The 72,089-nt window shown below is 39.5% G+C and overlaps 1 protein-coding gene across 1 annotated transcript; it reads right to left on the bottom strand.

Annotated features, from left to right (window-relative positions):
- Window positions 1-30,588: 30,588 nt before the first annotated feature.
- ETNK1 (ethanolamine kinase 1) lies at window positions 30,589-64,995 on the bottom strand. The gene is made up of 8 exons (XM_065633393.1): window positions 64,702-64,995; window positions 52,526-52,785; window positions 51,553-51,693; window positions 49,852-49,994; window positions 43,187-43,270; window positions 41,320-41,480; window positions 38,676-38,749; window positions 30,589-37,525 (listed from the first exon to the last, which is right to left on the bottom strand). The coding sequence occupies exons 1-8, from the start codon at window positions 64,855-64,857 to the stop codon at window positions 37,453-37,455; spliced, it is 1,092 nt and encodes a 363-aa protein (XP_065489465.1). The 5' UTR covers window positions 64,858-64,995; the 3' UTR covers window positions 30,589-37,452.
- Between the last annotated feature and the right edge of the window lie 7,094 nt (window positions 64,996-72,089).

The raw sequence follows: 72,089 nt of genomic DNA, 5'->3' as shown, positions 1-72,089 counted from the left end.
TTTAATCTTTCAATCATAAGGTCGTGCCTTCGATTTTATTTTAAAATGTGTTAGAAACTTTTAAAATATCTGTTTTACTATGTGTATGTTCTGACGTGGGTTAGATAACTTCAAACCAATATAAAATTAGGACACACAAGTTAGTCTTCAGCAGGCAGAAATATCAAATAACTTGCCTTTTCCAGAAGAGTGTTTTATACTAAAATCTGATTATCATCATGTCAATGCATGTTTACACCTGGAGGGCATCCACATTTTAAATGCACAGTCAACCTGCCTCTGCATTGTGATTTAATTTTTTATTTTTCACTACTAACTAGTTGTTCACTGTACCATATTTTGTCCACCTTACGCTGCTAGAAAAAACAGAAGAACAATAGTTATTAAAAAAAAAAAAAAAAGAAAGAAATTGCTCAAAAGTTTGCCCTGGTTTCTGTTGACTTTCTGTTCAGCTGTGGGAATGGGCAAGAGTAAAGACCTGCAGGAATCTCTCAATGGCCATGTAGTCAGTTGTAGCCTGAAGGACAGAGCTATCGGAGGGTATAGACAGCAACAGCAATTATGCCACTCAAGTCCCTTACCCTTGTTTATAGGTCCAGACTCATTCCTTCTCTCTTGCCATCTAGAAACTCTGCATTTGCTTTTGTCTTTTGGTTACCACGCAGTAGCAATTTTGAATATTTTTTATGGAGTTGAATTTTAATTTTGAAAGGTTATCCCCCAGAGATTCTGAAAGGCCTTTCAAGCCAAACATGGAATGACACCCTGGCAGAGCCTATTGTAGACTGCAATACCTGAGCTTGGGACCACATCTTTTAAATGAGGTAGCAATGGGACTGGATAGACGTAAAACTTAATGATGTTGCATATAACATAAAAAAAAAAAATGGCACTTGTATCCCATGACTGGCAGATTACTAGGATGGTGCAAGTGTTTTGTACTGCAGGGCTCTCAGAAGGGAATCAAGACATAAATTACGAGGAACTGAAATAAGAAGTTTGGAGATCTTAAGTGGTACTTAGAACTCTGCATCAGCAGGCAGGAAGGAGCAGGATGCACCAAAGCCCCCAGAGCAGCAACCTGGTCTGTCCCAGTCCTCCTGCAGCTGCTCAGCACCTTCCCCACAGCTCCCACCAACGCTTAGGAAGCTGGCTTTGCCTGCCCAAACTGACAAAAGGGCTTTTTTCTCTCCGTATCTCGGATCTCTTAAGTCACAAGGACTGGGAAGCCAAAACAGCTGGCTGTCATTCCCAACTTTTCTACAGTGCTCATCAATGAAATGACACAACTGATGCTCAGTTCCCTCTGTCATTGATTTCAGGGTGAGAAATAGTGTTATGTTGGGATACCACCTAAGCCTGGCCCTTCAACTAAAGAGTCTTGGATTAAATTTCTGCTGGAAGTGGAGAAGGCTATATAAAGAGGAAATTTGAGTCAGTATCTCAAGCTTGGAAAAGGGAGCTTTGGTATTCTACCCTCAGCTGTGCACTTGACTCACCTGGTAAGCCACAAAGCTCAAATTAAGATATACAGAGTTTTTGATCTGTAGCTACAGACAAAGTTGGTTATTCTGAGCCCTACGTACATTAACCTCCTTTTGAGAAAGTTGTCCTTAACCAGCTTAGGTTTCAGTTCCTCCTCTAAACTGGGCATTGTAATGTCAACCTCTATCAGAAGAGCAAGAGTGGCATAATTAAGCGTTTATAAATTCCTTTGAGATATCAGATTAAAAGTACTAATTAAATATTAAAAACTCAGTATGAATTCCTTCTAAGTTATTAGAAGTTGAAAAGTAGTTTTCCCTAGATATGTGAAATCATCTAGAAGTAATCTATGACTGAAGCTATGAGACAGCGATATCTGCACAAGCAATATGCAGGCAAACAAGTCTACAATTTTCATTAGAGATTTACTAACGTTGTATTAATTCATAAATATACACTCATTAGCAAAACTCCTACATTTCTAACATCTGACAAGTACTGCCTCTAGCATAACACTATAACTGGGTCCTACGATCAAAGATATCAGCCTAGAGCATATTAGATCCTAATAAAAAAGTTAACGATTAGAAACAATGTTAGTTATTGAAACAGACTTTTAAATTAATAATTTGAATATCAAAAAGTCGCTTAGATGTAGTATATGTATGCACCAAATACACCTCTTTTCTGTGGATATTCACAACTACAAAAAAGCCCGGTTTCTTCTACTAGAGAGGTTAAGAAGTTTTTTGCTATATCAGGACTGCGTGGAGCTGATTGTGATTTGACATGTTTTTAGAATGAAAGCTGTGTCTTACATAAAATACTTTTTCAAGGAGAAAAAAAAATATGTATTGAACATGTTTTTACAAACATTTTTTCAGAGATTTTGGGGAGGGAGTTGTTTGTTTAATTTTAGGGACATCGGATTTTCTGTTCTTGTGTTTTCCGTTTTGTTTTTGTGGTTGAAAGACAGGGAAAGAGGACCCTAAGAAAACTTTTTTTAAAGGAAAGATATTTGCATAAAAACGCAGAGTACATTTTTTTAAATTGTTAAAATGAAAATGATGTGATGGTTTCTCAAAAATTGCCAACAGTATTTCTTCTCTTATTGGCAAGATACAACAGTACCCCAGTGGCTGCTGGGTTGCAGTTCAGTCAGTGGGGCAGCTATAGCTAAAGATTCCTGCAGGAAGCATACAGAAATAACTGGTAACTTCCACTTCTATTAGTAAAGAGTAAACTTATTTGATTATGGAAGAGTAAACTACTTTTAGAACACAGATCAACTCTTAAGATACAGCCAATTTTTCTGCTTATTCAAAGCAAATTAAAAGCTGGTGTTAACTTTTGTGTGCTTTGAAAATAGGAACTATTCCACACAACTAATATAATATATATTAAAAAAATTGTTACGAAAAAATGAAAGAGTAACTTTAATTTTTCCTCTCTTTCTCTGTTAACCTTCTGTCATTGTTTCAGGTTAATATACCTACAATCTATCCTGTTTAAAAATCGGTAAGGAAAACAAACCCTTTATATCTTGTTAAAAAATAATAATATATATATAGTCTGATGTTCCCAAACCAACGCGCTCATAATCATCCTCCCTAGAAAATTAGAACCTGTTGGTTTTATTAGAAAACTGAATCTGGAATTGTGGCTTCCTCGCTCTTCCTCTTTTCCAGTTCTTACAGTTCAGATAAATAAAACAATTATGCTTTGTAAAAGTAAGAAGCATCTCTGATTGTTGTTAAAGTAACTTTTCAAAAAACAACCTCTCCCAAAAAACCAGTACATGCTTCCTTATTGGTTTTAATACACGCAAAATTTTAAATCTCTGAAATACACATCTTGAAACATCATTGTCGACACTGTCAGAAGGGACTGGCAATTTAGGTGCACTGACTTCGAGGTGCCTTAATGGAGATATCTCCAAGAACTTGGCTTTAAGAGCAAGGATGTGTTTAATCATCAGTCCCCATTCAAAGTCTTGGCCCAGGCTTCTGCAAAGAGCAACTTCAGCCTTTGTGCAAGAGTACCTGTGCACCAGTTTCTGCCGGAGAAAAGATCCCTTTAGTCTCTTGTGCAGGCAGGGACCCACCATTTCCCTGCTGTTGGAACACACCTTCAGTTACTTCTATCTGTAATTAAAGCTGACATATCTTATGTGGGCCATTCACCTTTTATTCAACATGAACAGCCTGCAAAAATGGCTGAGAGGTTCACAGGAAGGAAGCAGTTAAATGATAAAAATGTTAAATGTTATGCAGCAAGCTGTGTACAATTAACTAGAATTCAAATATACACCTTGTTCCAATCCAAGCCATTTATCAGATAAAAATAGTCTGCTAGAAGAATGTCATGATTAATGAGGTGAGACTCCAGCTAATTACTGTTTCCTCCAGAAGTAATTAGGTTGGCATTGCTAATCAAGATGAATGAACACTCTGACCCGCTTTTTTAAATGTAAAACTATGAGCTGCAGCAGCAATAACATCATTTAGTTCAGGCAATGTAGTCTTTATTAGGCTTGTAGTTTGATTAAATTCTTTTGTTACACCAGGCTTTCCACACATGAACAGATGAATGCTGTGATGTTCAAAGAGTTTGTCACCCTTAATTAAAGACTGAAAAGCCTTGTTCAATTCACAGGGCAATACACAGGACAGCTCTAAATTGATAGCTTTTAAGTGGGGGATAACTGAGGGAGTCATAGGGTTTGCCCATCTGCAAGAGGATTCCTCCTCCTTCCACAATTTTCCATCATAGTAGCTGGAAAATTAATATCAGATACTTTTGTATTGATTCCATTAGTCAACATCGATTTCATCAGAGCACCTTTTCACACACAATTATACAGCTTTACTTGTATAGAGTGAATCCATTATAAATCAAGAGAAAGAAAGCCATAAGAAGTACATTCAAAATATAAGCTAATTTATTGCACTGTTTCCAGCTATGACCCTTTTGTACAACTAACAAGTCCTAGGACAGCCTCATACCCCACCATTTCAGCAGTTCACACCATGACCACGTATGTTATTTCATACTGAGGGCAAAGTAGGGGAAGTGACAGTGAAGTGTCTGAATGATGTGGAGATACAAGATGTTATAATGGAGTTAACAGGTAGTAATTTGAGAAATATGAGAAGAAACTTCTTCGCAGTGAGGATGACAACACTGGAACAGGCTGCCCAGGGATGTTGTGGAGTCTCCTTCTCTGGAGACATTCAAAACCCGCCTGGACGCCTTCCTGTGTAACCTCATCTGGGTGTTCCTGCTCTGGCAGGGGGATTGGACTAGATGATCTTTCGAGGTCCCTTCCAATTCCTTGATAATTTCCTTTTTCTCTTCCTCCTATTACATAAAGTGCTTCCTTATTCCGAGGATTTATTTTAGGTAAATGCTAGGTCCAAATCTGCACCCGAGAATTTTAATAAAAAGCACAAATTAGACTGGAAAAGAAAATTATTCTCGTCCCACCATCGCTTTTTGGATCTGCTCACTGCCTGCTTAACAAAAAGCACTGCGGGCGAGAACGTGGGGCCTCAGGGTCAGGAGCAGCAGTGGGGGCCGAGGGAAGGAGAAGCACAGAAGGCCTGTCCTCTTCATGATGATGGGTACAGGTTTGGTTTCAGACACCATACCCTCATTCAGCCCAGTACAAAGCAGCAGGCTGACTCAGCTGGGGCACAGAGCAGGCCAGACCCCACTCATCTCAACAAGAGGGGACATCCTCATAAAGCTGCCAGGACCTGCTAGCACCATCAGTAGCAGGAGCTGATCCTTTGCCACAGGATAAGTCACTATCAACTTGGCAACACAAAGACCAACCTGAGCTTTCTCTCACGCGTGTTTGGTTCACAGCAGACTTGGCCCGCCAGCAAGATGAGGCCCAGTTCCAGGGTTCCCCAGCCAAACCTTTCTCCATGACATACCAGTACACAACATGAGAGGCACCTGACCTGAGCAACCTCAGACCTACCAGTATTTGGTTAAGAACCTATCCACACACCTCAGGTGAAAGCCAAAGCTTCACACCTGAGCACAGCACCCACAGACATCAAGCAAGCAGAAGAACACCACTTTCCTCCCTCACCACAGCTCTACTCAGCCACTGCCCATAGTAGACACGGCACAACACGGCAACAGGTGGAAACATCACTGCTCCCTGATATGGCCTCTAACTGCCCTTATCTGCTTTACCTCACACCCACAGCCCATCTCAACACAAATACCCAAAGCCCCTTGCTCTGCTGCCTCTGTATTAGGTTCTGAGCCCCCTGGATCTCTGTAGTATGGAGGACATTAAATTCTAATTTATGTGTTACTTCTTTATTTTGTTCTCTTTTCTGGAAAATGAGTGGTCTGGGTTTTTTTTAGAGTCAAGGCTTCCTCAAGTTGGAGCCAAGATGATGGTGCTGCCATCCAACAGCTTTGACTCACTTTTGTTTTGCTTGCTGAATTAACTTGCTGCTTACGGATTCCTGGGATGACGAATTCACTAGGAAACAAGGAAAGGCGGCATGCCTTTTGTTCCTAAGTGCCCTGCTACTTTCTTGTCCCTGTGGTACCCCTTTGCAGCTATAGGCAGGGTATTGAGGGTATTCCAGCTGTGTGTAGGTTCCTCCTGTGTGCCCAGGTGGCTAAAAAGGCCAACAGCATCCTGGCTTGTATCAGAAATAGTGTGCCCAACAGGACTAGGGAAGTGATCGTGTCCCTCTACTCAACACTGGTGAGGCCTCACCTTGAATACTGTGTTCAGTTTTGGGTCCCTCACTACAGGAAAGACATTGAGGTGCCAGATTGTGTCCAAAGAAGAGCAATAAAGCTGGTGAAAGTTGTGGAGAACAAGTCTTATGAGGAGCGGCTGAGGGAACTGGGGCTGTTTAGCCTGGAGAAAAGGAGGCTGAGGGGAGACCTTATCACTGTCTACAACTACCTGAAAGAAAGTTGTAGCATGGAGGGTGTTGGTCTCTTCTCCCAAGTAGCAAGTGATAGGACAAGAGGAAATGGTCCCAAGTTGTGCCAGGGAAGGTTCAGATTGGGTATTAGGAAAAAATTATTCATGGAAAGTGTTGTGAAGCATTGGAACAGGCTGCCTGGGGAAGTGGTGGAGTCACCATCTCTGGAGGTGTTTAAAAGATGGATAGATGAAGCTCTCAGAGACATGGTTTAGTGCTAGGTTTAGGTGATGATTGGACTCAATGATCCTCAGGGTCTCTTCCAATCAAAATAAGTTTATGATTCAATGATTCTATCCACTGCCTTACAACTGCACAGTACTAGCGGCGGAACACAAAACCCACCTCACTTTCAGGGTAAATCTGCCCCTGCCTCCCTTTTAGTGCTTGACCAAGAAGGTATACAGTGTAAAATGTTATTTAAATATGTAAAACCAGTAAAAGACAGAAGTTTCATATGAATGTACGCATAGTTTCTCAGACAGGTAGGCTGGTCTCACAAATGCAGCACTCCAGTTTCCTCACAACCCAGGAGACACATGAAAGGACAGACTTTAGGTACAATGCTCTGTTCTGCACTGACTTCACTAAGCACGCGAAGTGTTTATTAATGCAGTTGGTTCACACATCCCTGGGTTGTCAATGGCTTCCTTAACTATGTAGCTCTTAAAAGCGAAGCATGTCATTTCTGAGCTGCTACATGCTACTGAAGCAACTCTAGTGATTTATGAAAGGTTTATTGACCTACCTGAGTTGTAGATGCTCATTCACTTTTATTGACATGTACCCTTAATTCCTTTTGTGAGGACACTGGTTAACTGGGCCAGATTAAAACAGGGCACTCCATAGAAGCAAGCGATTTCTAAAATCTCTTTCTCTGGTCACAGCTATGCCACAAAGGTGGTTCCCTTTCTCTCCATGCGTTATTTCCATGCATTGCTGTTGGCTGAGTGTGCTCCAAGGTTATTCAAACAGTCCTACTCCACAGAGCACAGACAGCATCTCTAGTGCTGCTTGAACATCATCATTTCCATCTCCCAGCCTGCTGCTTACTAACGGTGTAGGCGTTGCATCAGTATTGTTTCTTGGGCTCCTTCAGACATATTGTTCTAGCTGCTGCCCTAAGGAACAATCTAGTATATAGGGACTGCTGGATTTTTTTGGCTCTTCCCTTCCTTACATGTGGTCTATGACCATTCTCACAGCTGTGATGTCCCCTCAAAGGGCTGCCAGGAAACAGACCTCATAAGACAATGAGTGTTGCAGATGAACTTTCATTTTACTTAGGACATATGAGACCTGATCGATTGCTTTTTTTTGGAAAAAAAAAAAAGTAATTTTTGTATTAGTAGAACTACAAACATCTTTGCTGCCAAAGACTGACCTCTACCCAAGTAGAGTAAGTAAAAATTATTCTTAGTTCCCTTTTTTTTGCTGATAATAAGACCCAAGGGTAGCTTAAGAAATACTGAGAGAATTAAAATATTGGACGGGTAAATTAAAAATTTAAGTGAAAAAATGCAAGTGAAGTAAGAAGCAATAATAAGCCCATGAGGTCACTGATCATGTCCAGACCACGTCGGGTTGCAGGGAATTTGCAGTCATTCACAGGGCAGCTATCACCCCCCATAGAGAAAGGAGGATGAAGTCCAGATCTCATCAGTGAGGTCATCTCCTTTCTAATCCTACACTCTTCGTACTTTTGGAGCACAACCACTGCGGTTTTAGCAGGAACTGAGCTCAGCCCTGCCAGCCAAGGGGCGTGGAGTGTCAGGAATTTCCAAACTGTTCATCAGTCCAGCCCGCCCCCCTAGCTGACGTTGTTTATGAGTCCCTGGACCCTCTCTGCTTAAAGAAAAATCTAGATCCACCTACTCTCTGCACATTTTGTGCTGTTGATGCATCGTAGGGCTGAACTCGGCCAGCCTGGGAACCTAACTCACAAACACCAGTGCATGCACTGGTAGCACCTGGTTGACCTGGGTTAGGTGTCTCTGGGTGCCTAAACCACAGGGCAAGAAAATTGGTCACACTTCTCAGACTAAAAATGTATTAACATAAAATGGAGAAATACTTGTGCAGTGTTCTGGGAGGTCCCCAGTTCACTGCCTTACTATGACACAAAGTACCCGATATTATGCTTATTATGCATCGTGCATTGCATTCAGTCTGGTTTGGACAGCAGAGATCAGAGGGACCTATTTTTCCTGCCTGCTCTGCATAAGCAGCTGGAAGAATTTGTTTGCATCCATAGATATGGAAGACTAGCTTTTTAATACTAGCACCAGACCTGGGTGTACAGAGGTGGGCAGAAGTAATATTGTCCTTTCCCATGCAGTTGAGTTGTTTTGCTTTGTTTTGTTCTTTACCTCCTGCAGGTTTCCAGCCGTGCTCCAGAGCTTGTCAGCTTTGTGATCTCCTCAAAACTGTTCTTATGCTTTTCAGAGCCCCTCACCTATTATTCCGCTGCAGCTCTGGGTAGGAGAGTGTGGGCACACAACCAGGCTTGTCTGCTGCGTGTTTCCTTTAGCTATTTATTTTTAACAAATCTAATTCAGGTTTTGCAATTCTTGATGTGGGTTTTTCTTCCTGAATGAATAAAATAGAAAAGTCACTGATGATTTGTTCTTTCACTATGTTTCAGTGCCAATGAATCATTTAGCGCTGCAGCAGCCATCAATACTCATTCAGCCACTATCATGCAGCTTTTTCCTGTCATTCACTGTGTCATTTATAAAGTGATAAAAATCCCAGCTTAGAGCAGTATATTCGCTTTTGTGGTCCCCTACTTCCAGCAACCTTTTAAAGCACTGAACAAAATTAGCAACAAATTACTTTATGAATACCGAGCCCTTTTGTTACAGTGTTCTGAGAGCTTGCAATACCGTCAGATTTCAATTAAATTTAAGAAAAATTAAGCTGCTCTGTGTGGCTGCTTGCTTAGACAGTGAGGTAATTATGTATAATAGGAAATCTCTTTAACAATTGCTCCTAGTCATGGCAACATTGCACTGTTACTGTGCTTAACATGAAGACAGACCGTTATATTGTTTTTGGAATGTGGGAAACCAGCAATAGCAGAGGCACATGATGAGCTTAACACATAGAGTAGGATTTTTAACATTACCAGCTGCAGCGAATTAATTGTTACGACTTTTTTGTTCTTTCAGAGAGTTTGCTTTGGCACACTGGTTTAAGAAGTGTAAGATCCCCATTAACTTGTACACTGTGCCTTCAGTATTAAGCATGCAGCAAAAGTACCCTTAAGTCTAAGTTTTTGTTGATCAAATCAAAAACAACTCTATGGGTGCTGCTTTTTTCCTTTTTGGAAAGGAGGCCACAGCACAAAATAGTAATTGTCCTATCCATAAGTCGCAATGAGGTGTGGTGGCAATTAGTAACAGCAAGCACCATGGAAGAGACCTCTTCATTACTGAGCTCAGGCCCAGCAGTGCCCCAGTGCCTTCTTTTCAGCCATTGTGCCACAGGTAAGGTAACTAGAGTATATGCTACTGTGATTTTACAGTGCAAGTGATTCTGTGTATTTGGGAAGACTAATGGATGTGGAGAGTTCAGACATAACCTTTCACACAATGGTACAACAACTTCTGCTTCCTCTGCCCTAGCAGCCCTAAGGGTGCACAGACTCTTTGCCTGGAAGTGTCACCCTCTGCTGAGCAGAGGGGTCTGTGGATCACTCTACCCTGGAAGATAGAAAGAGGAATTTTACAAATAGTGCATTTTTTTTTTTCTGTGTTGGTAAAGTGTCTTGTTCAGGGTTAAAAGAAAGCAGCTCTGTTCTGGGATTCTTCTTCATGGTAGCTTCATTTTGAACTCAGAGAAGCAGCTGGGAAAAAAAATGTCGAAGTTCAGTTCTGTTCAAGACTGAGTTTTGAATCTTGGCTAAGCTTAACTAGATGATCAAGGAACGTAAGTGAGCTTGCTGATTTGTGCCATGAAAAGGAAACATTTCAGGTCTAAGTGAATACAAAACAAACAGCTGTGCTTTTTTGAAAAGTACAATGCAGAAGTCTGCAAATGAGTCTTCTTACAAGAACAGAAGGAGAGCTGGGAAGGAGGGAGCTGTGGGGAGGCACACGCATGAAGTCACTTGGTAGCAAGGGGTTTTGAGAAACATTTGAGAATCATTTCAAAACCAAGAGTGAAAACAGAGTGGAAACTTCTTGTAGGGCAGCGGTAGCCAAGTTGAGCTCCCAAACATCTCAAGTGCAGCTCCCACGCTGGGACTGTGACACAAGCCAGCAGCACAACTATTTGGCACAGGCAGGATCTCGGAAGTCCAAAGGTCCATCTGTGGGAGAAAGTTATTGGGTGAGTAGGTGATAAGGTAGCCAGGAAAAGCACATAAACACCAAGAAAAGCAAAGAACTGTGCTTGGGCATGAAGTCACTAATTATCACTCAGGAAAGAACTTGGCGTCACTGCGGATAGTGCCATAGGAACTTTGAGCCTGTGTTTCACAATGATCAAAAAGGCAAATAGGACACTGGGAACCGTGAGGGAACAAGAGCCAACAGAACAGAATGAGAATCGCACACTGCGCCCACATCTGCTTCAAGTCCCTACCATTCCTCTTAAAAATGACAAAAAGGATACAGAAATGATAGAGCAACAGTCACAATCACAGTTACAGAGCAGCATCTGTGCAAGGAATGGGGAGGTACACTGGGACACTCTGTCCTGGAGATGAAAGAACTTGGTCTTCAAAGTGCTGGTGGCTGCAGCGAAGGGCGGGAAAGAGAGATTTGTGGCTTCTTCTCAGCATCTAAGACCTAAGGACGTGAAATGAATTGTCTTGCAACAGAACTGGAATGAGCACAGGAAGCACTTTTCCATGTGGCACATAATTAAGCTCAAGTACAGATAACTCTGGAAGCCAAAAGTATAAATTGGTTTAAAATGTAATTTGACAAATTCATGGAGGAAAATCTATCAGTATTAAGGGCTGTTGAACACAAAGCCACAAGTCTGGAGCTCAGAAAGACCCCGAGCAACAGGAGTGGGGAAAGTTCCACAAGCTGTGACACCCCTTCCTGCACACCTTTTTGAAACTTTCAGAGAAAGCATCATCTGGTCTGACATCGTGCTGCTGTCCCAATGTTCCTAAAGTAGCCTGCCCAGGCTGCCGTTGCTGGACTGTCCTAAGACCCAGCTGTGTGGCTGGCTGTACCCTGTGGGACCTGTTGGGGAAAAATGTGTATGTCCTGTTTGCAGCTCACTCCCAAAACTACTACTCCCCATTGCTCTTTAGGATATGCTGGGTGTCTTTTATATCACAGCTATGCAAAGATTTTTCAGCATAGAATCATATTAAAGAATGTCCTGAGTTGGAAGGGACCCACAAGGATCATCGAGTCCAACTCCTGTCCCTGCACAGGCCAAACCCAAAATTGACACCATGTGTCTGAGGGTTTTGTCCAATCGCTCCTTGAACACTGTCAGGCTTGGGGCCGTGACTGCCTGGCTAGGGAGCCTGTTCCAGTGCCCCACCACCCTCTGCATGAAGAATCTATTCTAATGTCCAACCTAAACCTCCCGTGGCACAGCTGGGTCTGCCTGTTCCATCCTATTAATATAGTCTACCCTGCTACTGAAAGGATTGAAGAAAATACTACTTGAGCACCTGATCCTTCGACCAACCATCCCAAGGCTCTGAAATCTTTTTGATTGCCTTTAGCCTTCTCTTGACTACCTCTTCTCTCCCAACATGAAGAACTAATAGCGGGTAGTAGTCTGAGGACCTTACCAGCCTAGGGAGTTTTGTAGTCACATCTCTTACCCTGGCCCCAGGGACACAGCAGACTTCCCTGTGGGTTGGGTCCAGTCGGTATATCAGACCCTCTGTTCCCCTCAGAAGAGAGTTACCTATGACAACCAGCCTTCTTTTTGTCTTAACGTGAGCTGTTTTGATGCAGGGCATAGGTTGCCCAGACAACCCCTCCATCCCAGAGGGGCCTTCATCCACAACATCAGTTGTGTCCATCCAGTTCCAAGTTCTCATACCTGTTGTGTACAGTCACCTGGGAAGATGGGGCCAGCTGAGAGTGGATTCACCTGATGCCCCGAGCAGTAACCTGCTTCCATTCTCCCCCATCTCCTGGGTCTCCTCCTTCTGCCTGGTGACAAGATGGTAGGGGGTTCTTTGTCTCTTGTGCCATGGTTGCCTTCTGCATTTGTCTCAGGGATGGCAGAGTGTGATTCCCCTGGTCAATCTCCTTCTCTGACACCCTGATACACCTCAGCCTGGACGACCCCTCCCATGCTGGGTGCATGCCATGTCTCCCGCTGTTCTCAGCTCCTTGCTAGTGGGTCGCAGCCTCTGCTTGAAGTGGCAGGGCTTGTCCTGCTCCAGCTGCCATGCAAACTGCCACGGTCCGGTCACCGCGGCTGGGTCACTCACGCTCCCCACGGGCCATTTGAATCTCCCACAGTTGCTCCTGGCAGCACCCTCTCCACGTCAGCCTTTTCTAAGTATTTCATGAGGAAGGTTGCTCACACTGTTGCAGGGAATAGCAAACAAGAAATTACTGTGAGAAAAAGAGGTGCTCAGCAATAAAAACAAATTTAAATCCCTATTGAAAACTCTGACTCATGGTCTGAAGTAACACAAGGGAAAACACAGGAAAAATCGTGTCTATCAAGCCCATGAAAGTAGTTACAAGAAGTTCCAGAATAAAGGCTACCGGGAATATGTCAGTCAGAGCAAAGGAATTGGGGAGATTGATCAAACAACACTGAAGGAGTTGCACTTCTTAGGACCTGAGTCCAAAGAAAAGACATCAGAGTAGAGTTGATACTTGTGTAGAATTAATACACCCAAGAAAATTCTGGTGGTTTTATATGTCTTCAGAAAGAAATCATAGTTGTTCTGATATTCTCCAAATCAATTATTTCGTTTCAGTGTGTTAAGCTGATCTGTAACATGCTATTCTGAGACAGATTGGGCTATTCGGTACTTGCTTTCTTTGACACAGCGTCTCCATGAGAGTCGTTTAGGAGCCAAATGCCACCGTTTTCCTCATGGGATTTACCTGCTTGTCGTGCAACAGCTGGCCTAGTCACAAGAAGGTGTTCACTGTGCTGCGGGAGATGTGGTCCTTTAGGGAGCCTTGCTCATAGAATTAGAAGCAAGCACAAATATCTCAATAAAACAATGTGCTGAAAGAGAAATATAGGTTAGTGTTTTATTGCAGGGTGAAAAATGAAATGTTCTTTGTAATGTTATGCATTAACTATTTCCAATTGGATCAAATGATCTAAAACCATGTTTTGATTTTTTTCAATCACTTCTGCAATGTTAATATTTTCCTAATTTATTAAGGTTGTATTTTGCATATTTTTCAGAAAATTTGCAATAAATTTTAATAATCAGACTTAGGTAGTTAATTTTTAATTTGATAATCCAAATAATTAGATTTTTGCCATGGATATCTAAAGGGCTTAAAAAAATAATTGGCCCACTCTGAAGCAATCTAGCACAGAGCTTGATAGCCCAGAGGAAGAATAAAATCTACGAAAAAGCATAGTAACTGAAGAGGAGGGGCTACACATTTGATGTCTGTGTCATGAGCAAATCTACTCTCAATATTGTGACACTGGTCAAAAAGCCACTGAAATGGCTGCAGTTGAACTCTCAGAGGAAACAGACTTACCAAAAAAGCATATGTGACAACAGCAATTAGCTAACACCTAGCACAAGCTGCTACAAGAAGACATCAGAACGTTGTATTTCTGATTGCATTTGTGTATAACTTTCAGCCACAATGGCTAAGACACAACATAACAGTTGGGAAGGGTCCTTGCTGTGCAGCTTGCTATACATACAACTCAGCCCAGCCCGGAGGCTTCCAGTTAACAGACATGTGGATGGTAGATAAGAAATGTGAATAAGCCACATGGAATAAAGTGGAGTGTTAGCCCAGCACAGTCCACCTGCATGCTGTTCAAGCCACTGCAGGACACAAACATTTATTAGATTTTATGTATAGTAGAATAAAAGATTAGTTCGAAAAGCACATTCAGAGTCACATCCTAAATTAGGTAATGTCATGGTTTAACCCAAGTTAGCAATATAACCACGATAGCTGCTTGCTCACTCCCTCTCCACCTACCACCACTGAATAGGGAAGAGAATCGAAAGGGAAGGCAGAAATTCGTGGATTGAGATAGACACAGTTTAATAAAATAACAAAATAACACTAGTATACTACTACTACTAATAATATATATAAAATGGAAATAGAATATAAAATGAAAGATACTCAATGCAGTTCCTCACAAACTCCATCCGCACCGAGCAGTCAGTCTCAGGCAGCAGCATCTGGTCCCCAACAGCCGATCGCAGAGAGAGGAGAAAAAGGCAGAAAGGCCCAGAGGCCTCTGCAAATGGCAGGATGGCAAAAGGCCGAACTAAAGAAACTCCCAAACGGACTCCCTCAAAATGGAGCAGAACTAGAACAGGTCTCCATCCCTGTCTGTCCTGACTCCATCGTAACTCTTAGCCGGAAGATCCCGACTCTCCTTAAATATAAAGCATGACACTAGTGGCATGGAATATCCCTATTGCTCGTCTGGATGTCAGTCAAGCTCTGCCCCATCCATGCCCCACTTCTCAGCTGCCTCACACCTGTGGGCAGAGAGCCCAGAAAGACCTTAGCTCCAGACAGCAACAATTAAAAACTTTAACTCTATCCCGGAGTGTTTTTCTCTTGTTCTCAAACTAAATAAAAAGAAAAGTTTCTAACTCCATGAAGAAAACTAACTCATTTTCAGTCAAACCAGCACAGGTAGGAAGAAAGATTCCTGGACAAATTTTGCAGAAGTTTGGGGATGTCAGTCAGTTTGCCTTAGGTTTTAGTCCTATCTTCTAGAGGATGTTGAATTCATCATCCCATTGAACAAGATTTAGCAGTGAGTAACTGTGCTGAAAAATCTAACTCCAGAAAAGTCTGCATGGAGAGAAGGAAAAATGCAGTATTCTCCTCCAGAAAGCAAAGCTATCCACTCGGAAAATAAAAGTAATCTAGTCACTCTTAAAAAACAAGCAAGCAAACGAACAAACAAAAAGCCGCCTCCTTTCTTTGGTTGTAATAATCTTTTAAAATATATAATCACCTTTGGATGCAGAACTGGCATGGAAAATTCCAGTCCAACTGGTAACAGTCTGAGAAAGATAGAAACATTGGAAACAAGGGAGTTATAGATTAAACCAGGTTTTAACCCTCGCTCAGGCAGGTTCAACAAGACTTGTCATTTAAGGGTGTCAATCCATTTTCTCTGGTGGATACCAACCAATGTGTTGGCAAGCTGTACTGAGTAGAGGCTAACGAGAGAGGTGGACATACTGTACAGTAAATTAATATTTCCTTTGTTGAGATTGCTGCTCACTGATCTCTCTTAGACCGGGTGAGTATTGCTGGAACCAGATGGGGTCAGCACGATGTTATTAGTGCAGCACACAACACACCATGCCCAAGCCGAAAAGCCCCGGTTCTTACATGCAGCCCTCAGCAAGCACACTCTTTCTGAAACAAGCTGCTCTGCCCACGCAGCTCTTCCTATGTATTCATGTCTTGCACAATCGCAGGGTCCTGTATACAGGCATAGCCAGTATTTCAGTTTGGTTAAAAGGAACGTGTCCTCTCATTTGTAACTCCTCTCTTCTGTGTCCATCTGAAAATATTGATTCTACCCTTAAACTGCCCAGAGACCTTAGGCAGCATCTGGCAGTGTTTCTGTTTAGAATTAAATTTATATTTCTGTTTCACACTTTTTTGCTCTCCTAGGACAGGCTCAATAGGCTTAAAGGCAGCAGAAGAACAGTTTCTAAAAATACAACTGATAGATAACAGTGGTCACCACAGGCTGCCTGTTGGGTCTTCTCTGATGGAGTAATGAACTGAATGGTATTATGGCCACCCGTGAAGTCCACGCTGTAGAACGGCATCCTCCTTAGACGCTTTTCCTGAGTAGAAGAAGAAAATGGTACCTATGTGCTCATGCTAAAATGAGGATAAAGCACAAAGTGATCAATGTACATGAGTTTCATACATGTTGACATTTCACTGCTTGCACTTTTTTCTTCTATATTTCTTCAGTATCTACTGTTACCTGAGTGGCTTGGTTTGATTAGGTTGGATTTTAAAAATTCTCTTTTACTCTTTAGTCTTTAGTTGTTTTTGTTTGTTTTGGTTTTGGTTTTGTTTGTTTGTTTGTTTTGTTGGGGTTTTTAAAATTTACGTTAGGCATTGCTTTATGGGGCACAAATTAAGCAGGAAATATTGTGAGGTATCTTTTTATCTATTTCCATAAAATGTAGCTTGAAAAGCAGAGTTTGTGTCCTCTTCAGATACAGGAGCTACTCATTAAAAAACTCCAAGACGTGGAGAATTCTGAGTACAAACTGTATTTGATGAAAGAAATTAAAAATTCTCTGTCAACATTTTATCGAACCTGAATACAAGCCAGAAAAATACTTCCAGACAGGAAGTACCAGAAAAATCTACCAGAAAAATAAAAATAACCAAAGATAAGTTGTGAATATTCTATAGACACTAATCATCTTGTGGTTATACATAAAGATTGGGGGACGAGATGCTGGAGAGCAGCCCTGCAGAAAGAGATCTGGGTGCCTGGGTTGATGGCAAGTTGAACATGAGCCAACAGTGTCCCTGGCAGCCAAGAGGGCCACCCGTGTCCTGGGTGCATCCAGCACAGCATGGCCAGCCGAGCAGGGAGGTGATTGTCCCGCTCTGCTCTGCACTGGTGCGGCCTCACCTGGAGCACTGTGGGCAGTTCTGGGCGCCACAGGATAAAAAGGATGGAAAGCAACTGGAGAGTGTCCAGAGGAGGGCAACCAAGAGGGTGAAAGGCCTCAAGGACAAGGCTTAGGAGGAGTGGCTGAGGTCACTTGGCTTGTTCAGCTTGGAGAAGGCTGAGGGGAGACCTCATCACAGTCTACAACTTCCTCAGGGTGAGCAGCAGAGGGGGAGGTGCTGATCTCCTCTCTCTGGTGACCAGTGATAGAATACGAGGAAATGGAATGAAGCTGCATCAGGGGAAGTTCAGATTGGGCATTAGGAAAACATTCTTCACTGAAAGGGTGGTCAGTCACCAGAACAGGCTCCCCAGGGAAGTGGTCACAGCACCAAGCCTGTCAGGGTTCAAGGAGCAACTCGAAGATGCTCTTGGTCATATGATTTAGTTTCAGGTAGTCCTGTGAGGAGCAGGGAGTTGGACTCAATGATCCTTATGGGTCCTTTCCAACTCAAGATACTCTATGATTCTATTATTTTATTTGTATAACACCCATACTATACATACTATAGCATACATACAGAACAGTATATGTATACTACTTTTCCCATACATCCATACTATATATTTTCCCACATATGTACTCCACATGAACTTTTCAGCAAAATGTTTTTCACCTTTGTCTTTTTTATACATTTTTCATAATTTGTACTAATTTATCTTCTGTAAAGTAATCAAAGAAAGAAATAGTATTGTGTATTTATAAACTGCACTGAGTTTGTCAGTAGGCTCATGCATACTGCTACCTGCCCTAAAGATGTTATCTTAAGCAAAAAGGACCAAATATTTAGGCACCTATCTCAACCAACCTGAATCAAAATCTAACCACTTATCTTGTCCCATCTGTGTTCTTTACTGTGCAAGTGCTGTAAAAAAAGGTCTTCCTTATGCATCACTAGCATTAAAGGTTCCTCGGGTAAAATTAGGTTCTCTGTTAAAAATGTGTTTTATTGAATTTGCATGGGAGAAATAGAATAAAGCTTAGTAAAATTCTCTTTCTGATACAAAAGTGCATTTAGGTCAGTCATTGCTACTATTTATCTGCAATGTTAATGAGAAAAAAAGGCAATAGATTTTTGCTACTTAGAATATGACTCAGAATAAGAGACAGAAGATCTGCTGATAAGGAAAGGGGGGTTTTGCTCATTTAATGAAGTAGTTACTTAATGAAGTAAAATTACACTTTAAGTATCTAAGCCTGCAAAGAGTTTAGGAACACTGTGTTTGTATTTCAAAAGTAGCTTGAGTTAAGGCTATTTCTCCTTAAGAGGTGACATCTTGGTTTTACAGATGGAAAAAGGACTTTGAGTTCTAGTGAGATTAGCAATTTCCAGTAACATCACCACTGTACAGTAAGGAAAGTATATTTGGGGGTATAATGTTCCTTCCTGCTACACAGGGACTGCAGTTGCACAGATGCAGTAAAAGACTTATTTTTTTCTTTTAATGAAAAATGTTCACAGGAAAGACAATCTTGTTTCAGCATTTTTTCTTAAATTTCCTTTTGTCCAGAATCTCAAACCATAAAGGTTTGGACATGTACAGACTGAAACAGTGAAGCTGAAAATAGCACGTGTAATATTTTAGCCAAATATTTCACCAGCTTGGATACTTAATGGCTATTATTAAAAAGTTTTAAAGTTCATCTGTACTTTGGAAAGAAATTGCTTTTTTAAAAAAAGCACTTTCTTAAGAAAATATTTTTTGTTGAGAAAACCAAAAGTGTCAGATCTAAGTCTTTGTGCGTGACACAGAATTGAAAACAGAGATTTCCCCCAGGAATGACCATTTCATCAAATTTTCCATTTTGACCAAGCAGTTGTTTTTCTACACACAAGGTGGAGGAGGAGTTTTATGACTATTTCTCTATTAGCTCTATTATAATTTCTTACTCTTTACATTATGCCCACCTTGGGCTGGGGTGACAGCACTCCTGGCTGCACCCACCCCATTGGGTTTGGGCACCTGCCTGCTGGTTACTGGGAACAGAAAGTCTTCACTCGAAGCCTATTTATGACTCACTGTTTTTAAAGCGAGCCGTCTTCCACTGCAGCTCAATATAAACCATTGCTTCCTTCACACATTTATTAGCAAGCAGATGCCTTCAGCTCCTCTGCACAAGTGAAATCCTCAGCCTTTTCCTAACATCGCTCAGTCATTTAAAACACCGTTTACTGCTGAAAGGCGGGTACAGGGCCGCCTTTCCTCGATGTGCTTTTCCGCAGCTGTGGGGCCTTGTATGGAGAGTCAGCTATTCCGCAAGAGCCTTAACCTGATTTTTCCAGCCAGCCCTTGCAATGTTGCGTAGCAGTAGGAAAAGAGGTGGCTGGGGCTCCTTGGGTACCGACGGCTGCGGCGTGGCTGCCTGCCAGCGCCAGCTGCGCGGGGACGGGTGTGGATTCGGATGCCGCCATCCTACGCGGACTGGACAATGGGATTATTCACTTGTGCACCGGCAGATATTCAGCCACATGGCAGCCCTAACAAAAGGAGGGGAGTAAAAGAGAAAAGGCAGATGGAAAAAGAAGCTGAGATAAAGAATCTATACGTAAGCCAAAAACTGCAGGAAAAGCAGGACTGTGCCTGACGGTCTATTTTCAAATTCACTGGCAAAAATCTGATGTGTTGTTTGGGTAAGGATGCTGTGCCGGCTTGTAAATTAAGCCAGTCATGGGATTGAGAGAAAAGTGCAAATCCCCATTTTTCGCTTCCACTAGTCTATTCTGCTCAGACTCCCGACCAGCAACGCTGGTCTCCAGCTGCCTTAAGGATCCTGGACCACTGGGACTGAAATGACAGGTATTGGAGCTTCAGCTGGTATAAAGCCTGCCAATCTCCAGTGATTTCACCACAGCTTGGTGGCTGAACATAAGCTGAAGACCTGGCCCTTCATTATAAAAATTACTGTGCTCTGTTAGTTCTAAGGGAGGGAAGACATCCAAAGAGAAGGGAGGGCTGTGAGCGGATGTCAGGCAAGCCAGGCTGACTAACGTCATCTGGAGTCTTGCCATGGGCTCCCCATTGTGCCAGAATTTGTCTTTTAATTTGTACTCCTTTATGGAGTGAGCTTTGGCAAACCACCTACCTTTTGTGCCTCCCTTTACCCATATATGAACTGCAAAATTATAAACACAATCTAACCTCCAGGTCAAGGGAAGCCCAGAGTTTCAGCATCCCTACTGATTTGTAAGACTTTCATTTGTTCTTTTGAAATGCACACAGATATTTAGATAGGTGAGGTACTTTGAGATGTCAATGGCACTTCAGTATTTCTGTATCCTGCCCACGATGGGTGTGCAGTGGGACCAACCGCAGCCATACCCCAGGGTAGATGGACCGAAAGACAGCATCAGCTTGGTTCTAGCTATTGCTATTTACTATGCAAACAGAGGCTTTACTTGAGTATTTAGGTATTTTACAAAATAAGCCTCAGTAATTCCCAGGAATATTTTCAACTTAGATAAAGAAGTATCTTCACACCTTTCCACAGGATTTTGACTGAAAACAAGATCCCTCTTCCTGACCTGAGCAACATGGAGTGAATCACAACATGAGTTTCTCCCAGGGATGTCTTTGGCCCACAATTTCACTACCCATGTCCTACGCAGAAATTACCGTCTATTTTTGAAGCCTGTAAAAATGAAAAATCTTCAACCTTTTTGCAACATTTCTACCAATTTCATCCAGACCAGCTTCATTTTGCTATGCCCAAAATGGAGATACACTGTGAAAGAGCTGACAGAGGGACAGAAGAGGAGAACAATACACAACTTTATTGTGGCCCTGGCCACACAAGCACCTTCCCAGAAGCCTGAGATCTGCATCTTTGCAACGTAAACATCCCTGATGTGTTCACCACAGATCTCTCCCCTGCTTTCATGATAAGTCTTAAATTAATTATTTAGCTGCAAAGGAAAACACTAGGACATTCTTATATTTTTCTTCATATATGACATTTTCATTAGTCAGTTTTCTTTTTTCTTGATGCCTTCATCTTTCATTTCTTTTTTGTTATTCCTTCCAATCACAACCCTATTTCAAAGTCCATTTCCCAGCTATTCAATTTATATTTTTTTTTCTTCTCTTCCATTCCAACTATTGGGAAACTTGGAAAAGCCATTCTTGGACAAATCATTCCCTTATTGCCCAGCTACCCACCAGGGCAGAGGTCTGCAACAGATCAGGCTACATCTTCTTTCCCAACCCATCTGGATAGCAATGCCCTTACCGCCCTGCAGCATTTCATAGGTCAGTGGTCAGAAAGCTGATGAGGCACAGGAACCACCACCAAGACTTGCAACCCAAGCTAGCTACAGGCTGCTACCCAGCAGCTTAGCCCTGGCCTCATCTCAGGTGCTGGCCCCACACTGTGCCCCACTCGCATGTTGGCTCCCATGCCCACACTGTAAGCCAGCTCAAGAAAATGCCCTGGCTGAAAATTAAATGCTCCCAAAAGTTGACTCTGGGGCTTTTGGGGGTCAGGCTGCCCCTGCCCTGGCTCTTTCCTTGGGCACCCAGCTGCATGGTTGGGGCTTTTATAATGAGGATAGTAAAACCCTGGCACAGGTTGACCAGAGAGGTGGTAGACGCCCCATCCCTGGGGACATTCAAGGCCAGGCTGGACGGGGCTCTGAGCAACCTGATCTAGTTGAAAATGTCCCTGCTCATTGCAGGGAGGTTGGACTAGGTAACCTTTACAGACCCTTTCCAGCACAAACTGTTCTATGATTCTGTGGTGGGCTTCCTCCTTCTCCCTGCAAACAGCTTCTTGCTGATGGGCTCCTATCAGTGGGGAAACTGTGAGAGGTGCAGCTCTAGCCTTTGCCGCATATCACACACACATTTGCCAGGGCATTTGGAAGAGAACTCCCCAGTCTTATTGCCATGTTTTATCTAAATGATTCCAATTTTGCAGCGCTTGGTCTGTAGTGCTAGTCTGTTAGGTCCCAGCTCCAACATCCTGATCCATGACCCTCCCAAATCAAAAACTGCAAGAAGACAGCCTGCACAGTTAAAACTCAAAAAAAATCCCTTTAAAATATATATTTTTCCTTTAGAAAGTGACAAAACAAGGTCACTTTAGTAGGTGTAGTAATGATATTACCATTACAATTGAAATAGTAACTGCTTCTTGTTTATAAAGCAGATGTTAAACAGATCCAGAATGCAAACTTACCTTGCAGAAAATTCAGAGCCATGGAGAGGGGCCGAAAAGGTTTCCAAATCTGAGCAAAATTTTGTGACTTCAAAATCGGCAATGGTTTAAAAATTGTCTCCAATTTGATTTAGAACAGCCAACACATTTCAAATAATTCATTTGGATAATGTTTATCCATTTGAGCTTCTCTTCTGGTAAATATGATGTCTTCACTGGTATATTTAATATGAAGCATGTTAAAGATATTTTAATATAGAAAGAAAATGAAATGAAAACATGATAAAGTCAAAACAAATTTATCTTATATCAAAACAAAATGTTTCGATATTATTAAAATAAATCAAGAAAGTAAAAATGAAATGTTTTGACTTTTTCTCGTTAAAAATATTTGTCAGAATTGACACATTCTTGCAAAACATTTGGATTTTGACAAACAGAACTCTTTTTTACAGAAGAATTGTTTCACTGAGCTGTAATTAAAACCTGGCTAACTCACAGATCTCAAAAATAGTTGTCAGCGGTGAATTATTACTGTGCATCAGATAGATGGTGAAAGGGATCAGTTCACGGCCCAGTGCTATTTCATATTACCATCTGTGAGCCTGAAATGAATATAAACCCACTTTTGACAAATTTTGTGGTAATAAGGAGCTTGGCAGAGTTGCCAGGGCCATCGTAGTGTGATGGGGATCACCTTGGGAGACTGGTGACTCAAACATCAAGCGTTTCAAATTGGAATGATCTGGACCTTTCACCCACGAACAAAGATGCTGACTCTGCTGCCTGATGGCAACTCTGCCTCGGCAGGAAGCGATCAATGACTTCTCATTGATAAATAACTATGCAGTTAATGAAAGCAGGGGAGAAACAAGTAAGATACTGAGAGGGGACCAATAGTGGAATACGGTGTCCCACTCTGGTATCAGCAGTGTAAAGTTGTCAGCATGGAAAAGTGTGATGAGAAAAGTATTTATAAGCTGAGCTAGCACACTTCATTCAGTTTTGCCTGTCAGAAAGAAGCCTGAAAGGCGACAGGGGAAATTGAGGTTAAAAGGTGACCTTTTCTTTAAGCAGAGACAGGTATAACAAGGAATATAAGGCAGCGAAATTCAGAGGGAAAATGAAGCAACTGTTTTTCCTGGTGAGTCTGACTGACCGTAGGAACATGGTACCAGTCAAAGCAGTGAACTTGCCATTTCAAGCTCTCTTTAAATCAAGATTGGCTGTTTTACTGAATGCGCAAGTTATTTTGGTTCAGCATGGCAGTAGGAGGAAGACATTTATGACATGAATTACAGAAAAGATCAGACTAAGTATTCTATTAATATCCATTACATTTAAAATCCAGGTGAATCTATGCATTAATTATTTGCACGTGGTAGATAATCTGTAGATAGCCAGGAAATTGTCAGCAAATCTTAAATTATGCTGAAAATCATGAATTGATCATCAATGTTGTCAACAGTTGTAGAAGGTGGATATTTGGATTTAAAATACAGACCTGAACATCATTTCACAAAATCATTTCCAGCTTTCAAAATGTTGGTACTAATTCTAAAGAGATTGAGTTTTTAACCTTCATTTTTGGGGAGGAAGAAGAGATCTGAACTAGAATCACTGCCCGGACACCAGGGAGACTCATGCGAATGCAAGAGACACTCGCTTTCCTTCCCGGTTCAAAGCTTCATTGCTGCTTCATACATTGCTCAAGATCTCAGGAAATTTTCTGCAAACAGAACATAACTATAGAAACGTTTCAGTCTCAGCGAGCATCATTCTCTCAGGGGAAAAAAAAAAAAGGTACTAGAAAAGATTGATCAATTTAATATCTGTGTTTAATTCCTGTTCATGCTACAAAACTCATTGTGTGAAGCTAGGTTTGTAATTTATATTTGTATTATGTTCTTCTCTACTTGTAAAATGGGAATATGACCTTCTTCTACCTTTATTTCTATTGCAAGGTCCTTGGGCAGAAAACTCTCCCTGTATGTCTATGTTTACATACAAAGTAAAAAACAAAACAGCTTTGGGTGTCTGAGCTCATTTGAAGCATAGATAATATTTGTTCTTCTACTGCTCTATTTTTAAAAATGTAGTCAACAGTTATAATAGAAAGTACAACTCAGAGATATTATCTGCCATCCATGACTTGAATATTATATATTTAAATAAAATATTGAATTATTTGAAGGAATGGAATTATTTTATGCCACGTGTTTCTTTGCAGAACAATATGACAGTGAGATAACGTTTTGCAATTTCAGATCATTTCCTATGGCAAGGAAGCGATATTTCCCAAACAGCTGGGGTTTTTGCTCCATTTAATATACATGTGATAGATACTGGTTAGGACTGATGTTTTTAGTAGAGCACTGTTCACAATTAAGTCTATTAACAGATACAATGATAGAAAATCATGTAACAGCTTCTTGTATTTTCAGCTCTCAAGACCTAATCATGCTTTTCAGATTTAGAAGTCTTTGCTTTGCTTCTAGAGTAGGATGGCTTTCAATGAATTTAATTAATTACATGCTATTATAAAACACATTATAGAATACATATATATGCATACTAATGCATAGTAATAGACTTAGTATAGCATACAGAATAATATATATTCTATGGCATATATATTAATAGGTTCAATAATATTTAATATATTTATAGGTACATTAAGTTTACATTGTTTGCATTGGTTTTGTGTGTTATATTTGTTCTAGATAATTCCATATAAAGAAAAGGATTTGCTTGTTTTAATTGTGAAAGTAGTAGCTGTTTTTCTCTCTGACACAGGGGACTCCTGCCATCGTTTATCAGTATCTAGGACAAATCTAGGACTTTGGCAATCTAAATACACAAAATACAGCAGGAAAAGAGAAATGGAGAAAACAAGATTGGCCCAAATCAGGTTAGAATCAGAGGAAGGTATTAAACTGGATCAGTTGCTCAGACAGATACACATTCCTGCTAGTGAACACAGCTATTAACATGTCTATTTGTTCACAGCCCAAAGGAAGATTTGAAGCAGCAGTAATATCCTATTTGGTCAAGCATTATGAAACATAACATAGCAATGATCATGTTAGTCAGTGGCAAAGTTTAAAATATGACTTATTTTTACCGCTCCAAGTATTTCTCCACCTGCAATATCCTAACACAAGCACGTACTTCTCAAGTGAAGCAGCCGTAAATCCGGATACTGAACGCGATGACTTACAAAAACTTGGCATGAAACAGTGACTTCCATAGCCTACATCTCACCAATTCATCGACACAATCCATATATTATTTCTTGTAAGCTGAATTTCTCAGCCATCTCCCCCTGCCATTTTTCTCTGGCCTCCCTTGCTGTGGACCATGTTGTACGAAGTAAGAGCTGGTATTTACAGCCTTCTCACCATGCACACAGATATGCTGCTGTAGGTATTAACCAGCAACTTATTAAAACCTCAGTCTTCCCGATTCACAGTCCATTAAGCCTACAGCAGCAGGTTTTGCTAATCTTAGCCATAGAAAACAGGCAAGGAGGAATTCTGCAACCCTATTCTGCACCTCAAGCAGAGACCAGATAAACAGCGAGAGAAGCCTTTTTATACCAAATATTATTGGTTTGCATCTCTTTTAGGTGGCCCCTGAGGTCATCTTTTTTGCCTTTCTATTTCATCCTCAAACTTTTGAATAATCACTTGGGCTAGGTGAAGCTTGAGTACAAATCTTCAGATTCATGTTAGCACAACATAAACAGCAGCAATTGAGTTTTATTCCAAGAGTAGTTCTGGTACTTAAATGTGCACTTACACTGAAGAATATCTATTGCATGCATTTCTATTTTTTCCTCTCCGTTTTTTGGACTATAGAATTCTAAGCAGCTGAAATGAACCCTGCATCCAATGAATAAATACACTTCCAAATGACAAAACTCAGAACTTGCAAGTAGACCTGGTTTTGGGACACCATAGCAAGGTGCCCTGAATACTGCTGGATCTCCAATTAGATATTCGAACAAAAATATCCAAAATCACTACTGCTTTTGATAACATATGCCAGAGAAACAAGGAAATTAACTATGACACCTTCAAAAGGAGGTCTCAATTTTTTTCTTGGCTGCAAACTGATTATTTGCAGCAAACCCCTGATTTGTTCTTGCCACTATATTCAATATCTTCTCCTCATCTTGGATGTTCCCTTTATTTCATGTCCCCATTTTCTAGCCCTCTGCTGTCCCCTCATGTCAGTACACCTTTTCATTAACTGCTCCTTTTTTCACTCTCTTTTCCCATCTGTATTCCATTCTTTCCCCACAATCCTTTCCTCATTTTTCTCCTCCATGGTGCTGCCTCCTCTTCCTCCTTTCATGGGAGAGGCACACTCTTCTCTCTGGTCCCTGCAAAAGAAGATCCCTTCTTTTACTCTTCTCCCTACATGCCACTGCCTTAGACAACTCCTCTGTTTTAACAACAAACATTGGTGTTTACATAGGTTAAGATTAAGGTAAAATATTTTCTTGGTCCAGTGCATAAGATACAGAAAATACTTTTTCATCATTGTGCAGTATTATTAGGCACAATTTGATTAGTTTAGTTTGTTTTAACTTCCTTCTGAAATCTTGGTACTAATCAGCATGTGCAGTGAGAGCCTGCACTATTTGGGCCAGAGTTAACGATTAGTTGCACACCTTTAGTACACAAAACGGCGAAAAGCTTTTGTTTCTTGTAAAGTTCTAACAGTTTGACATCTGCGTGACAACCTAGTTCATCCACCTCTACAAGCTGGTCGGCTCCACCTGATTACAGAGGAAGGATGAACGAGCTGCAAGAGTTTGGTGTAGATAAAACATCGCCACCGACAAGTTACTGGAATTGCTAAATCTGAGCAAGTGCACAAGGATGGTCAGGAACCCGACGTTCCCTTTCTAGCTTTTAGACACATCTAGTTGCACAATCCAAAGCAGTAAAGACTAGCCAGGAGATCACCAGTCATCATTTTTCCAAGCCTGAAAATAAGTTTCTCCTTAAAAAACTGAACTGAAGTTTGTAACAAGAGCCAGAGGAAGCCCAGTGAGACCATCTTAAGAGGCCAGGTCAACACTATAGCTTGGAGCAACTCAAGTTTGGTAGGTGAGATCCATTTCAGTTCTCACCAGCTCTCACCAGAGCTCTCACAGTATTACCACAGCTCAGAGAAAAGAAAGTGGGGCAGCAGCTGCTCACAAGCTAAAGCTTCAGAGCAACTCTCAGAGAGCATCTTCAGTATTTAAAAGGCCAAATAAATTAGTTTTTTTGGTCTCACTCCCTCCATGGTCTTTTCTTGTTGTTATTTTACTGATAAAATCTGGGGAAAATATGCTGCTGTTTTTATAGTGCAATACGATTGGCAAACCCCCACTTTAGAAAAGTGTAGGTTGTAGCATGCATGACTAACGATTAATGATGCTCATTAAAAAATGAAGTTCTGATGAAATTCATTAATGCTTGGCTTGAGTCTTGCTAACAGTTACGCAACATTAAGAGCAAGGCAATTACAGATCTTGGCAGCAACTCACTGAGAGATAAAAGAATACCCTTTTTCCTGTTTAACTCGATGTATGACATGCTGTACTACAAAAATAAGCTGTCTTGAAAAAGCTTCCTCAACAATGAGACACAGTCTGCAGCTCCATTGCCACCTGCGGGTAAGTGCTGGAGTCTGTCATCCCACTCTGTTTCCCAGGGCACAGAGAAATGAAGGTATCAACAGAAAATAATTACAACAAAGTAAGAGCCGTGCTTCTGACTTGACTCAGTCAGTCATAAAGTCATTTGAAGTAGACACCACCTTTGGCGTCTCAGGTGACTGCTATTATTTGAACAATTCTATGTATTGCTTCTTTCACACTCCTAAAAATTTAAAAAAAAAAAAAAAAGTGAAAAGCAGCTTTATTCTAAATAGCACAGCAAGAGACCAGGATGAGGGTGAACTGCAGATTAATTGTAGATAATACTAACTGGGAATGGGACGGAAACAAGACACTGTTAGCAGCTTCAGTATGGAGTTTCAATGAAGGCTTTCAGTAGAGTGTGCAACAAGAGGTTCACACTCTTCCTCAAAGCCAGTCCCTGATGAAAGAAATATTTCTGCTGCTATGTATCAGCAATAAAGAACACTGCGGGGCTTTTAAAAAAAAGCCTTCTCTACCTGTTCAGTAGCAAGTGCCAGTTCTGAAAGGGGACTGTCAGCAGTGCACACCCCTGGATGTGCATAAAACAAATTCCCATGCACTCTCACACCGCTTGACTCTGCAGTGTTAATGGGAATAAAGCCTTCTATTTAATATATCTGTTAACCTATAAACCTGTATACATCCTATAGAAAACAAATCAGATTTCTATTGTTATTAAGAGTAAATGTGCTATTTTTGAATTCACTCATGGAAACTCCCAGGAATGCACAGTTTGTATAGTCAACATTAAACACATTATGTATTGGAGTCCACCACACGTGCCATTGTTTTCCTTCCTATTTGATGTCTGTAGCTTGCTCTTTATCTTGAAGAAAATAGATAACCTATTCAGGACTGTATTTGCTGGGGTGACCTCAAAAAAACCAACCTCATCATTACTTCCCACAGACAACTTCTAGGCTAGCGAGGGCTTGCTCTGCTTTTTCCAGCCAAGATGTAGAAGAAGGAGTTTTACTTGGGGAAGAAAAGGAAGATTCCATGTTGCAGTGGATTAGTTTATCAGCACAGGATATGTCCATCTGACCGCAATTATGACAGTGAACAACAACTAGCCACAACTTAGCCCTGTGGAAAGTTTTGAGGATTTGGGCAGTGGATGCCCAAGAAACACTGGCTCTTGGCTCTAAGCAGCAATTCAGTAGGGACGAGTAACTCCAGATACCCAGTCACAGTATGAGTATTTTCTATTAAATTGAAAAATAATTCTTCAACTCATCCATTCTGTAGTAGTAGTACATAAGCAGCAAAAGGCCCAAAGGAAATAGGCCACATGTTTAGGTCAACAAGAAGCAGTCATGCTTGGAGTGTTTGAGAATCTCATGCTGCATAAGTTGTGTGTATAAAGCATTACTCTGTGATCATTACACTTGAAGAAAACAGTCAGAGTTAAAAGGTGGATGCCTTGCAAATTAAAAAGGAATTATTATATACAAAAATCTATTTAAGAAAAGATGCACAGGAGTCCAGTCTCCTACAATGCTGAGTCAATACTTTTTCATAGCCCAAGGGTTATTCTGCTTTTGCACTCATCAGAACTTCAAAAAAAAAAAAATTCCCTTTATTTGCTTGTTCTATTTGTCCCTTACTACATATACATAAACTCTAATAAAACCTTAATCAAGCCCACTACAAACAAGACCAAAATTTTGTATTCAGTGTATGCAGGAAACCCTATTTTCAGTGACAAGTATGGCAGGTACATAAGAGTGCAGACTTCGGCCCAAGGAATCTTTTCCTCAATCTTTTCCACTGCTGGCAACTGCACAGGGTAACTCAGGCAGGAGTAAAATCTGTACCTTCCCGAAACAATTCTCTTTAGGGTGCACAACCAAGATGGAGGAAACAAGAGTTTTACTGATGTACATCAAAACATCCCAGTCAACCCCCAAGCAAGTATGCAAGTATCTAACACTGTGACACCAGCATTGGATTACAGAATAGTTTGGGTTGGAAGGCACCTTTAAAGGTCATCTAGTCCAGCCCCGCTCAGGGTGGATGCAGCACCTTTCTTCAGCATCACAGATCAGCCTGTAAAAATGGGTCCCTGGTAGTTAACACAGTCCTTATCGTGCACAAATTAAGCTTCCAAGCAGCCCAGACTTTGCCTGTTTTCCTCCAGTTCCTGAACAGTAGCAATTCCTACTGACAGCCACGCTCCACCTAATTCCTGCCTCCCAGATGTGACATTTTAGTGGTCAATGATCAAACCTCTTTAACACACAAAACTGCTAAGAGTTAACTTTGTGCAAGCCAAATACTGGCTCAAAGTATTAATTTTTAGCTGGGTTATTAATCCCAGAAAGAAGTTGGCATTTGAACACAAGTCACAAGCCTTTACAAGCTCTGAAGTATTCTATATCAAGTGCTTTTAAACCCAAGGAAAGCAAAATCATCACAATATATACTAAGAGCGCAGTTGGAAACAAACTTTATTGTTGCAGTTTGAAATTATTTACACAATATAAATCTCTTGGAAAGGTACATTACTTCATTTAATCAGTGGTAGAAGGCCTTATAATAGCTTCAATAACATTTAGTTCAAAAGAAACACAAATCACTCCAATGGATAAATGATGCATCTAAACTCCACAACATACAAGATGGGTCATGGGGACTTTTGGGACGATGACAGTGCTGGAAGATGACAAAGGCTTATTTATAAGTCGAGCTTATTTTATTCACAGGACAAATGGACTCATGTTTAAAAGAACATTAGAAAATACGCAGTAAAAAAAAGACACGAAATTGAATAAATCCCTAGTATGCTACAGCCCTGTTTTTGCAAGTCTTTAAAGTGTTTTTAGATAGCTGGATTAAGAGGTTTGAGACAGAACCAATGAATCTAACTTTAAGTCTTATTTAAGAAAGATTGGATACATTCTCGGTGCTGAGACTATTCAAAGCACTTGTGTACAAAGCAGCATTATTAACTACCACAGACTACATCTGAGATACAAAATGTTAAAAGGAACATTTTTAGGAAAAAAATTCTCTGATACACTGAAAACTTGACACCTACTATTTTTTAATAACACTTAATAATTACTACTACCAAAAGCTTAGAAACATACACTTTTTTCCAGTTTATGCTGCATTTTATGGCATTGTATACATTTTTCATGTTTCTCTTCCACGGTCTCTCATCTTGTGTTTTACATGGATCTCTATGTGGAAAAAAATAAAAACACTTAACATAGAAAAAACAGTTGCAATACCACAAAAATAGGCCGGTGCAGTACCTGAAGTTATTTCAGCATTTATTTTCAAAGTTTGTTAGATTTCAAGTAACGTTTGCTTTCTCAATGTTCACACAGCTTTTGATTTCCACCAGGTTTTCTTTATGTCATCTGTCTATAAGCAGAATATCAAACTCGTTCAGGAAGTCCATGAAAGAGAGTTCCCACACCATAGGGAACCTAAGACAGCAGCTCAAAAAGTTTAGAAGGCTATGGGATCAGCTAACATAAAATTTTGAACCAGAAGTTTGGTGATCTGGTGAAGTCTGGCCACCTGTTCTAAGATCATAATGGGCTTTAGGCCCATTCCAGTCAGTTTTCTGATATTTCATAATAATAATAAAAACCCTCTACTAAAGAATCTGGTGCAGAACACCACCTATACTAATAAATACACAGAAATGCCCAACTCACATCTAAGTGTTGCAAATTAAGCAACAGCTTACATTTTTTAGTAATATTTTGGAATGTTTCTTCCCTCTTCCCCCAAGCTGACTGGTTTCCTAATAACAGGAACTTAATCTCTACCAATCAGACCAATTGGAAAAATCACTTCCAAAAAAAAAAAAACAAACCACCAAACACCACTTTTTTCCAGTGTCTCACCACATCACTTAGATGGAGCACCTCCATACAACTGGCACATACAAATATTTCACATATTTTCCTTTCCACTCCAGAGATCTATAAACCACAAAGGCCGGTTTCTTCCAAGATGCTCCACCTGAATTTGTGTGGTTTCTCACCGCTGAGAGCCCCTTTCTTAAAGGTTGTGTAGTTGGCTAATGGAACACCTGCCTTGCACAAGACCAAAGGTCACGGCTTTTCGTGTCTTTCACAAGTAATGGAAACATTCAGCTTGCAGCCCACAGTAATAAAAAGTGGGGAAAAAAAAAAAAAAAAATATCAGCTGCAAGACTGCTCAACATCAGCCTTGCATTACCTGAAGGTTTGATCAGATGCTTTCTGTTCTATTACTGTAATTACAAACTGCCTGGCATGGAAGAGATGGTATGAGACAGTAGCTAATTCTGGTAGTTTAATAATCTAGCACACCTTAGAAGGCATCCAAGAACACAGTAAATGATACAAAAACATTACAACAAATCAGGAATAGACAGCCACTGCAAACTCAGCTAGGATGTGGTCAACCTCCTCTGCAAACTAGAGGAAGGACTACCCCAAGCAAGAGATCGGGTTATAGAACAAAGCTTTGTTTAATCAGCAAGTTACTAACATTTGGTTTGATTTCTTTTGGTAAAAACATTTTGTAGGCTTTTGTCAGCTATCAAAGGCTTTAAAAGAAATCTTAGTCTTGAAACAAATCTTCCCCTTCACAATTTGCTCTTGTCCTTAAACCATGCAAGTAAACAAGCATATCCAGCACTCTGCTACATCAAAAGCTTAAGCCTGAGTTTCCATGTGAATGATTTCCTTTTACTTATATTTACTGAGCCCATCCCTCCTCTTGACTAATACTTCTTTGATAAGCTCACTTCCCAGGACCCTAGTAACTTGAAGTGTCAACACCGATAAAAAGCATGTGCACCTTCCATCCAGTGCAGGTAAAGCTGACAGGATGTACCAAATGTACCAAGATCAATTTGTCAGATGGACAATGAGCTTTGCACACCAGTATCTTCCAGCAGTGTTATTAAACACAGCAGCAACAAGAATAAACTAACAGCTTGAAGGACACTATCGAGTTCAAAACAGTGAAAGGCAACAGCAACGAAATATAGTTGGGCATTTACGGAAAACTACACTTCATCATGTCTATGCTTCCAAGATGAAAGGCCTCTTCAGAAAGGGACTTCCTACACAAAAAAATTCTGATGAGAAGTCATGTACTGACAAGATAAAACACTATTTTAGTCAAACAGGAAATAGTGATGATGAAGTATAGCAAGGAAGCTTTTTACATCCTTGTTTCTCCTAATGAAGTGGGGTTGTGGGCACAGGGAGGAGCGGGAGGGAATGGCATACAGGGAAAATACTTCAGGTAAGTTTTTAATAGTCTAAAGGTGTTACCAGTAGTTCTAGTGTGGAGGAGCATGACTGGCAGAACTACTGTGGTGATTTGGGCATTGATTGTAAGCATTTACAAGTGAGCAACTAACCCTGTTTTAAGGCTATATCCACCAAAACCATATAAGTTGGGTGACTTCCACCACAACAAATTCAATTGCTGTCACCACAGGAACGCACACTTTAAGAGTACTTCAACATGCTTATGTGTAGAAGTCACCAGCATTCAAGAATGTATAGGAAATTCTCGGAAGTTTAAGTAAACTATTTTAACAGCCTTCCATAGGTAGTGCATGTACTTCTGACACATGGTTTTGCCCTATTGTTAGAATATACTTTCTCTTCATCTTAGTACTGTATAAATTCCTTTATTCCCAGAATCATTCCCAAGAGCCAGATGAGGGAAAAAGAGACACTGGATGCCCAAGGCTATAAATGGATACCTTAACATAAAACTATTATGCTCTGTTACAGGTCAAGTTAACAAAAGTAGTCCACACACAGATTTCTTTACATCAAAATTTCTACAAAATAGGAGAGAATACAATGCAATACACAAGTCCATAAATGCAAGATACAGTACAATTCACACTAATTTACAAATGGTTATTTACACTGTTGTATATACATATACAGTCAGACCTGGTTAATGCAAATTGGACAAGTCCTTTTAAAATTCAAATCAAGAAGTGTAAATGGAGGAATTTAAAATTATGTGAGCAGAGACTACGTATCCTTCAGAAATCTTTAATGTTTAGGTGACCTAAGAAATTAGGCATGGATTAGCCAGATCTGACTGCAGAAATGAGAAGAAAAAAATTCACACTATTCTGCTTTACAAAAGCAATCAGGCCACTATGGTCTATTGACTTGATGCTACTTACGCAAGAATGCCATTACTAATAATCCTCTTTATATTTACAATATAGGTTTAACTACAGTAAGAATCATTAATTTTGGCATTCATGCCCTTAGCTTAACATAAAGGCAACAGAATATCTTCTTGGCAAGTCACAGTCAAAACTACTACAGGATGTTTCTAGAGCTCAGTAATTTCTTTTTGTCCTCCTTCAAATATCTTAACAATGCTACTAAAAAGACTGAGATAAATTAAATGAAACAAGTACATGTTCTCTAGCTCGGTGCTCTAGTACCTAACTTACATTCAGAATGTCCTGTATTCACAGTTTCGGCTACCTTATAATCTGCACTGCTATTGCAAACTACTGCTTCCAACTTAACGCATCTGTAGATACTCCTTAGCAAGTAAGAATGTCCAAGTGCCACTGGCTCAAAGGGATGTGGAACAAGGCTCAAGGTAACTGGCGTTCCATTTCAGAAAATGTTTTACAGTATTTCCTCAGAACTTATCAGGAATAGTTTTAATCTGCACTTGTCTCGAAAGAAAGCTGATGCAAAGCAGCATTTAAGTGTGTAAAATGAATTTCAACATGCAAAATCAAAGCCTCTACCAGTACTGCAAAGTCAACCGCTGTAACTTGTGACAGTCCTTGTGCTTCTTCAAAGTGGCTCAGGAAAAGCCTCCAGTATTTACTATCTGCTTCAAAGTGCTTTTACAGGTTTCAGTGGAGCTTCACTCCACAAGAATGAGATTGAGCTGCACTCATGAAGAGCTTTGGTTCTGCAGAAGCAAGCTTCCACTCCTCCAGTTATTGCTACTTGAGCTATACAAAAAAAATACTACTGAAAAAAAAATTACACCGAATCCAAACTTAAATAGTACTGGTACCTGAAAAGGGAATGTGTTTTGCCAACTGTTGGGAAAATTAGGATCTGTCAAGTGCTGGATTTTCCAAGACAAAGTGAACTTCGCAGCCTTTTTCAAATATTTCACAAATATAAAGCAACACTGACAGAAATAAAGCCACCACTTCAAGAAAATAGTAATACAAGTTCAAAAATCTTTAGCAATCTTACTTCCAAGCATATCTTGCTGAACTTAAAGGGACTAACAAGACAGAAGGGTATTATGCAACATACATCAAGAACGTCAACAGGGAAAAAGTACAGAAAGTCTTCAGTGCTTTGAGCTCTAGCAACATCCTTGATAACTGCTACAAAGGAAAATATAAATGTTTATTTTAGCTATTGTTTCTATTTAACTACCAAGAAATTTGTCCAGTATAGTAGCCTCTAGCTAACAAATGCTAACAAAAATGGTTACCTAATTTCAAGTTACAAAAAAATGCCAGTTCTCCCATTTGAATTAGGATTAAAGGTTTGACTGAAGGAAATAAGAATTGAAACATTCAGAGATTAATATCAACAAGAGGAAAAAAAAAAATCCCAAACCTTGCTTTTGTAAAATAACAGAATGCCATTCAAAATGGTCTCACAAGGTGAAAGTTTTTCATTCACATCAGTTTTCTTTGTCCTGAATCAATCCAAGCTTTTGTATAGCACATATGTGTATATGTGTGTGTATACAGACATACACACACATACACAGTGTGCCATAAAGCAATTTTGAATAAATATTTTTGCTGGAGTCTGTACAACAGACTCCCCATAATATTTACTCTTCAGGTAAGTTTGTGTTTGCATGTGTATATGCACACACACAGACTTTGTACACGTGGGCACTTATGTGACCGAAGTGCAAAGTTTTTCAGAATATGATCAGAGCTGAGTACATGCCTGCCCAACTCCACACTGCATTGTTGGGTTTTATTTTTCTGTTGTGGGTTTCTTCCCCTCTTTTCCCCCTCACCCTCTTTGATATTTAAAGCCTCTTTTCCACTCAGACTTATACATTGTTAAGTAAACATTTTCTTTTCTATTCACATTTTGTAATTCAGACCATTCTTAGTATAATAGCTTTAAGCAATAAGAAAATGTGTGTGATGATCAAAGCCCCATTGTTCAAGTTTTATACTTTTCCATGTTATCTTTCAAACTGGAGACTTTGAAAAGTAATTTGCTGCCACAGAAAAAAAAAAAAGACATATCAGAACCTGCAACTACAGGACCAAGCATTTAAGACTACAATCCAACATCAGAAGATGGCAAAGCAGAAAGATGTCAACAATACACAAACTGTAAACTTAAGTGTCTTGCTCCCCAGTGCAACAGGATCTCTGTTCACTAATCTTCAGGTCAATAGTCCATTTCACTAGATACTGCTGAAGCACATCAAATACAGAGACCAGAATAGTGTTCAAATTTAGAATCAAGTTTCAAAATGAATATATATTTGGAATAGTGGTCTTTAAAAGTACACTTAAACAAGCAGCTTTCCCACAGAAGTTGGAGATGGTACATCATCTGTCTAACACTATGATGGTATGTATCCTCAAAGAATCTGGTGTCTACAGAACCTCCACATTTCTGCAGTTCAACACATCAAGAAGGAAAAATCAAAATGTTATCTACCCTTCGACAAGCTGGTTGATTCTTAAACAAAAGAAAAGTACCATCATAAGGAAAGCTACCTTTTTCTTTTTTTAAAAACAAAAAAAAAAAGGGGGGGAAAAAATAAAGATCCTAACCTTTTTCCCTAGTTACAGCACACTGGTGACCTCATAAGTCTATTATCACTCATATTTTGATTGTATACACCTAAAATATTCTGAGCATGTTTTCTTTAACATAAGTTAATGCAACTTCAATAAAATAAGTTGTTAAGTGAATCCTTTGGAACAACTTCACTGTCTGCACCCAACTTTTACACAAACTGATGCAAGCAGCAATGGAATCATGTTAAACTTATAATAAATAATTCACATACAACATATGTTAAATTACAAAGAAGGACTAAATTGCAATTTCTACAACTTTTTTATAGATTTAGCAAGTTTCTAATCCATTTTATGTCAACAGCAGTATGTATGCTCTTCATATTAAAATTTAACATTGAAGGACTGTTCAGAGGCATTATTTATAAAGCAAGAACCACCAAGTGAGCATTACAGAACTTCAACAAATGTTTAGCTTTTTTCCAGTATCTGTTCTCAGAGAAGATTCAGGGGTTGTCTATCCACTTTGGAAGTTTATTCCTCTTCATTACTCAGGAAGAGTTAATGTCATGACCTCCTGCTTCATTTTGAAATACTGGTTAAACCGAACAATTGCATACCTATGCAAAGGGAAGGAGAGATTTAAAGTTAAGAGCGGATCACTTTTTACATAAAAACAGCTGTGCTAGGTAGGACTAGTCAGAAGCCCACCTACCCCAGTACTCCATTTCCAACACTGACCCTTAGCAGCTGCTGAGGAAGAAATTAAGAACTTCCTCACCATCACCCTTGTCTCCCAGCTTGCTACAGTTTGCAAAACAGATGCTGTTCTGGAATTATCAAAGGTGGTGTTTTCCTGTTTAGTAGATCTTAAAACAACTGACAACTACAATTCCAAAGAAATCTGACCTTGATCCTTGCAAGAATGACATTTTATTCAAAACTGACACATTTCTGGGTTCTACCACCTGTGCTTTAACTTGGTTTTTGTGCCATCTAGTGGTTACTAGCAAGTACTTCTACTTTAGAATAATTCGTCCCACGAAGAAATTAAAATTTCTCTTTTTCAAAATGACACAACTAAACTCAGTAAACTGGCTTAGTTGGTGCAAAGTATTCTTAAGTGGGATCTTTTACCAAGCAAAATGATTAACTTTATCACCTTGCCCAGTCCCCAATGGAGAGATGAATTCCTCTGATTGTTGCCATGAAAGACCGTTTTAGGAAACGCCAAAGAAACATCTAACCGAAACAGAACACCACTGGCCAGCATCTCAGGAAACAGAACTTAACATTCATTGGCATTACAAAGACTCTAAAAAAAAAGATTAGTAACTTCCAACATCAACACTCCATCCAATAAGATTAAACAAGCTCTTTTGTACAAGAGCTCCGTTTCTTGATTCTTGCATTGGAAACACAGGTCTTACATCTGACAGATAACTGAGCACACTGACTAACTTGGCTTTTATGCCTTTGTCTCTCCAACAAAACACCTCTAGTTATGTTCCTTGTTTGTTATACCATGTGTTTTAGCCCAGGGGCACATACTAATCTTGAGAGCTTTCATTAAAAAAAAAAGCATGAACAGACAGTTTTTACTGTCCTGTTTTCTCTTAAAAGTTAAGAATTGTAGTAGGATCACATAGATCCATCACATCTGTTGCTCAGACCTCATACCTTCTGATAGCTGGGGTGCTGGACTAGATGAGCCCAGAGGTCCTTTCCAGCATCAAGTATTCTATGATTATATGCAGCAAGCACACTTACCCTAGAAAATCAAAGTCAATGGTGGAATACTTGGCTTGAATTAGAGCCCACAATCCCCAAAAGAAGTGAGAAGCCTGAAAAAAAAAAATTAGTGAAAGATTAACATTATATAAAACCCAACTTGTAAACATTCTCACATGGACACAAAAAGTTATCTATAAGAAAACTCTCAAAACTCAATCTTTTTAGAAAGTTATTTGATCTCTCTTTACCAAAGCAGACTGGTAAACAAGTATTATAGAATTAATTACTGGTAATCGGAGGAGTAAATCCATTCGCCTTCTGATTCTCCACGCACCATTTTCAAGAAAAATAATGTTGCATTTATAAAACAGGGCACCCATTAAGTAGACCACTGTCCAACTACATACACAGTATTAAAAAATGCACAGAAGCACAACTAGCTCATTCTTGGTGCTGCTAATTAAATGTATTATTCTATCTGTATTCAACTCTAGCATAAATATGAAATTCCTTTTGAACCTTTGATTATGACCCTTAGGCCATAGCTACAACTCACTTTCACTACTGACTTGGACAAAGATATATGATCTGTAGCTATGTAAGAGAACCTCTAACTCATCAGCATTCACACAAATTTCTCATCTGTTCCCAACTTCCATTAAAAATCCAGATAACTAGTCTTGGATTGAAACTATGGATTACAATGATGATATGATTGTTAATATACTTCAAATTAACAAATATATGAGGTTGAGCGTCTCCTTGTGGAAGTCATTTCTGGACCACCCAGGTTACAAGTGATATACTTCAGACTTCCGTTCAGTAAATAACTGCTTACAGCAATTACCTAAATTGCCTCCTGAAGCTTGCACGTAACACTTTACCAGAAGTGCAGAAGACATGTGCATGCACACACACCTGAAAACACCTTAAAATGGCAACTATTATATGTACATGTGAATCTTTCTTGTGCCTCTAGTTATCTAACTTCATCTGATAGTGGGCAGTTTGGGATTTTACACCAGCATCCATTAACTTTAGGTCATATTTACTCTTAAAGCTTCCCACATCAACTGGCACAAGAGTATTTGTGTCAGCATTTGTGCATAATGTGTGGTCTACAGGCAGGTCTTGAGCTGTTCTCTAAACAGAACTCAATCCTCTTAAACATTAGTATGACCATAGTTTAAAACTGACAAAACAATGCTATATATTTTGAAACAGACCACCAGCCTACTTAATTGCAGATCTAACTTTCCTAAATAAATGGGACAGCTGAATTTAACAGTAACAGTTGATAATACAGATTTTTAAAGAATCACAGCAAAAAAGCTGCTATTTTTAAGGGCTTGTTTAATAATCATCTTCCTAAAATGTGAACTGCATTTCCTCACTGCAACAACTACCTTTTTGCCAGAAAATCCAAGTTATTACAGTAACAGGTATGCTGGGATTAGTCACAAAGAAGACTGAAATAAGGCCAAGCTGGCTTCTTAGCCCTAGTCCTCCTATGAATAGCTTGGCATGTTATTCTTGAGGAAAAAGCAAAATCAAGTTAGCTAGCTGTTGGGTAAAAGGCACTTTTGCTGCAAAATTTCCTGTTAAATCCTCTAGGCAGAACAAGATTGGGGGTAGTCAAAACACCTGAGAAAAATAACATGAACACATAAAGTACCTTTGGAAACTCCACAAATACAAAGCTGGGGGTGGGGGGGAGGGAAGAAAAGACATCTTCAAACTGCTTTTAACAGTATACATAATCGGGGCATTCAAGGACTCCGTAACACACCAATATGATTTCTTATTCTACCCCCATGAATTACACCTGATTTTTTTTTCCTCTGAAGGATGAGGCAACGAAGCCAGGTGGAATTTTCTGAAGGCAGATTAAAATTGAACTCACTCCACCCTTTCAAAGGGAAAGAACAAGGGAGTGAAACTCTTACATCCAAAGTCTGGGAAAAACAGACTGAAAGGCAGGAGACAGCTTATAATGCACAAGATACAGGAGTAGCAGGGGGCAGACTTGCGCAGCCAGCCCTCACACTTTACAGACAGGCAGAACTTCTGGGGAGCTATAGGAGACTATGTGTGCAGTTCCCTACAACTTAAACCACGAAGGTGACTAAAAAACAAATCTGAAAGCAACTCCCTGCTTGTCAAGACACAGCAGGCAAGGAAAGATTTAAGGCAGTACTAAAGGCTCGAGTGACCTAATTAACTGGAAAAAAACCCCACAAAAACTAAAATATCCACAAAGTATCCTAGTTTTACTCTAACCAAGTTTTATCATCTTACTTCAAAAAGGTTTTCAGAGTCAGAAGGTTCATATATCTTTATGAAGCACTACCATGTTCTTCTTCTGTCTTCTTACCATTACAAGTTCAACACAAACCCACCATAAGCTCGAGCCAACTCAGAAACTTGCCAGATCAATAGTCAATAGAAATACTCGCTAAAAGCTCATCTCATTTTCTGAATGCTCACTGCCTCTTTCACCAAGAATATTCTACAGAGATTTTTTTAACACACAAAATAACAAAGGTTCCATAGAACAAGCTAAGGAGTTTTTCTTTACATACCAGAGCACTCAGTAAGAAACTGGCAATTACATTTGTCCACAGAGTAGCAAACTTCTCTATAGCATTTAATGTATTCTAACCAACAGTTTGTTATTTACCAGTGCAAACTGATTGACTTGGACATATAGAACTTCCACTTCTTTTTCACTGACTTCTGTGCCAAATCCTTTATATTCTTTGTAGGCCTCAAGGTAAGATCTCAGCCATTGTTCCTGTAATTTTCTGTTAGGATAGAGGCTGTAGTCTACCTCATTTACTCCTAGAGAAAGAAAAAATATCTATTAGAACATTACGGTGTCTAAAAAGATCATCAGAATCACATTACTGGACTGCTTCCCTGCCTCCTTGCCCCCAACACACATGCACAAATTGATGTGGACAAACATCAGTGGTTTTACTTTGACCCCAATTTTATCAGTTAGATGTTGGCAAGAATTTCACACATGAATCAGAGCACTCAACATAGTAGAAAGATTTATCCTGTACATGTTTTCAGCGACATACATGTTCTACTCGAATTCTGAAATTCAACAAGTTTGGATCTGAGAAAAGTCTCAACAAAAAGCATTTGCACTATGAAACAAAAGCCCTCCCACCCACATCAAGTATTACACATTTCACAGGAAAAGGGACTTGTATGCAACAATATCCAAGTCTGCATCCAGACATATATACAATCACTAACCAAGCTCACATTTCTGAGATTAAAAATTTATTAGAAGTCTACCTCTCTTCTCTACAAGGTATTGGTAGAATTAGAAGTCTTATCTCTATAAACATTCTTTTTTGTTCTATTTTTCTTCCCGTACTGGAGATGCTTAATCACAGGCCATATGGATTCTTGTCAGGAGTCCCAAACATGGACCACAGTTGCTTCCACTAGCTATCATTCCCAGGGGATTCTGGAATTCTCCTTAAGTCTTATTTTATGAACAGTGCAGTCTCCTACCACCTAAACTCTTTCCTGTGCAAGATCCACTCTTTTTTTTTTTTTTAAGCTAAAGCAAACCAACAGATTTTTACTGGATGGATAAAGAATAGCAGAGGTGAAGTACAACTGCTCTTCATAGGCCAAGAAGTATGTGTGTTTAGCCATCTTACTGTACTTAGCTCTATAAAGATGTCGTCAGACTCTTAGAAGAAGTCCAAGAAGAAAAAAAATCAAAAGGTCTCAAATATATTTTGTAAAGAACTGAACTCGCTTTATAAATACTTAAATTACCAAATATACACTCTGAAATTTTTTAAAGTTATCTAGGCTTAACATTGTGAAACAATGACTGGTAGATTAGGGCTCCTAATTTCACCATACTGCACTTTCCTACTATAGTAACCATTATGTATGTTTTTTCCTGTAGCCCCATCTTCTGAAATAATACAGCATACACAAGGTTATTTCTGTCTTATAGAGTAAACGGAATGAGCATTCACCAAAACAATTTCAACTAGTAAAGGAATGAATCTACCAACACCTTTTTCCTAAAATCCCACCTTTTTGCTACCACAGTCTTAGCCTTTACTTCTCATTTTAGAACATGACTCAAGGGCAAGTACTTAGTACACACATGCAAAACCACCAAAAAAATCATGTCTACCATTTGGAATGGTGGAACCACACAGCATATCCTCAATACATATCTACTCTGTAAAAGTTACACCCATAGTATTTCATTACAGTGGGTTGAGACTGCTGTGTCATTTCACAGAAAAGACACTGTGAAAGCTACGGGTTCTGTATTTACCTAACTGCCAAAACTTAGGACATGACGCTCCCATTTCCAGGTTAAAAGAGCTGCAAAGGGCGGGCATTAATCCGCCTGCAAGATGAGACATTCGCACGGTTTGACACCATCACATGAACAGCTATATACACGTATCTAGATACACAAATGGAAAAAAATAATGTACAGGAAGGAGCACTTTTATAAAACCAGTTTACCTTTACCTCAGAAATCTAATTTTTACCTGCAAATTCATTGAAGTGATTTCCAATGTCATAAGCCAGGTAGTTGTATCCAGAGTACTCATAGTCTATGAACTGCACATCACCTATGTGAGACACAAGAGCAGCAACATCAGAATCCATATCAAATGAAGTCACAGCCCTAATCCTTTGTTGTCCTTCGAAGTTTTCGTGGAAAAAACAAAACTAAACTAAACCACACACCCATCTTACTTGTGCCCCGTTGTGTACACTCAGACATTCCAGGGTAAGGCTGTGATTTTTATGATATGAGATTTCCTTGAATATTCATCCAAGAAAGCTCTTAAATAACTACTTGGAGATTACAGTTCTCAATTTTTAAACTCTGAATAGCAGAATTTCAATTTTAACGTTTACCACATGAGGGCACCCCTTACCTTCAAAACAAGAAATATAATAGAGGATCCTTTAAATAAACTTTACATAGAAATACCAGATAAATTCATCCCCTGCTTAAAGAACAGTCTTGTTTACTCTAAAACAAGTATAAAACCACAGTGGACTAACACATTGCAACATGTTGATATTTCCTTTAACATGTTGATATTTTTTGTTTCCCCTAACCACATTTGCAAAGCAAGACTATTATTAATTGGTTAAAGTCAGCTAAGAAAAGCAACAATTTCAATAAACCAGTTTCCTTGAAACTACATAGTGTTATGTAAACAAGGACTGGTAAAGCAGCAAACACGGCCCCAAATGTTTCCAAATTACATTTATCTATAGCAAAGCTAAAGAAAATGCTTCACTCAAGGTAATACGGCATTGAACCTGCTCAAGAATGTCTACAGTACATCGGTCAAGACATTAACAGGATGGATTCGGTAAAACTAGAACTCTTGTATTTTAAGAGAAACCAGCAAAATTACTGAAAATATCAGAAAATGAAGCAATGGGCTCACTTAAGCGTTGTTCACACTAGAACACTAAAAACGTAAAACCTTATATTTCCCACTGCTAGGCAGAAATGGGTAATTTTCACAGTTGCATCTTTCTCCCTCACTACACCCATTCTTTTGATGGCTAGCTGCATATTTACTCAACAAAAACATATTCCTTCTATTACAATGAACATCATCTTAGCAGGACTGCCAGCATCTTACAGATACTAATGCTAACTATCGTAACTCCAGTTAACAAAAACAAAAAACAAAAACAAAAAAAGAATAATGTTAAGTATTTCCTAGACTAAGGATTTTAAGTGTCTAACATACTGCCTCTTTATGATTAATGGATATTGCACATATCAAATACAATAGCTTTGCCAGACAAATGTCCTGGCCAAAGTTATCACAGAACAACTTTGTTAGAAGTGTTCCTGGTATGTATATCTACAGTTCATCTTTACCATATTTGAAATACTAACACAATGTTTTCCAGATGGATAAATCTTCTTGCCTGAGCACTTATAATGTTAGTTATACCCCACAACACAAACAAAATCACTTAGTCACAATCCTTCAAGTCAGAGCTTACCCTTACTTCCACAGAAAGAGGATTGCTTACCAAGGTTATGAGACTAAACCTTTTAGGCTCTGACAAACATGAAAAAGGCCTGCAGAATGGCAAGCTCCTCCCAGGAAAATCTTCTTGGCAACAGAAAATGGAAGTTCTCTAGAACTCTGAAGGGACAAGAAGTTTTACAGCAGCTGCAACCAAGATGTTATAATGTTGTCAAAGATTTACTTCTGCCACTGCTTGACTGGCAGACTCATGTGCCACACAGGCTTGCATTTCCTACTGCTTCTTTAGTATTACTTCTAAAGAGAAACACCTGAAAGTTACAAGCCAATCAAAATGCACAGCCCAACCCTGGTTAGTATTCTACTACACAGCTGACCTCCTGAAGTTCCCCCCTAAATGCACAAACATTTGATATTGCTCATATTCAGAAGGCTTTCCTTCCTCCCCCATGTAAAATACAAACATGGCAGGTAAAAGTCTACTTGCAAAATATCAGCATAAGAAATACTTTGAATTTCTTTCACATACAAATTTCATCTTGACTATACCTATGTGCATCATGCATTTTTAAGTACACCTAACATTTAAAACTTAATTCCAGATATAAGTAACATTATGCACAATAAGAAATTGAATCTAACAAGATACAAATGAGGCTGTCACCAGGCATTCTTCTATGGGGAAATGCATGTGAATAAGTGACACAATAGACCTCCAGTCAGTGCACAAGCAGCACAGTATGTGCCACCCCATGGTAGCAACAATAGTATGCTTATCTGCAGCAGATAAAGTCTGGCAAACTCACATTCAATAAGATAAAAGTTGAAAGTTTAAAAGTCCTGCATTTTTACTGATCTCTTTCAGACTTAGGCTACAGTGGAACTCAACCCAAAGTTTAATTTTTGCGTGAAAGGCTCAAAATAAAGATGCACAGTTGTTTGTTAAACTGGAAGAAAGCAAAAACTAAGTCTGTCACTTCACAAACACATACATGTCTCAGCTACCTTGTTTTAAAGCAGAAGAAACTCTGCATTGATTATTTAAATATCTACAGTATTAGAAGTTGCTTTTAAGATTTACTGCAGTTCATACAGGATTCATATGTAGATTCTATATAGGAAAGCAACTTCTAAAATATATGGCTTACACTAGTAAAGCAGCTAGCTTTTGGTTTGGGGTTTTTAATAAGTACAAAGAATTTGTACATCCTGCTGGTTTCACAGGGGGCAGGCAGACTAACAAGACACTAGTCAAAGTGCATTTGTATTTTATTGAAGTGAGACATGATTTAAAATTAAGTTCTATCAGCTCTCTGGAGAAGCTACTGTTATCAACAGGAATAGAGACATCAAGAGTATTGAACATTTCAAGTTGAAACACACTCCTTTCATCAAGGGGTCTACTAATGTAGACAACATGCAATGTAATCCATGAAAACTACATAAATACATGAAATGGAATACATGTTGTGTTCCATACACCAGAAATTCATTTTTTAAATAGATCAAGTAGTAGTCAAGAGGACATCTGTTGGATCTCCTCAGTGAACTGAAAGATACGAGGCCAATGACACCTCTCTTGCTAGCTGCTCTTCATTTTTAATGGTTTAATAAGGTAAGCACTTCCAACGTGCAAGTCCCAGCTGTAGTTACCACAGCAGAATGATGTATCCTGAGTTCCATCCCATCCTGCTCATCAGGTGAGGCACTGAGGCCCTAGAAGACAGCTTCAGTAGAGACAATGATCTATGCTATGAACATACTTGAAAATTCACAAACGGGTCATATACCCAAAGAATAATTTTAGCTATAAATACCCAATATACCTCTGCAAAAAAAAAAAAAAGAAAAAAAGGTTTTTAGATCAAAACCAGAAGCCTTAAACATACCTCAGTCTTCAGAAGCACTGAGCACCCACAGACTCCTACCAAAGATCATAGAAAACATTGGGTAGGCAGAGGGAATAAACAGAACAAAACTAGCCATCTACCACTTAACTTCCTGGCAGGTGATTTTAATACATTCAAAAAGAGCACATACAGATATTGACAAAAGAATACTGATACTTGGTCTTATTGAATAGCAAGTATTTGAATACTCTTAAAACATCAGGTATTTTTGGAAACTTCCAAGTTATATTGAAAAAAAATACCAAACTTTAAGAGCATCAGAACACAAGGTCTACAAAGAAGCAGTACCAAGCATCAAGCATATTTTTACTATCTTGATGCCCAAATGGTAATTAAGAGCAATGTGAACCTCTTAGTTGTATCCTTCAAAGAGTAGTTCACACTGATAATTATAAGTTATATAAAGTAACACTTGCAATTTCATATCCTGAGTGACTGCAAGAGGACATTAACAAAACAGCAAGAGGCAGAGTCCTCTGAGCCACAGCATCAACAAACTCAAATGAGTGACACTCCATTAAATGAAGCTAGCACTCACTGTATTCTAGTCTCGTAAATAAAATTTAAGGAAAACAGACTGATTCTTCATAAAAGCAGCGTGTGGCAAAACTATGATTTTTCTTTCAGGTTTGCAAATTTAGCATGAATTTAATGCAGAGTACAAGTCTAAAGCAAAGCACTGGGACAAGCCACAATCATTCTAACTGCATTGGACAGGAGTCCTAGTATCTATTGATAGTCTGCAACTTAAAAAAACATATGCATGCACCCACCCCGCGCCTAGTAAATGTGCAAATTAAGCATTCACAAATGAAATTATAAATACAGTGTTGCTAAAATAAAAGAGAGTTATTTTTTGTCAGCTTCTGAAAAGCCAGATAGACACTACCAGCTTTGCTCAGACTTTACTGGGAAGGGAGAAAAAAAAATTAGTAGTTGATCTAGAAGACTGATTCTCTCTTTAATTCCAGCTTAGGGTCAACCAAGGTCTTTTTGATACACAGAAGCCTTTCTAGATGAAAGAGTAAATTTAGTAAGAGTACAGCATCACCAAAGCTTTGAACTGCCTTCGTACTGTTTGATGCCATACTTAACGAAGTACATCTTTAAAGATTCTATTTTGTGCTCTTGCAAATTTATTTGTATACCAATAAAAACTTTCGCTCTCCTAAGCAGAATTCCAGCAATACATGTTTATTTACACTTAAAAGCTAAGCTTCCAGTTCCAAAATCATGCTCCTCATCTTAAGATTGTACTGACAGATTGATACTTTTTGCTCTGTAAAACATAACTGTAAGAAACAGCTTTCAAACAGCAAATACTCTACAGATGGCATTGAGGTTTGGTTACTTTGAAAATGGTACCTGTTGTACCCAGATTGTAGATGTTCTACAACACAGTACATGTGCAACATTCAAACTTAAGTTTAATAAATATGTGTTTCATATTTCCAAGTCATTTCCCCCCAAGATGTTTACAGCAAGCTTGAAGCCAAAGTGCTTTATGCACCTCCCTCCTCCCCACCCTGTCCCCAAACACTAAGCACTCACACACTCGTTATTGTAGGATTGCTCATAAGTGATGCACTGCTGGCATTGTTTTTTTCCTCCATTCTGTTTACAAAAAGAAAAGCATATAGCATTTGTTTTACAAGTAGGAACTTCAAGTCTATTGACTGTGATAGTGAGCCTCCAAAGGAACTCCTTGATTTTTTTTTTTCCCCAGCATGGTTCTACTATGAAAAGTGACTATAAAGTTACTTTTACCTCAATGGGTCTGTTATGGAATGCTAAAACTCAAGGTGGCTTCAGCACTAAAGAAACAATAGATTTATTTTTGGTACCACAGTATCACAACTTCAATGTGTTTAAGACCACAAACTGTTTTGTTGGGGATTGTTTTGTTTTGTTTTCCTACCTTTTTCATGCTTTCCCCCTGTCCTTTTTTTAAGCAGAACTATAACTTACCATTGCAACTACATAAAACCACTGAAGTTACATACTGAATTCTGAGAATTGAATAGTGCTGTCAATAGCGCTGTACGGGTGTATATATACATGCGTATGTATATACATATAGAAGTGCTAGCAATTCCCTTCAAAATGGTATTACTCAGTGGGAAACTTGCATACAAGCCACTACAAGACTTTATTTTCTCCATTTACACGCATTCAGTGTGTATCTGATGCAGAAATTGGTTACACATACACAGCCAGTTTTCATACTAGAACCAACTCCAGCATTTTTTTGTTAGTTTTTATCTAGAAATTAAGGTATATAAACTTAAAAGGTCAAAGATCAATGATGACCGATAGAGAATACTCCAGTTCAATTCATAGTCATTTACTTCACACACTTTTGGCTTACATATCGACAGTGTTATCAAACTGTCATAAACAAATATGAAGCTACTAGAAGGAATGTGTCATCCTTACTTCAAAAGAAAATCTTGATCTAGCTTGAATAATTTGTTGCACTCAGCTGAGCTCAGATATTTGAGATGGGAGGAAAGTTGTGCATTCTTACTGCACCATGGTCATTTTAGTGTCACAAGTTTGTTTCAATAACCTGTTTAATTGATTCATTTAGTAACCGAACCTCAAACCACTAAAATCCAGGAATAAAACACTGTGGTTTATACAGAAGATTTACAGATTTTTAGTTACGGCATTATTTAATAACATGAATTATGAGTTAAATTTATTACAATCAAAACACGAAAATGTATTTCATCTCTGCTATGACATGTACTGCCTACAACTGTTTAAATAAAGTAGGTATTTACAGTAGAAATGTTTAAGATGCCTATGTACCTCATGGAGGAAATAAATTGAGTCAGAGTGTAGTTTTAAGTATCATTAAGGTACTTCATTATGAAGGTGTCTTCCAACAATCAAAAAAATCAGACCACCACACACGTTATAGAAGATAATATCTTCACATTATTTTCTATGCTTGTATGACTTTTTTCTTCTGACACGCTTTATATGACTAGAATAGAATTAACAAACAAATACATACTTTGAAGCCTAGTCATACAGGCAGACTAGGGATTAACAAATTCCTTAAAATAAAGCAAGGAACACAAACATTCTTCATCTGTACAGTAACATATAGATAAGAATTAGTTAAACAACTTAAAATTTGCACAGGTATCACTACCACTGCTACTTGAGTTTGCTCGTTGAAGCCAGTAAAATGACACTACTGATGTAACAAATGCAATCACAGCATAAAGTAATCCACTACTTACTGTTTAGTTCAATACCTACCTCGTTTCTTGTTGTAAATAATATTCTTACACAACAGGTCATTGTGACAGAGTACCACTGGTGATCCTAAATTTGACAGCCTTTCCTTCATCCAGGCCATCTCTTCCTGAAGAACTTGAGGACTTGGAATGTCACTTAAAAACCTTTTCAGGTATAACAAGTTTGAGTGTTAATATTTAGTAAAATGTGTTCCATACCAAGTATTTGTAATGAAATAACTTGTTATTTTCCTCTACCTTCTTATTTCAAATAATTCAATAGACCTTCTCCCAAACCAGAGCACTCTTTCCCCTAGCATCAAGGCAGTCAAATTACAACAATTATTTCCTTTCTGTCCTCCCAAAAACAATTCTCTGAAGATTGTTTGTGCTGTAAAACTGACAGTAGTCCCAGAATTGGGAGCGGAACTTGAACACTATCCTGCACATTTTTTTAAAGGAGTAAAGATTACAACTGTTATAGCATGAATTGCATTCACTTTGCTCACATCACATTACTGCCTTCAAATAGAATGCATAGCAAGTACTATATGTATCTATACAAAGGAAATTAGGACTCATTTTTAGTTCTAGCCACAGTAAATATGCTTAAGTAGGCATTTTCTATTTTAGACTTTCAATTAAGCACTCAAATTTTCTCAGTTTTCTTATGAATGTTATGTTGTAGAAGAAACAATTTCAAACAACTTTGCTAGATCGTTCTTTAATTACAATGCAGCAAGAAGGGCAGCTGGCATCAGTGATTTCAAAGTTCTATAAAGAATGTTTTAAAGCTGGAATCTGCTTACTGAGTGATATGAAGTTTCATTACATTGTACAAACAGCTCCAAATTACAGTTTTAACTTAAGTTTGATCTCAAATCCCTGAAAAAGTCTTCAACTCAGGCTTTAGATTACAGCACAGAAACTTTATTTATGTTAATGTAAAAATAAAATATTGCTCCTAGTTTTGCCATTCCTCTTATCCAGATCTTCCAGAGACTGATGCTAGAACCCTTAGAAATATTATCTTATTTTGTTAAGCTCCTAAGAAAAAAGTTTGATTGACAATACAAGAGCTATACCAGGATGCTAAAAACAAAATGTAATTAAACCCCTAAACCCATGTGAAACTCCATGATAGCAGAAGTCTAGAATGAGCCAACACCTTGTCCTCCTCTGGAAAATGCTTTGGGAGTTCATCTCATCATCCTAAACCGTCTTTCGTTAACTTTTATGCCACACAATTATGGACAAACTAATAAACTGGACAAATACAGGACAGCTAAGAGGTGCAGGTGGGAATGAACAACAAGCAGTACTCCTGCAACCCCAGGAAATACGCTTTCAGTTTTCACCCCAGAACATAGGTCTCAGTTTGGGAGACTGACAGATCTCTTAAAAGCTGTTGAGACACAACTACCTCAAGATGTATTTCACTTGACCTTGGTTCTTTAAAAAGAGTAAACTACCATCATTTATTGAGTACCCAATCAAACCAAGAACTGTATGTATATATATACAATATACCAAATGAATTAAAAGTTTCTCCTTATCATATTTGACATTCATATAGCTACTTCAGCATAAAGAGTATGACTAAACTCAAAATTTTACACACTTTCTACATTACATGGCAACCCAAACCTTTCTTTTTAAACATTATTCTACCCCTCCACCAGAAAGAATGGGAAATCTGGAAATCACATAATGAAATATCTACCTTTTATTTACTTCCTCATCCATAAATTCTGTGGGTATGAGAGAGAAGTATTTCCCCATCTTCAGCCACAGATTAGATTTAGGGATCCATCCATTGTGTGCATGAATAGTATGGATTTTAGCCAGCTGCCTGGCAATGAGTCTAAAAAAGAAAAAAAAAGTTTAATTTTAATGTTATATTTGAAGTAGATACGATAGTCTTTGTCATATTTTTCCTAACAACAAGAGAAGACAACTACAATACATTTAACGGAAAAACCGTAAAAAATGCAGCAAAGGAATCCAAAGAGGTTTAAACAAGAGCAGCACAGATATAGGGTAGCACCTTTAAAGGCTCAGAAGGTCATTAGCAGCACTACTTAAGGGAGAGGAGGCAGGGAGGACTGGAGTTAAGATACAGCATACATACTTTACCTGTATTTACAGTCTACTCTTCAACTTGCTTATCTTTAGAAGAGTTGACTTAAATTAGCTGTCATTGTTAGGCAAATACATTTTAGTGCATATATGAAAAGCTAAAATCTTAAGACATCAGCACTTTCTGTACACTGCTAATAGTTTAAAAAAATCTGTCTCCATAGAAGCCTATCTTGAACTCATTCACAAAAGGAATGTACTAGAAACAGAGCTGGGAGTACTTGCTTTAATCAAGTCCAGCCCCCTACAACTCTACCATGTTAAATGATCTCCCTAACAGTAATGTGCAAGTGTTAAATACTCACAATTAACAGACCTCTAGTGAGTATATAGTCTTCTGGCAAGGCAGCAAGGATCATTTGTTCAGCACTAAAACACCATGATAACTAAGACAGAGGACAGTGAGCTGTCAAGAGTGTGAACATCAGCTTAGTGCAGAGTTATAGAAATATTTCTTCTCTGCCTGCTCATAAACTAAGCTTGAGATCCTTTGGGCCTGACAGAACATTATAAATGCAGCACAGAACTTGAATAATGAAATAATTAAAAAAGGTTACCTGAAAATATCTGGATTGCATACATGCTCTGGATCCAGTGCTTCTCCCTGCATGAACTCGTAGCACAGGCCATTATTAAAAGTACAGTACAGCTGAGGTGCGCAGCCGTGAGCCTGCAACACGCGGAAACTCTTCACTTCCTCATCCCGATCTACTAAGAGCTCGGTCTTATTGCCATAGATCCTAACTAGAACCACATCGTCTGTTATGTCACCCACGTAGCAGCCAATTAGCTTATTGGTGATTCCATCAGTGAAGAGCTGAAAAATAAAAATAATGCAGAAGCAACTCAGACCTGCATCTATCTTCAACATGCAGGAAATGAATGCAGGGTTATTCTTTAGTTCACAAAACCACTTTTTAAGATACAAGAAAGTCATGGAGAAAATTGCAAGGATTTTTCCCAGTAACACATAAAATGCGAAAAGGAAAATGTGCTACAGTACAGTAAACTACTGAAATGCTACCTGTAAAAGGCAATAACTGAAAGCCTAATATTGTAAAATAAGCTTCCACATAACCACTCTGTAACTGACAGACTAAATGGCTGAAAGCAAAGCCCCAACAAGGCAGGAATCCTAAACCAGTAGAAAAACAGTCATGAACACAGGCAGCACAAAACCAAAAACAATTTTGATGCACTTCAGAATTTCAGTACTTGATGATCAGTACGTCACAGATAAAAGATACTCCTGGAGTTCTAAACTATCTCCTTTTAAATTCAGGTCAGAAACAGTTCAAGTTCAGTGGTTATAATCTTCCCACCAGCCTTGAGGTTCTACTGATTGAGAACAACTCCTGAAGTCACTTTTGCTCCTCTACATATTTGAGACAGTACTTAAAATTCAAGACCCCAGTCCTCAGCCTCAAGTACCATTCCAAATTTAAAAGCTTTGGGCAAGACCAGTATCCTCCCATTTTACTTCATAGCTGGTACATGCCATTTAAAAGGGGAAAACAAAACACCACACAAAGAGAACAACAACAAAAACTAACAAACAAAACACACACAAAAAACCCCCAAAAAACAAAAACAAAACCCACAACATGTCAAGTCCTTATCATTAAGAGGTATATAAATACAATTTTTAAAGCCCTGCAATCTACTAGACTTTGCCCAGTCAAGTCACTGATGCCTGAACATCCTGAAGATGAAGCAAGTAACTTTCTACAAAAGTAAGAAAGAACACTATTTGAGCATTATGTTTACATCTAATGACAACCTACTCACTGTCTTTCAAATAATGATGGAGGCATGGATACTACAAGTTCCTAGTTATGGAAAAACAGGAGGGCAGACCACCACCGCGCCCCCCCCCCCCCCCCCAACCAACACCACAAAAACAAAAACAAACACAAACCACAAATACTCTTTAACTGCTGCTTCTCCTTTTCATTTGATGAGTCCAGCCCCAAAACAGTCACTATACATGCTGAACTCTTGCAGACACTGCCTGACAAGCAGACTAAATCCCGAGTTACTGGGCTGCATGTAGTCAAGCACTTGAAATCCAGCTCAATGTCTGCAAGAGCAACACAGCAGTTCTTGACCTCCTACAACCTGGGACAGTTTTACAGAGCAGAAAACAGGTGTTCAGTGCTTTCAAATTCTTTGCACTGTCAACACTGACTGAATGCTTAAGAACTTGCTAGAGGAGCACTACCCATATTAACTCTAGCTGTTAGGTGAGTGACCGAAGGGTGACAAGCAGCATCACAAGCAAGAATGCCAATGTTTTCATAACTACTGAATAGCTGCCCGCAGCCTTAAGCATAAGTAGTGAACAATTTAAAGTCAAGGTTATTACAGCAAACGTAATTTATATTCAAGTATAATTTTTTTTTTAGTGGTTACTGTCATACTTTTTCTCCCACTCTGTTGCCCCCAAAAGTTGAATTAAAACTCAATTTTAAAAGAATAAACTCTCACACAAAGAACAAAAGCTCCTTTCAGGACCTTGCACCAAGCAGCAGGAAGTAGCTTCAAGTTGGTCAACATATACAATTTTTCCCTTGGACAAGCATCTTGCAAGTTTAATTTGACACGTTTCTTTACAAAGTGCTTTTATCATTAATTCTCAGTTATTCACATGCATATGCACAAGAGGCAAATGGGAGATATGGTCTGATCCCCTTTAACAGAGCTTTCACAACCTATGCAGATGCTTGAAGCAGCTTTTATTTAAAGGCAACATGAAGACACTGGATATAATTTTTTAAATTCATAATTGTAATAGACGTCAGAAAATCAGCTAAAACTTGAAACCCATTTATCAGAATTAGAATACTAAGTGTTCAATGACAATAGTTTCAATTCCTTATTCACACATCCTCCTGTATTTCTCCTCCCTCAAACCCTAAGTCAGACCCAGAGCAAAAATACTGATAAATGGAGAAGTCAGTTGCATTTCAGACTTGATATTAAACATTAAAGTTTTTCTTTTATTAAGATATATGTCAACAACAGGCGAACTTCTCTACAGGCACTATCATTCCTTTGAGCCTTAGTCAATTTTGGGGTTTTTTTTTTAAAACCAAACACAATTTAGAAACTTGGACTTCCCCCATGCCCTTCCAAGAGGTAGCCTTTATTTTCAAAAGTAAAGTAGTATCATTCAAACAAGTGACAGCTTATTTTCAAATCTCAGAGATTTAGAGAAATCAAGCATCAGAAGCTTAGTCTCCCATTTAGGAAAAGACAAGACTTACAGTGGAAGATGCTGTATTTTAGCTATTACATCTTGCTTTCCTCAGCACTCCTATGCTACAAGGTAAATAAACTCAACAAGATATAGCTCAAGATTCCTGAGGAGAGATGCAAAATAGCAGAGGATGTGAAAGTACTCCCTTTTTTTTTTTTTAAAACAGTTAAGAACACTTAAACTTCCAGAAGTTCAGCAATCACATAACTTTCATCTACATGGGGCAACCATAATCATAAGAAATCTACTTACAAAGTCTCCTTGACTGACTCAAAATTAAGGTTTTACAATTTATGGGCACATTACTAGCTATTATTTCAATAACCCAGAACAGGAGACAAGTGATGAAGAATCTTGTCTCAAACAGTCTTCACAGCAACTAAGTGTTACAATGTTAATCAGCGAAACTAAGAAAACTATACCATTTAGCACTATAGATACTGGTTTTCTCATTAAAATGAATACAACTGTATTCTAGCACTACCCTGTTCTTTTGCTTGACACATATGTAGATGTTTTCAGTTTTCTCTGTGCACATGAGCATATTGTTGCAACAATGTAGATGCTGTATCAAGAGAAGGATGATGTGCTTGAGAGGTGCCACCTAATTTGAACAGGCAGTACTTAAATGTGATTCAAGTATGGCTTGCAAATCACAAATTACAACTTTATAATGTATTCAATTTATAACCTTCTCCCTTGTAAGTGTATTGTCACAGGACCACTTAGATTGGAAGGGACCTCCCTGTGATCATCTAGTTCAACCCATCTGCTCAAGCAAGGCCAGCGAGAGCCAGTTGCCCAGGACTGTGTCCAGCAAAATCTCCATGAAGCCTGGAGACTCTACAACCTGTCTGGGCAACCTGTTCCAGTGTTTGACCACCCTCACATTAAAAATTTCAGATGGAATTTTACATGTGGTTTTGTTTTGTCCCTCTTCTTCTTTCCCTCCCATCAGGTATTTATACACATCGATAAGATCCCTGCAAGCCCTCTTTTTTCCCAGGCTGAACAGTCCCAGCCCTCCCTCTCAGACACTCCTCATATGAAAGATGCCCCAGTCCCTCAGTCATCTTCACAGCCCTTTGCTGGACTTGCCCCAGCAAACCTGGATCTTTCTCATACTGGGGAGCCAAGAACGGGATACAACACTCTAATATGGCAAATCAATGTAGAAGTACTGATTATCATACGTTTTTAGCATAAAAGCATAATTAACTCATGAAAAAGTTTAAAGAGCACTTTGCTGAAAGTGATTCATGTTGCGCTGTCGATCAAGATAAAAGGTATCTTGTCTGCCATACTTAAATGAAAACTTCTGAAATGTAGCATTAGAAAATGCTCTTATCCTATCACTGCAAGGCCAAAAAGTGGAAGTTCTGTTGAACTAAGAAGGATCAAAACCAGCAAGTACAAAGTTCATTACCCCCTGAAGAAAAATAAGTCTATTGTCTTTATTGAATGGCGAAGGCAGCAAACAAAACAGGCAATAATCTCAAACGTACAACAGCACTATTGCAAATCACTGGAACCTATGCTGCCGCTGTTTCTTATAAAACAACCCTCTAATGATTCTTGCCTTTCTATCCACGCAAAATGGCACCATGAAAAAGATAAGGCTCTATGGTCATCAGAAATAGTGACAATACCAAAAAACACAAACCACCCCCCAAAAAAAACCCCAACAACAAAAAAAACCCAAAACAACCAACCCACAGACATTAAGCAGTGCCGACACAAAAACAGTAAGAATTTTACTTGTTTATGCTGTTAAACAGAAACTTCTGGCCACTGTACAGCTTTTGTCATACTGCGCAGGCTTATTATCCCCTTAAAACAAATCTCGTTAGTGTTAATAAAAAGAAATCTACAACAAGGAAATTGGACTACCTCAACTGATAATTTAGGAACTACTTCTTATTAACATCTATTTGTAACATGCTGCTATAAGTAATTATTCACACTCAGGAGCATTTCAGTTATTGCTTCTTAAAAAGGCAGAAGGGTTTGCTTACTTTCTAATAACATTATTCAGAACAGAAAATTTCCATATTCCATCATGAGAAAACATCTAATGTTTTCTACCAGTAAAGGACATAATCTCACTTTAATCTTTTATTCAGAATGCCTTCACTATAGCATTCAAAGAACCAGTTTAGAATGCCTTGCCTGAAATGTAATCCAAGATGCAGTAGAGCAAAAGAGGAGTTCTATAACAAAAGAATCAGTTCAGCAGCATTAACAGAGAAGGGACTCTGATGACACTGATAAGATAATCAGTAAACTCTCAAGGCCATGTGGAAGAAGATGGAAGAATCTGCAAAATGTTATGAACAGCCAATAGAAAGTTCTGGGAATAAATCAAGAAATACGAAGAGCTGACAGAAGAACACGATGCAACACAAAAAAAAAAATCCAGCAGCAAGTTTCTGGTACTCTTGTAATCTGCAAAAATGTAATTATTGTGATACGTACTTATCACACTGTAGTAAATACTTTCAGGTGAGGTGGCACAAATCTAAAACTATTAGGTTGGTGCAAAAGTAATTGCAGGTTTTGCATTGTTGAAATTTGCCATTTGATTTTGGAATACGTTCTTAAATGTGGTTATGTTATACATCCTTTAATGCACTTTTCTCATGTTATGTTTTATTTGCTACTGACTCATACTTGTTGTATATTTAGACTATGGAAATGATGTTAGACAAAAAAGGAAATTCAAGCAATTTTCTTATTTGAGTTCATAATGGGTCATAAAGCAGCAGAGAGAACTCGCAACATCAACAACGCATTTGGCCCAGGAACTGCTAATGAATGTACAGTGCAGTGGTGGGTCGAGGAGTTTCACAAAGGGGACAAGAGCCTTGAAGATGAGGAAACAGTGGTCAGCCATTAGAAGTTGATGATGACCAATTGAGAGCAATCAAAGTTGATCCTCTTACAGCTACACCAGAAGTTGCCGGAGAACTCAATGTCGACTGTTCTATGGTTGTTGAGCATTTGAAGCAAATTGGAAAGGTGAAAAAGCTTGAGAAGAAGGTGCCTCATGAGCTGACCGAATTTTTTTTTAAAAAATAATAATAATAATTGTTTTGACATGTTGTCTTATTCTGCACAAGAACAAAAACCATTTCTCGATCAGATTGTCATGTGCAACAAGAAGTGGATTTTACATGACAACCAGCGACGACCAGCTCAGTGGTTGAACAAGAAGAACCTCCAAAGCACTTTGGTGGTCTGCTGCTGGTTTGATCCACTACAGCTTTCTGAATCCAGATGAAACCATGACATCTGAGAAGTCTGCTCAGCAAATCGATGAGATGCACTGAAAATTGCAACGCCTGCAGCCAGCATCGGTCAACAGAAAGGGCCCAATTCTTCTCCACAATAATGCCCGACCGCACATCACACAACCAGCGCTTCAAAAGTCATACAAATTGGGCTACGAAGTTTGCCTCATCTGCCATATTCCCCTGACCTCTCGCCAACCAACTACCACTTCTCCAAGCATCTCAACAACTTTTGGCAGGGAAAATGCTTCCACAACCAGCAGGATGCAGAAAATGCTTTCCAAGAATTCATCGAATCCCAGAGCACAGATCTTTACACTATAAGAATAAACAAACTCATTTCTCATTGGCAAAACTGTTGATTGTAATGGTTCCTATTTTGATTAATAAAGATGTGTTTGAGCCTAGTTATAATGATTTAAAATTCACAGTCCAAAACCACAATTAACTTTGCACCAACCTAATAGTTTTCTACTGATCTCTTGGGGTGCAGCAGCACAGAGAAAGCAATACCACCACTACCTATGCTACATAGTATCACTTAAGCATTTTTCTGGTTACCAAACTAGCAACACTGCAGCTTCAAGGAAGAACTCAAGGTTGTGTTTGTTCTTTTGTTTGGGTTCCCCCCCACCCCCCCATGGTGTGTGTTTTGTTTCTGTTTTCTGTTGTGGGTTGGTTTAGGGTGGGTTTTTTTTTTTCTCTCAAAGTCTTAACTGAAGTTTCACATCCTCCATATTCTCAATACAAATACCATTTAAAAATTCAGCCAGTAGTCTACTATAAATGCTAAAGATATGTAACCACTTGCAAGGACTGGTTCTGATCTAAATGTGTGACAAGATGAGAAAGCTTTTTTTTGTTTATGTCAGAAGAAAACCCCAAAGAGAAATTACATATTTTTCATCTTATTTCTGAAAAATATCCTCCTAACTCAAAACAGTCAACATCAGGTAACTAGTTAAGACTGCTAAAGTTGTGAATTAGTTTAGATCTTTATAGATTTTGTGATATTGATGAGAACAAATACAGATGAAAATTACACTAATACAAAAGGAGCCTAAAATTTCATCCAAACTCAAAGAATGAATTTGCTGCTACTCGCCCTGGAAGATTTTGATATGAAATATCTGTGTAAAGGGGGACTGGGGAGGGGGCAGAGGGGAAGGGTAAACAGAAACTATAACATCTTAGATAAGCTACCTTCATTTCCAGTGTTTCAAGTCTATAGTGTAAGTTATATATTACCTAGCCAGATCCGAGCCGTGTCTAAACAAATACCAACTCTCTATAATTAGAACCGGAGTCATCAATATGAACACACCTACACTGTGCACAGCTGGACGACCTCATGCACTGTGACGTGGCATATCAATTACATAAAACATCACCACAGGCATGATTGCTGCCCCACCCGCTGATATCACAAAAACCCTTTACCAACAAAGGATTGAGATTATTGAGCTTTGTCAGAAGCTCAGTAAGAATGGAGAAACCAATCCAGCCTCAAATGACATCCAATACTGCCTGCATTTCCCACTCACTGTGACCCTGGGCTCAAGGCACACCTCAAATTACAGTTTTTCCACAACATATCAGCAGTGTAGCCCATTCTGAAACCCCGACTTTTCTTATTCTTTCCTTCACTCATCACTTCTCCATTTAGAGGTATAAGCACTTCAGGATGTTCATCTGCAAACTCAGTGCTTCCTCTTTACGTGGTGACTGTTTTCACAACTGCTGAAGAGCATGATGTCCTAAAAACAGCTGAGCAATAAAGACCTCTCCTGAAAAATGACACTGAGATACAAAATATAAAGCTAGTTTACTTTGTTTCCAAGACTAACATTTTCTGTTACCAGTCATTTATTCCAATGCTTTAAATCCCATATTCAGTCTGTTTAAATAAACTGTGAAATATTTTAACTAGTTCAGAAGTCTGAACGTAACCATAGTTTGTTACAAAGAAAACGCTAAGATCCACGCAAGCAAAGAAATTAGAGCAGCAGCCAAAAAATACTGCCTGAAGCAAAGCTATTAAGCCCAAGTCAGGAAGAAAAAGCAGAGAGACAGGGAAAAAGCTAACCTCATACATAAAAAACTGGTAATACTGTTGTTCTGATGGTGACAGTACAGTTCTTTATAAGCATGGCTCTGTCTTGTGTGTTGACATTTCATAGCTACAGGAATAAATTTTTGCAAAGAATTATAAAATGCTGCAATAGGGAAGTCATGCAAAGAGTTGCTAAGCGCAAATACGTACATCTTGCCAACAAAGACACAATACCAGAAATCAAGCAATGTCCAATTATTTCAGAGAAAACAAAAACACCCAACCCAAAAAACACACCACACAAGCCAAATTAATTAGACTGATCTGGAGATCATAGGAGCTTGCAGGATTTGGGGGGAGAGAGGGAAGTCTTACTGAAGAATTCAATCCCCTTTGCAAAACTGATTCCCCACCTCCCTTCCCCCTCGGGTTTGGGCCAGGACAAGAGCACTGTTTGCTAGAACATAATGCTTATTATGTTTTATATGATTTTGCAGCTGATTTTTTTCCACACATAAGTTATCACGCTGGTCTATCCAAATAATGGTGTAAATTGACACTATTAATATTAAGCTTTTTCACCAATAAAAGCAAACAGCCTCTATTCTCAATGTTAAAGATTACTTCAGAATGCAAAGTAATACAGATCATTTTTCCTGTAACATAACATTACACTGCAGAGAGGAAACTACATATTAACCTACTGAATCCTTCATTATGACCAGACCTGCAAGATGTAGAACAGGTCATGAGATAAAGAATCCTGAATCTGTACTTAAAGTGGTAACCAACCTTCCTATACTGTAACCGAACACCGATCTTCAAATACTAACACAAATGAATCTCCTTAAAAGAAGAAAATAAAAAAATTCTTAAGACTGGCAAGAGATTCCAAACTGTGATTGTATTTTTACATTAGGAAGGATGATAGAACCTCTTTAAGTAATTAAAAGTTTCTTTAATTAATAAAGATTTGTTCAGAATATAAAATTTGAAATGCCCACTGTCACAATTCAAGCTGTTCTCCAACTCAAAACAGGGTTCGAATGAGTTTTGAAGAGCATTTTTGTTTATGAAATCCAAAAGAACATTTTCTCATGTTCACCACAACCAATTTCTGAATTCAGCAAGCAGTGAGCTTTAGAGCAGGTTGGGAGAGAGGTCTCCAGAGATCCCTTCCAACCTGAACCATGCTACAATTTTATTACCAAAATCACCCATTAGAGAATCAAAGTGACTACTGCAAAAAGCACAGATTTGGTTTAATGGCACTGCTTTGTATTACTGTAAAGCAGAGAAATCAAGCTTAAGGAATTTATGAGTTAGAAAATATAATACCTAGTTCTATGCAGCTCCTATTACGTCCTCAGATGACAACTGCAGAAAGTATCTACGTGAAGGTCAGTGCCTAGACAGGAAAATTTAATTTCCCTTTACCAATGTAAAAGAACTTGAAAATTTGTACTGGTTTGTAGTGATAACATTCACATATAATTTAAGATAGAAGAGAGAGATTACAGTAGAACTGCTTGTGATTCAGCAAATAATCGGCAATGCTTATGGCTAATATCAACTTTCTGTTAAATAATGCAATAAAAGGATAATTAAAGAACTAAAGATTTAAGTTTGTATCCTCTGTCCTACAGACACGTTCTCTGAAAAAAAAAAAGTTTAAAATGTTAAAATATATTCCTGTTTTTAAATACACATAAATCTTAGAAAATTTTAATGCTTAATCCTCGCTTTATCTAACTACCATTTTAAAATTTAACTGACTAAACAATTTTGACACACAATAGTAAACTTTTGCAAGAGAAGTTAATTAACTTTCTAAAGTCAAAGTCTGAACTCTTCAACTTCTTACTAATTGTTTTGACCCAAGAGGCACTAAGAGCAAAAGCGGGTAACAGCAGTGTTCATAGGAAGTAGTAGTTTGTTCCGCCTATCGATGTTCTTTGTCTACTTTGCCGTGATACTGTTGTTTAAAGCATATTTTCCATGCAACGCATGACTGTCATTTTCATCTCCCTCCTAAACATGTCCCTCTATTGAGACAGCTCCAAGGAAGACCTTCTCTTTGCTCCATCATCTTAATAAAACCAGTCATCTTTCAGCATTTTACTGTACATGATGCGTGTGCAACTAACAGAATGCAGCAATGGTGGTGATACAACTAGTTTCAAAGCACATGCGTTCTTGCTTGTTACATGCACACAGCAGTTTAAACACAGACTAAAGAGATAAAAATAAAAGGCTATTAAAGAGCTTCACAAATAGGATGTTCTGCTGTCCAAAAAAGCAAAATGAATAATAATATTAAAAAAAAAAAAAACTAGTTGAAAAGTTTGGGTTTTAAAGTAATTTGGCTGAAATAAAACTAACAACAATTTTTAGACAGAAGCCTCTAACCACAGGCTGTAGACTACCACTTTATTATTGCATGACCAGTCAAATTAGTCCTCGTTTCACACCAATGATACCAGTGGTTTTTAGTCTGTTAATTGCTTCTTCTGAAAAGGGTGACAGAGGAAGGAAGCAGCATGTTTTTTTCTTTAAACCTACTAGAACTTTCCCACAAGGTTAGTCATCCCCCCGATAAGAAAACGTTTCACTTTCATTTATTAGTTTTCCTAGTTTAGTTTTCATTTCATTTATTAGTTTTCCTTTTCATTTATTAGTTTTCATTTTTATTAGTTTTCTCAACATTCTGTTGAGAAGTACTCTCATCAGAGAACTGAAAGAACAAAAACAAGGGTAATTTTATGTAGTCCTGCAAAGGGCAGGGAGTTGGACTTGATGATCCTTATGGATCCCTTCCAATTCAGGATATTCTATGAACTCTAAGAACCTTGTTTAGAATTACGCATTGTAAATCTATTTTCATTGCACCTCAAGATGTTGGGACTGTACTTAACTTAATGCCTACAGCCCTCAAAGAAATTACTTAGAAAAACCTCATTAGTTTTATTTTCATAGTTACTAGACTGGCATATGTCATTTTCCTACCAAGAAACTCCAGAAAATATCAGTCAATTTATGTGCTATTATCTCAACGTGCTCAGTTTTTCTACATAAATTACTTCCAGCAGCTCTCTTCAGAGGAACTTCACTAAATAAAACACTTCCACATATTAATAACTGCTGAGTAACGCAGCTTACGAGCGTGTAACAAAACGCTCAACTAAACGCAGGCTGCAACTGAACTGCTACTTTAGCCAGGTAAATTGACTGGAGACTTGCATGGGGCCAGGTTACGTATATTCTAGAAGGACAGAAGCAGCCAATCCTCAGGCAGATGACTCGTCAAATATGAATGATCGCTCACCTAGAGAATACCAGACACTAAGCGGCGATACTTCCCCGCCCGGCCGGGACTAACAGATGCGAGCAAGGAGGTTAACGGGGCTGCCACTTGCCGAGACACCGCCAGCCTAAAAACCAAAACCCTGCACCGAACACAAGGCGTGTGTTTATATTTATTAACATGCGACGGCGCGGGCAGAGCCCGCCGAGGCTGCGGGGCCGACGGCCGAGCGCCCCCGTTACCTCAGCAGCCGCCCCCTCCTCTTCCTCCTCCGCCCTGGTGGGGAGGGGGTGGGCAGCCCCTCCACCGCTTCACGAACACCCCCCGCCCGGCCCACGGGGCCCTGGCCCTTCCCGTCCCTCACCGGCAGCGCAGCCCCCACCCCCCGGGCCGGCAGCGGGGGTCGTGCGTGCGGCGGGGCCGGCAGCCCGGAGCGGGTGGGAGAGCTCTCCCCGCCGCTACCGGGGGGCGAGGCGGGGGAGGCAAGTTTCAGCGGTGAGGGCGCGAAAGGAGGAAGAGGAAAGCGAGCGATGGGGGAAGGAGGAGGGGGGCCGGGAGGGGGCAGGGGAGGCTGCCGCGCCGACACGCCCCGCCGCCAGGCTGCCGAGCAAATGGGGCTCAGCGCAGGGGGCTGCGCTCCGAGAGCGAGCGGGGAGGGGGAGGGGAAGGAAGCGAGGCGGCAGCTCCCCCGCACAATGGCCGCCCGCCCTCCCCCCTTCCTTCCTCTCTCTGCCTCTCCTCTCTCCCTGCCCAAGCCCAGGCTGCCGCATCCCCCGCCGGCGACGCCAGGCGCAAGGCCCCGGCGGCGCGCCCGGCCTGCCTCGTACCTGCAGCGTCACCTCCTCGGGTCTCCAGTGGGGCCGCAGGCGGCGCAGCAGCTGCAGGGCGCCCTGGCGGCAGCCGGGCCCCTCCCGCTCGCTGACAGTGATGTCCAGCTTGGGCACCTCCGGGGAGCCGGGCGGGACGTGGATGTAGTTGGACATGGCGGCGGGCGGGCGGACGGGACGCGGCGCTGGGCGGCGAGGGCGGGCGGCTCTCCTCAGCGTCTCCTCCGCGGCGGAGCCGGCAACTGAGGGGGAAATTTCCACTTCGGCTCCCGATAAAGCGGCTCCACCTCCCCCTCGGCTGCGGCGCGGAGCAGCTTGGGAGAGCGGGCGGGGCCTGGGGCGGCCTGCCCTTCGCCTCCCCCCTCCGCCCCTCACCTGCCCGCCCGCCGCCTCTCCCTCAGCCCCCGCCCGCGCCTCCCACCTGCCCGCGGCCCGGGGGTTGGTGACTAATAAAAGCTCCTGGCCGCTGCGGGGGGGCAGCCGTGAAGGAGGGAGAGCGGCCCCCAGCCGCCGCCCGGCCTGAAGGAATGCGGGGCCGGCAGCTGCCGGGGCGCCGCCCGGTCGGTCACCGAGCAAATGTTTGATTGTAATCAGGCCCTGAGTTATCTGCTGCGGTTAATTTTTGTCTTTCGGTTTCTTCGTAACAAGCCCCCTTTTTTTTTTTTTTGCTTCTCCCGTCCCTCCCTGCTCCCCTGCAGAGTGTGTACCTGCCAACCACCTTGCTCCGCTTTCCAGTTTCAGCCGGTTGTAGTTTGATACCGTTTGTGACCCCTTAGGGCACTGAGAAAGTATCACGCTCCGTGCCCGCCCTAATTTAAATATATTCATAAAGATCATCCTTTTCATGAGCAGTGCAGAACAGTTACGGGGGGGGGGCGGTTTGTTGGTGGTTTTTTTGTTCTGGTTGTTTTTTTTTTTTTTTCCTGTTTTATGCTGGAAAGGTTACTGCTTTCAAGTCTGAGTTATTTTCAGACAAAAAAAAAAAAGAGTCCAGACTATACCACAGCATTCTACCAATCAAGAAAAAAAAATAAAATCCTGTCTTTTCAAGAAATATTTTGATGCTACTCCTAATATTCCTGTAAGTACCTGCCTCCTGTGACATTCTGTGATCTTCCCATGTAGGAAACACTGAAAACTCAAGTTTCTCTGTTATAAAGCAAGTTTATTAAGTTAGCCTAAGACACAGGAACTAAGCAAATGGAATAACGGCCAGGCTCTTCCCTGAAGACTTCTTACTCTAAGTAGACCCAGGTCAGGGGAAGGGGCATAATTTACGCTCAGAATGAACAACGCCATGAAGAAAACAGCTAGTCCTACAGGTTTAGTTCTTACTGATTTTGCGTTCCTCTCTGAAAGTGCGGTGCATTTGTAACCTTTCCACTGTGTCATCCACGACTATCTATTTGTGAATGTGTCTTGTCTTTTACCAAAAATTGCCATCGTCTCGTCACAAAAGGGTTTTGCATGACCTCACTATGTAAGTGCATCGTCAATTCTATTATTTCTGTTGAACACCTCACCTTATCCTAATGTTTCTTCTTCCTTCACTCACCTGTACACCTTCCCCCTCAGACAGGATTAAACACTTGAAACAGTTCATCAACAACTTTTCAAGTAATTTCTTTCTTAAAACTTTTTTCTCTCATTCCTCATGATCATTATATTAGTATTCTCTTTGGTCTAAACTTTGGTTCAGACCAAGCGTTTAAAATCTTTAGAGCCACAAATCTATCTTTGTGAGACATCAATAAACAAAATTTCCTGCTGTTGTATTTTAAATGAAAAAATAATGTTTATGGTTTGGTGTTATTAGTGTAAATATGTTATCCTATATTAAGAATCTTTTTTCTGTCAAGGATTAAAAAGATAAGAATATAGGGGTCTGAATCAGATTTCAAATGTCAAAATTTCCAGATCTATGTGTTATAGCTTGGGTACATTTCTAGTGGTGATAGGCTTTTGACTCACCTTTGTTTAAATGTTTCCTAAAAAACCAAACCAAAACAAAAACGTTTCAAGTTTTATAACACTCTTTCCTGCTACTTTGTGTCTGTCTTTTGTATACACCGACTCATTACTTAAAATCTTCTTTCTCCATTTCACCTGATTGGATCTATCTATTTCTTCCATTAGCCCACTCCAATTTTTCTTTTTTAAAAGTAAGGACATTTTGAAAGTTAAACTCTTTTTTTTTATTATTTGAAAAAAAGCTTTCTTTAAACACACTCACCTTCATACATTGTTCAGTCCTATAAGTGAGTATTACCATAACAGCATGATTATCACTCTCTCTGATCAAGCACGTAATGCATGATGCCCTCAGCTTCTGCTCAGGTAGTTTGGTAGATGATAAACCAGGACTTATTTATGGATTAAGGACAAAGTGACATTTTTGTTGAAATAAAATATCAAAGGTTGAATGTTCCAGCTACTGTATGTTAAATTCGACAAGAACAGAGATTCAGTCTTGCTCATGTTGAACATAATGCTCCTACTAGAAGCTTCCAGTTATTGATTCTGAGTGAAGCCTTGCTAACTTACCCAAGCCTGACTAAATTTCCAGAAGCTGGCTGTGAGTATATTTAAATATAAAGGGGGGTAGTTGGAGAAGTTATGGTACTTAGATTGTTTGGGAATTAAGGGAACTGAACTTCTTCTTCTACAAAATATTTATCAAATAAATGAAAGAACCAAGAACACTTAGGCAGTAGCACCTTTGTATTTCTGGTCACAGTATTTCTGGTCACACATCCTTTTTGCTTGTCCTCATGGTGCATTGGGAATTCTTAATTCCTGTTTTAAAACAGTTCAATACAAGTTATAGATAGCTACTCACCCTGTTTCCTTTCCTTTTAACCTTTTGTTTCCTGCAAATGTTTGTTGTGTCCAAATCAAACCCCAGAAAACATCTTCTGAAGACCGGGACTCTTTCTCAAGTTTCCAAGAGTAGTGTTTTTTTCATTTTTGAAAAATTTATTTTCCTTTTTCTTTTGCCTCTCCTGTCACCTATACGCTACAAATCATGAAATTAATTAATAAGAACTCTAGTGGGTTCCTCACAGGCTACAAAGCACTCAGGTCAGCCATAGCTTAGGAATAAAGAGAATATGTTTTCTCTTAATGCATTATATTTTTGTAGGTACACTATACTAAATTAAAGTAATTCTAAGGCTGATCGTAGATGTACACAACATGGGACTGAAGAAAACAGGACACGTTAGTTCTCTCACAGGCCTGTGCTCTACCAGGCGAGTTGGGTACTGACTAACTAACAGCCTGTCTGACCTGCTTATTGTCACCGTTCTGCCATTCTCTTCTCCTTCTTTTGCTAATTAGGAAATGGGTTGTGCCATTTCATTCATTTATTCCTACATTTTTCACCTTGCCTTTAGGTCAGTGCTGGATGCTTCGTAAGCTCTTTTAAAACAAACAAACAACAAAAACCAAAACCAAAACAACCAACCAAATTAAAAAAAAAAAAAAAGGCACAAAAGAAAAGAGCAACATCAGTCTCAGAACCAGTTTTAACTTCCCAGGTGCAGCTCTCCTGGGAAGCCTTCCAAACCCAGTAATTCAGTAATTGCTTCAGAAGAACTCAGTGCATAAATGTGACTATAAATGGGAAATGTACCCCTCCTAGCCATAATTAATTTTAATACCATTTTGCATAGCAGAGCATCTCAAAATACTTGTCCTAATCTCACAAATGCAAAAATTGAGTCATCAGAAGGTTAAACTTGCCATTAGACCAGCCAGTCAGCAGGCCTGGAAATAATAGTTGACTTCCAATCCTTTGATCACACGCATTCTTCGGTGCTTTAGAGAATGTCAACTCTGTTGATTACACAGCATGTTTTACTTGTGTCAAGATGAATCACGTCTGTACACACAGTGTTAAACTGTAATTCAACTCTTACATTTATTTATGTATTGTATCGATTTTTAAAGTGCCTGGTGCCCTAGCATCCATATTGATTTACCAGCAACTCTCGACACACAGAGTTGATAGTTCTGTCATATGTCTATTGTATTCTTTAAACAGATTTCATTTTAATCTTGGTGAAGACTAGCTTGAAATAGATTATTTTATAAAAATCTTGACAGTTTACAGATTTCTCTAAGATGGATACTGCTTGATACGTTGTTGAAGTGGTAAAAACACTTGAGCAAGTTGCTTGACAGAATAATAGGTTATAGCTTTTTCAAGTATATTTTGAAAGCCACATACAATAGTAGAGTAAAAATCTCAATGCTCACTGCAGTTTTATGGCTTAATTTTCTAGTAGTTAACAGTAACACTCATTTGACACGTTCCATGCAATAACCTAGTTCCTGACTATCTAACCCTTATTTTTGCCAACATGGGAGTGGAGCAGTGCATAATGTAATGTGATAACAAAGGCGATTACAAATGAAATAGCATAGGGGTTTCCAGATCTTTCAGCTTTTCAGGATTTCACCTGGAAACCCCAGAAGTTTCTAGTGGAAGTCTGGACATCTGTGCCAATAGGCTTGGTTACCTCCAAAGCCCCTTCAGATGAACACATAGGTGTCTTCCCTCTGTGCTGTCTCTAGCTATGAGTCCACGACCTGTAGGCTGAACAGTCATGAGTAGTTATCCAGTCACACATCCTTCAGAAAACCTAAGAAAAATAAGGAAAATGCTTAAATATGCGTGTTAATTAATCTCAGTTGAGTGGGGAGACAAAGCCTGACAAAACCTGTTTAAGTCAGTAGAACCAAATACATGCTTATGCTTAAGCAGATCCTAAATCAAAATGAGCAGCTTAGCAAGGAATTCTGTGATTTCTCCATGCTAGTGGGGCTAAATTGTACATTTGTTTCAGGCTATTTATAAAACATTATAGCCACTGGGTATAAAGACAGCAGATAAAATCTTTGCACTAATTACACTACTCAAAAATACAGGTTAAATACATCAGTACAAAATTATAATTAAGGCAAGTATCTGCATTTATTTTAATAGACACATCTGTATTTTAAAATATGAAGAGTAATTACAAGTTGACTGATACTTGACTAAACTTGAACTATACACATGTCAAATGATTTACCATACCCTAGTGTTTTTCTCAAGGACAACACATAGACACACAGTGTAAGTACCCAAAAAGAGTCTACTTAGGCAGATTTAGGTTGTCTTGCATGCAAGAATAAATTCACCTGCAGCAATATAAGAGGATGAGTTCAGCGGCTTTTATAACTTCTAGAAATTTAAGCTTTTCTGACATCTTACTGACTAATCAAACATACTCCTATGAAGAAAAGTTTAAACCTCAGCAAGTTGAAACATTACCTGTGAACAAAGACAATATCAAATGTACATTTAAATGCTATGTAAGCCTGCCTGTAAAAGAAGCCTAGAATACTTTTCCTTATTTTTAAGGTACTATCAGAATGTCACCCTGTAGTCTCCAGTGAAATCTCTAATCAATTTTGTAGCATAAAAAGTGTGTGTGGGAGTTAGCTGAACTAAATTAAAACAATTAAAAAATGTCTACAGAATCATCTTGAGAGACTGGGAGTATGGTTGTCACATTTAAATGACTGCCAGTTCATATTCAGCCTGAATCAATAATAAAGAAGAAGAAAAGGCAAAGAAAGGCAGCAAAGAAGGGGAGATGAGAGGGAGAAGGGGAAGGAAAGAGCAGGAAACAGTTGTGATTCTGTGTCAATGAGAGAAGTTACTAGACTGGCTTAAATGCCTTCCTCACAAAAAAACATTCCCAGCAGCTTTCTTGGTAGTTTTAAGAAATCAAGGTCTGAAATAACCCATAGAAATTATGCAGAAATTGTGCTGCTTTCCCGTGCTTACATCCAGTTCCTTTACATCAAGTTGATGCATAACCAGGAGGACTCTGAGGCAACACCATTGTACCCTTTCCATATGTATAGTAAGAGCTTGTGTATCAAGGCCTGTGTGCCCAATAGACTCCAAGGTGGATGCTCTTTTGGTGCCTCTGTGTGCATCTTCTCTAAGTCTTACCTCCACCCTTGTTTACAGCCTATTTCCTACACAACTAAGGCTAATGTGACCAGACTTTGTGTCTGTCCTCCCTTAATAACTTGGAGGAGGGACTTTAGAATTTCACTGGGACTTCCAACCCCAATCCAAAGATAGTTTTAAATCCCGTAACTGGGAATTACTGAACAGGTGGAAAGAATTACGGCTATTTCTCACTGAAAAAAAAAGAATAGTTGAGCTAAGTTTTTATCCATTCTCTTGCTGCCGATGAAGTAAATTGTTTGGGTTTTGTCTCTATATTTACCACTTCTTAGCTGGGTAGAAGGGGAGAGGTTCCTTCTCTTTTGAAAGGTGCATAATCCCATTTCCTCTGGATTCAAATTGCCTAGCATAACCTATCTTAGTATCTCCTGCTCAGACTTTGCCTCTTTTTTCTTTCTTTTGATCCCCCTGCCTTGTTTCTCACACAGTGTTTTCATGCTTTAGTCCTTTCCTGACAGTAGAGTGGAAGTACATAGCTCCTTAGTGAAGGAGTTGCACTGTCTCCAAGGAACCAGCAAAGGCACCCCAAATTAGTCCATGGCTCTCCAGTAATTTTCCTTTTCTGGAGGTCTTCTTTTTGTTCTATAATAGACATGCTTCTTTTTGCTTGTGTGTTTTTCTGTTGTTGTGGTGGTGGTTTTATTTTGTTTGGGTTTTGTTTGTTGTTTGGTTGGTTGGTTGGTTTGGTTTGTGTTTTGGGTTTGTTTTCGTTTTGTTTTTCCACTGGCTTTTCTTGGATTATGTTGCTTTTAGCTTATTCCTGTTCCCTTGTGGTCTTCACCTTCTTTTGTTGTATACCAGCCTGGTTAAATCAGTTACGCCAGAGGAGCAGACCTTTTGAGCAGCCCAGCCATCTTCCATTGCCGTCACAAGGAAAACTACCGCTTACTTCATTAGGAGCCAAATGAAGTGAAACAGGCCACCTACGTCTGTACAGTCACATGAGCCTGGATTAAAGTTCAGAGCGGCGCTCTGCTCCCTCGCTGCCGTCAGCCCTCACCCGGTGACAGGGCACGTTCACGTTCCACCCACCTCTTGGGGCGCAGCGGCCAGAGATGCCCTGGGCGGTGGGGGCTACTGGGGCTCCCCCTGGGGCAGCAGGGAAGGGCTCATCCCACCACCCCAGCCAAGGAGCAGGGCAGGCTGGGCTGAAATGGGATCCTGGGGAGGCTGGGCAGGGCCATTAAAGCCCATGACTGCCCCAGGGCCTGGCAGCAGCCCCCATAGTGCCACCTTGGAGGAAAACAACCTGCTCTCAAGGGGGTAGGGTAGAAGCAAATCTGACTTTCAGAGGGGCTGACTCATATTTCCATTCCAAACCTACAAGATGTAACATCATCATCTCAGGCTGCTATAG

This window comes from Caloenas nicobarica, chromosome 1 (genome assembly GCF_036013445.1).
Source record: "Caloenas nicobarica isolate bCalNic1 chromosome 1, bCalNic1.hap1, whole genome shotgun sequence".
Lineage (NCBI taxonomy): Eukaryota > Metazoa > Chordata > Aves > Columbiformes > Columbidae > Caloenas > Caloenas nicobarica.
The sequence above is the reverse complement of the archived record's forward strand: the minus strand, read 5'-3'. Positions and strand labels throughout refer to the sequence as shown.

Coding starts and splice junctions, on each gene's coding strand:
- ETNK1 (XM_065633393.1), bottom strand. CDS start 64,857: ATGTCCAACTACATCCACGTCCCGCCCGGCTCCCCGGAGGTGCCCAAG. Junction 38,750..41,319: donor AAGTCAATCAGTTTGCACTG/GTAAATAACAAA, acceptor TTTTTTTTTCAG/GCTTCTCACTTCTTTTGGGG. Junction 37,526..38,675: donor ATTGACTTTGATTTTCTAGG/GTAAGTGTGCTT, acceptor CCCTTTGCATAG/GTATGCAATTGTTCGGTTTA.